Genomic DNA, 72,089 nt, shown 5'->3' on the forward strand with positions numbered 1-72,089 from the left:
TTTTTTCATTTTTTGGCAAAGGGGTTAGATGAAATTACTGAGTGAAGGTCAAAGGAGTTTTTCCTGCTACGCTGCCCTAACATAATAGCAGAAACTTCCCTGGTAGCACTGTGATCTTGTGATGAAACAAATCAGACCAAAAAGTCCTACTTCAGCATCAATACTCCTTTAAAGTTTTCTTCACTTTTAATTTTAGCCCATACCCAGTATTCATGCATTATGAACATCTAAACTTCAAAGGAGCTCATGAATTCCCTTAATCAGAAAGCAAACTGAATTTTGTAAAACACTAAGTGAAATTAGCATTTACCTCGAGCAAAGACTCTTAACTCTGACTATACACTATTTTTAAAAATAGTCACCCCTAAGATTCTGGCACAACTGGTCGGTGTTACAATCCAGGCAACAATGTATCTTTATTTTATGATCTTTCCAGGGGAGTGAGTCTACAGTAACCTGGTTTGAAAACCACTAAAATCACCTATCTGGTATATACATACACAAACTAAATCTCAATAAAAGAAAATAAAAGAATGGAAATAACTGCAGCATAAAGATGTTTAAGTTTACATTTAAAACTTCAAATGTTAAATTCTTTCAATCTTACTGATGGCTTTCTCCATCTGTCACAGTCTCCACTTCAGTGTCGCTCAAGGTGACATCAGTCTCTGCATAGTCACTGTCCGTCAAGGTGACAGCAATCTCTGCACGGGCAGTGACCTCCGGAGTGGACGAAGCTTCCTCGATTTCATCGATATGTGCTAGAAACAAAAGGAAAAAACTTGTAGAGGGCGTCTGCTTTTCAACTAATTGATAGACAAAATGTTTTACTTTGAAGAGTATGAAATTCGTTACAAACATAAAAATCCTATGTGTCTAAATGAAAATTTCTAAAAAGCAGCTCAACGCACATGGTGAAGGAATACTTACTCTCTGGATCTGGACAACTTCACATATTTTCTCTTGTATGAGTTTTCTTTATAAATTTAATAGTTTCCATAAGAATTTTTATGATCCTGTATAGTGATATCAATCCTGCAATTACTAAAGGTGCTCATATTCTTTAAGATATTAACCCTTTAGTTCTAAAATAGGGTACATTTGTTGTGTATTTTTTCCAAAGTTATTTTTAACAAAATGATATGTAATTCTTCTAAGAAATGCACAACAGCTTTTCAGTTTTATGCTATGAAATCTGTAATATCTGGGGCATGTGTTCTTTTCCAAATTATTGTAAGTTTGGAAACTGCTCCCTTATTTGGATGATGGGTACATATTATGTTTGGTTCAGTATGTTTCCTTAATGATTTACTTCATCTAGAACTAATTTCTGTTTTATGGTATCAGATAAGAGTGTAAACAGAATGCACTCTTGTTCCTCCGTGGCTAACTGGCTATCAACAAACAACTTACTGAAAAACCCTTTCTTTTCCCTCATTAGGTTTTGGTACCTCCCTTAATTATTCTTACATAACCATTGTGGAAAGCAGTATGGAGGTACATCAAAATGCTCAAAACAGACATACCATTTGACCCAGGAATTGCACTCCTAAGAATTTACCCTAAGAATGCAGCAATCAAGTATGAGAAAGACCAATGCACCCCTATGTTTATCACAGCACTATTTACAATAGCCAAGAATTGGAAGCAACCTAAATGTCCATCTATAGATGAATGGATAAAGAAGATGTGGTACCTATACACAATGGAATAGTGCTCAGCCTTAAGAAAAGGGCAAATCCTACCATTTGCAGCAACATGGATGGAGCTGGAGGGTATTATGCTCAGTGAAACAAGCCAAGCAGAGAAAGAGAAATACCAAATGATTTCACTCATCTGTGGAGTATAAGAACAAAGGACAAACTGAAGGAACAAAACAGCAGCAGAATCACAGAACTCAAGAATGGACTAACAGGTACCAAAGGGAAAGGGACTGGGGAGGATGGGTGGGTAAGGAGGTATAAGGGCGGGGAGAAGAAGGGGGGTATTAAGATTAACATGCATGGTGGGTAGGAGAAAGGGGAGGGCTGTACAACACAGAGAAGGCAAGTAGTGATTCTACAACATTTTGCTATGCTGATGGACAGTGACTCTAAAGGGGTATATAGGGGGGACCTGGTATAGGGGAGAGCCTAGTAAACTAAGTATTCATCATGTAAGTGTAGATTAATGAGAAAAAAAAAAAAGAAACTAGCAGTTCCTGTGTGGTGACCTCCAATGAGTTCTACACAATGATATAAAGGGCATATAAAAGTGAAGGCAAAGGGTCTGTTTGTGTTTATACAGAGGATCAAAGCCTAATTGGGCTACCCCGAAAATGAACTAAGATACGATATGAAAAAGAACTTCCAACATCAGCACTCTCTGGAAGACTCATGCCAGAAGATGAACATCAAAAAACCACAACAAAGATCCACGCACTGCTACAGCTGTAGATGCACTCATCCCACCAGTTCCTGGACTTGCCATGGGAATGAAGAAGGAGATATCTAAGCTGGCCTGTGCATACAGTAAAACAACAAATTTGACTGGATCTGTACTGTTGGAACTCAACCAAGAATTAGGAGAAGTGCAAATTGTAGCACTCCAAAATCTTACAGCCACAGACTATTTACTGTTAAAAGAACATATGGGATGTGAACAGTCCCCAGGAATGGGTTGTTTTAATTTATCTGAATTCTCTCAGACTGTTCAAGTTCAGTTGGACAATATCCACCATATCATAGATAAGTTTTCACAAATGCCTAAGGTGCCTAACTGGTTTTCTTGGTTTCACTGGAGATGGCTGGTAATTACAGGTATGCTTTGGTTACGTAACTGTACTCCTATTATGTTTATGTGTGCGCACAATTTAATTAGTAGTTTAAAACCTATCCATGCTGAAGTTACTCTACAAGAAGATATGTCAAAGAAATAATCAATCTTCCCAGGTTTTCTTCCGCCTGCTACTTCTATAGCTTTTCTTCTTCCTACCTAATTACAACCCTTAAATAGAATTCGTGCCACAGGTCGAATTTACCGAGTATCATAATTCTTCCAAGTGGTAAAGACACCTCAAGACAAATGCTGGGCATAGATGCCACAGGGCATAAATATGCAAAGAAGTAAAAAGCTAACCTTTTCAAACAATCAGGCTTCTCTCTCACTTACCAACTTAACATTTCCCTGTATGGCCCCAGAAGATGACTGGTTAGCCAGAGACGGGTAAGATTCCTCAAGGGAGGAACAACCTAAGACAGGCACCGTCGCAGGGGGGCCATCAGGTGAGAAAATGGGGATCAGCAGAGGTGAGGCTTAGAACCTCCCCCCTCCTGTTCTGAGAGAAATCTTCTGCATACGTGGATGTTTTATTGCCCTTGTCTAGCTCAGATTAACACATAGTCTACAGGCACACACCTGATCATCTACATTTGCTCTCTTACAACACTAAACTATGTTTTCTACCTTTATCTCGTATCTACCTACCACTTCAGCATTTTATTAAAAATAGTAATAATAAAGAGAGAAATGTGGTATCCACATATAAATCAAGTATAAAAATCAAATGAATATTCATATTTGAACTGACTGTTTATAGTTAATAATGCATGAACAAAACCGAAAGCTTCTGTGATGACGGCCCTTGCACTGTTCACCATGTAACTTATTCACTATGTAAGAATTTGTTCTCCATGTAAGAACTTGTTCGTTATGCATCAGAAGATTGGAGACTGACGAAAATTAGGCTTGGGGTGGATTAATGATTGTGCATTGAGCATTGACTCCCCTATACAGAATTTTATTGTTGTTAACAACCATTTGATCAATATACATGAGAGATGCCCTCACAAAAAAAAATATATATATATATATATAAACACACTTCCAATTGTAAAATAAATAAGTAACTGGGATATAATGTATAGCATAAGGAAAAAATCAAAATATTGTAACAACTTGGTATGGTGATAGCTGGTACGTAGAATTATCATGTATATAAATGTTGAATCACTGTGTTGTACACCTGAAACTAATGTAATACTGTGTGTCAACTACCCTTCAATAAAAGTAATTATCCAGGAAAAAAAAAAAAAAGAAATAGGAACAGTGTTCTTGATCTAATTACTCTCTTAACAATACTGTAATAGGAACATATAGATGCACAGCAGTTTGTAGAGGAAAATGTCATGCAAATCAAAGATTTAAAAACTATTCCAATTTTCTTTCACCCATTACTGTGCATATACTTTCCTATGCAATCAAAGCAAATTTTAACACAATAACTGACCCTCTGATACTTTCTCCAAAAGATTATCTAACAAAGCATTCACCTAAAAGCATTGTTTTGAGATATTCATAACATATTGTATAGAATGAAATCCAACAATAACATTTTTGGTAAGTTAAATTTAACTCTAAGTTTATTTTATTGATATAAGAAATATTTTAGCTTCCCAATTATTGTCGTTTATATTTTTATACAGGTGAATGTTTCACTGTTAAGTAAATCAACTCAATCCCCCACCAAAATTCACTTTCCTGATTCTTTTGAACCTTACATAAATTGCATAAAGGCAATAAATTAGTTTTTTAAAAAGACCAAGTTTCTAGTTCTATACATCTCAGATTACTAGATATAAGCCTTGCTAAAATTCCAACAACAGAATTTTTACTGTGGTAGAGTGTTGGTAAATGGAAATGAATCACAGAAGTCCAAATGCTCCACAGTGCTTCCAGGAACATGTCCTTGGATTTACGCTCAAGTCAAAGCCCAGGTCAAATGTCTAGGAATGCTCTTCACTACGGCTATGATGACTTCAAGAAAGAGCATTGCCTTAATTTTTCTCACCCTCTATGACCCAAACTTCCCACCTCTTAATTCTCTAATAGTAGTAAAGTCTTCACAATCTACCACTGTCTCTCCTTTAGCAGACACATCTTTGGGAAGGCAATATTCATGTTTATATTTTCAGAACATAGTCATTTGAGAGTGGATGTATTTTTAATTCAGTTAAGTGCAAAATTTTTTAAACCAGTTAAAAGAATAAGGAAAAAGGTATGTGTACTTGTATTGTCTTTTACAGTCTTGTACTTACTGGAGGTCTTTGTTTTTTCTTGTGCATTTAAATTAATGTCAGGTGTTATTTCCCTTCAGTTTGAACAATTTCCTTTAGCATTTCTCCTATCAATGGAACGTTTTAGTTTTGTTTATATAGGAATGTTTACTTGGCTTTTTGAATGATAGCTTTACCGAATATAGGATTCTTAGTTGAATTATTTTATTTTTCCAGCACTTCAAATATATCATCTCACTGTCTTCTGGCCTCCATTGTTTCAGATGAAAAATTAATCTTTTCAGTGTTCCCTGACATGTTTTGAGTCATTTTCCTCATGCTGCCTTCACAATTTTCTATCTTAGACTTTCAACATTGTAACTATGATGACCAGGGTTTGGATATCTTTGTGCTTATACTTCTTGAGTTTCATTGAGCTTCTGGTTTGCAAATTAATGGTTTTCATCAAATTTGGGACATTTCCAACCACCTTTCTTCAAACATTTTTTTCTGCTCCTTTCTCCCTTTCTTCTTCCAATATTCCAATACTGTTACACGTAAGTTGGTATTTTTAGTGGTATTTCTCTGAAACTATTAATTTTCTTCATGCCCTTTTCTTGCTTAGAATATACTGTCTGTATGGACTCACTTTCAAAGAAAATTGCTCTAAAACTCAAATACGCTGCTGAGCCCCTTCAGTGAACTTTTCATTTGAACTATAGTTTTCATAAACAGAATTCTTTTTGTCTTTAAATATAAAGACAAAAAAAAATATTTGCAGTCCCTATTGGTGAGACATTATTGATATACCATCCTTTAATTTTAAAAAAAGGTTTATTTAAGTCCAAGCATATTTATAAATATAGCTCTTTTGAAGTTTTTGTGTGCCAGATCTCACAGCTGGGCAAAAACTAACCCCGGGTTAGTTATCCCCTTTATTTTCCCTTATGTACACATTACATTTTCCTGTTTCTTTGCATGTCTCATAACTTCTGTTGAGGATTTGACGTTTTAGATCATATATCGCAACATCTCTGCATTCTGAACTCCCTCTATCCCCCTTTCTTAGGGCTTGTTTCTGTTGTCTTTATTTACTGACTTGGTTAATTCTTTGAAGACAGTCCTTCTCCCCACTCCCCCTACCAACAGTGTCCAATCTCTAATGGCCCTGCCCAGAATATTTTGCCTCCTTGTTTTTATCCTAGCCTTGTTTCCCAGGGTCCACATAAACCACTTATTAATCAAAGGCTGTACTTAAGCCACCTTAGGTAATTATCGATTTACCTTTTACTGTGGGATGTATGAGTGGCTTGCAGACTATTTCCAAAGTTTGTGGAGTTCACATTTTTCCTCCACCTTCCACCAGGGACTCTTAGCTCAACATTGGTCTCTCTAGGCATTCCAAAGAGTGTACAGTTTTAGGCATATGAACAAGTTTTCAGGCCACTCAGTAATTAGTGTGATTTTATTTTTAGTACTGAACTCCCAGGCTTGGCCTGAGTCAGAGTTGTTCAGCCACTGTGTGGTGAGTACCTAAGCCCCTTGGGCCCCTTATAACTTTGCTGTTGGATATGTGAGTGGCTTGGGGAATGCCTTCCAGGCTTCCTATTGTAGCAACTGACTGCTCCTGGATGGTGCAGTATAGCTAATACACACAACCTTACAGACTACTGGGGAATGGTGTGCACCAGAAAGGCTCTCATTGGCTGTCTTTTTTCTGGGTTCTCTCCCGCTGTTATGCCATTTTGCTTGTTTGCTACATCATTAGCAATAGCACTACCGTCCTTCTTAATTGCTTACCAAGATGTCCTTTATTTTTGAAAATAGCACTGAATTTCTTCAGGCTTTATTCCAAATACAGGCACACCTGACTTTATCGCACTTTCCTTTATCATGCTTCACAGATTCTGTGTTTTACAATTTGAAGATCTGTGGCAACCCTGGGACAAGTCTACCAGTACCATTTTTCGAACAGCATTTGCCCACTTCTGTGTGCCAAAAAATATTTGTCACTGTTGGTAATTTTCTCAATATTTCAAACTTTTTTGTTATTATTATATTTGTTACAATGCTATGTGATTCAGTGATCTTTGATGCTACTATTGCAATTGTTTTGGGGTAGTACAAAGTGCATCTATGTAAGACGGTGAACTTGATAAATGATGTGTGTGTTCTGACTAAAAAAAAAAAATATTCTTCCATTTTAGATTACATTTTGAGTCCATCTATTCATCTCCTTTGATATACAATGTGTCAGGGTGATTCTTTTTTTTTTTTACATAGCTTTTCTGAGGTATAACTTTGTACTTTAAAATTCACTTTTTTTTTGTCTTAAAGAGATATTTCTGTACCCATCCTCCTGGCCAAGAGACCAAAGCATCCCAAATACCCTTCAATGGATGAAAGATTTTTTAAAATATGGTATATACACACAATGGAATTTACCCAAAGAAAACAACTTCTCAGACATATGCACCCCTGTGTTTATTGCAGCACTATTTACAATAGCCAAGATACGGAAACAACCTAAGTTTCCATCCATAGATGAATGGATACAGAAGACGTGGAACATATACACAATGAAATACTACTCAGCCGTAAGAAACAAATCAATCCTACCATTTGCAACAACATGGATGGAGCTAGAGGATATTATGCTCAGTGACATAAGTCAGCCAGAGAAAGACAAAGCAAATGATTTCCCTCATTTCTGGAGTACAACAATGAAGCAAAACTGAAGGACCTAAATAGCAGACTCAGAGACTCCAAGAAGGGACTAGTGGTTACCAAAGGGGAGGGGTGTGGGAGGGTGGGTGGGAAGGGAGGGAGAAGGGGATTGAGGGGTATCATGATTAGTGCACGTGGTATGTATGGGGTCACGGGGAAGACAGTGCAGCTCAGAGAAGACAAATAGGGTCTCTGTGGCATCTTCCCACACTGACGACAGTGACTGCAATGGGGTATGGGAGGGGGCTCGATAATAAGGGTGAATGTAATAACCAGTTTGTTTTTCTGGTGAAACCTATATAAGAGTGTATATCAATGATAACTTTAAAAGAAAAAAATTTATTATTTCAAATAAACACTATTAACCATTTAAGTCAGTCATACTGGATTTCTGTTGTGTGTACCTAAAAAATGCCATTTCAGTCCTTCGTAGCAAAGTTAAAGTACGACAATAATATTACAAACTAAAATAACAGGAAAATATGAGGATCGATTAAACTACCACTTGTCAAAATATTTTTTGTCCAAGAAGGTAATGGCCAAGTAATAAAACAATAACCAGAAAGCATTCTAGACACAATGTGCAAACCTCAGTTTATGTATCAATTTATGATATCAATTAAAAAATAAGATTAGGATATTTGACAACTTCCTTGTGGTCTAATAATGTACTACCAGTAAACAAGAGTAGGAGATTCTAAAATATTAAGATATTTCATTTCATCAAATTCTCCTCATAGTTGTGCGCTGCTGCTCCTCCAGCTTACCGTCGTCATCGTCGTCAGCAGTGAGGTCCACAACCTCTGCTGGATTCGGCCTGAAACGCTGCATCACAGCGGAAGCCCTGCTGCGGGTGCTTGGCTCCTGTGGACGACGAGTATGGGGGCTTGGACGTTGGCTCCAGGGGTATGTGGAGCGTCCAAGTGTTGAAGGAGACCTTAAATGACATCAATATTAAATTAGTAAATACACAAAAGAACAAAAATTTTAGTTACCCACGAAACCATAAGCCTTTCTTTCAAAATGCACTGTAAAGTCCTTCATGCAAGGTATCTCCATAGAAATAATGTAACAATTCAAAATTAGGACTTGCACAATGCCCAGCACTCAATAAACGTGCTCCCCCTACTTTACTAGTAATCATCTCAGCTCCTGCAGGAACCCTTCTGGCTGCCCCGGTGGGCCTGGGTTCACAAGGGTTCCTTTCAGGCTCTCCTGTGTCTTTGGGCATCAGGAGGAATCTCCCTCTTCACATCCCCTGATGAGGTATAGGGTTTGTTCTATTCAGGAGTCCGTTGAGAGGTGGGGAGCTTTACCAAAGGCCTAGGAGACATAATTGGATATTTACAAGATTGTCAGTGTGTTTTATCACACTTCTTCACTGAAGAGCTCTCAGATTCCACTGACAACATCCCTCTAAATAGGGCAAAATGGCCTTTTCCACATCAGGATATAACTTTGCTGTCATGAGTCATTTCACTGTTCTTATAAAACATTTTTCTCTTTCCATATACCAGATTTTTACAAATACAGTAAAAATCACAGAACATAAGCCTACTTGAAAACTTCTATAAACCAAGAACTTGTCTTAATCTATTACCTTCCTACTTTCAGCAACATATTTGATCAAAATCAAATAATTTCTTCAAAACTTACCATGGTGAGAGTAGATAAAAGGATTAGAATTTGAAAGACTTTTATTCATCAACAGTGTTTTTTCTCCTGGTATCACATTTTAAAGTAGTAATTATATTAAATATTTTGTGCACATCTAGATAATTACGATGTTAGATGGATTACTGTAAATCATGAAATAGTATGAATTCAGTGCTGTATCTAAGATCAGCCATCGCAGCCTGCCTGGCGTTCAGTAAGGTCGGCAGTAAAGGAGGACCACAAAGCTGGGTGAATATGTGGGCACTGCCATGAGCAAATGACATGAGGCAGCCAGCCAGGCGGACAAGAATCACCACAGTTAAATGCAAGAAAACAAGTCACAATGATAAGGCACAGGTACGTGGGACTTAAGATTCAAGAGAGACCCACTAGGATGCCTATAATAACAAATACAGATAATAACAAGTGTTGTTAGCAAGGATGTAAAGAAACTGGAACCCTCACAGACTGCTGGGGAGAATGTAGAATGGTGTGGCCACAAATATTCATAAACCTTTTAGTCATAATAGCCAAAAAGTGTAAGTAGGTATCTGTCAACTGATGAATTAATAAAATCCAATAGGATATTACTTGTTTATTAAAAGAAATGATGTACTGATTTATGCTACAACATGATACCAACCTCAAAAACAAACCAGTGTACTTGTTTACTTAGTATGCTAAGTAAACAAAATCGGTCACAGAGATCACATATTGTAAGAGTCCCTTTAAAGCCAATGTCAGATTAGTGACTGGCTTGGACTGGGGCGAATAGGAGGATTGAGCTGTGTTAGCCAAAATGTGTAGAGCTTATTTTTGGTGAACTGATAGTGTTTTAAAACTGAGTGCAGTGATGGTTGTTCTGAATTGTACACTTAGAAAGGCAGGGTTGTATGGTATGGTATGGTTGCACAACAAGGTGAATGTACTTAATGACAAACTCTGCGCTTAAAAATGGTCAAAATTGTGTATTTTGAATTACGTGTATTTTACCAACAAACGAAAAATAAACCACCTTGGCACATTTAATACTGTTGTGGCATGTTTCTCAGAGGACATGGACTAACACACACTCCATTTAAAGGACCAAGTTTTGCCATCTCTCAGATCACGTATTTTTGGCAGGTACTTGACTTTCCAGTGAGTGAAATTTTTTCCTTAGCCTGTTTATTGTATATTGTACAAGTCCCTTGACTAGAATTCAAGTTCCAAAAAAGCAGTAACTCTAAACTGGCTCTTTTACCAGTAAAAAGCCATACTTTTAAAAAAGATACACAAGATAAGAAAATACCACCACCACGGACATGTCAGGCCTTTAAAAACATTTTGAAACACTGTAATTTTTTCACATAGTCTGAATACAGAAACCTAAACAGTAATTTAAATTCATATTGTTTGCATTTATTTTCTCATCGTTTACTTCACTGGAACTTTCGAAATAAGGAATATTAATTTGAAATAATAACTACAAGTTTTATGGAGAACTGAGCAGGACGGAAGTGAAAGGGAAAATTTGAACTCAGGTGTTTTTTCCTTTTTGTAAATCAGTCTTTGATTTTTACAAGAAAGGTAAAATTACCATATACTCTAAAACTGCTAAAAAATGCTTTTAATGAGTTAGATCCTGTACCAACTGATAGAAAGTACAGATAATTTGTAAAAGAATAGTGCAAATAAATGTTATAATAGGATTCCTTTTTGTAAAACAACTTATGTTGATATACGACGGGGACGAACAAAACATACCCTTATTTTGGGACTGAATTTATAGGGTAGAAATTGACAGCACTGTGTTGAGAGCTTTCATCTTTTGCATTACAGGTTTCTGTATGGTTTGAGGTTTTTAGAAAGCAATCATTTACCACTCACTTGAAATCAAAGTACAAGAATTTCTGAAAGGTATTAAAAATGAGAACGGAATATACTTTATTTTTTCCAATAGGACCGAACTTTGTTAGTAACGGATCACTATACAAATGAAACGCATGCTAGTATGACTTTTACAGGCATCTTGGTGAGGCATGAAATCCCTCCTTAGTAACTAGAAATGACCAGCAGTCGCTGAAAAGTGTCAATACTTTTTGAAAGAAGAGGGAAGCTGAATGAAAGAAGAGGGAAGAAACTGACAGATGGCATCTGACTGTTGTCCAATTTGAATGGACTTGTCAAATTTGAGAGTTGAAGAAGGCATGTTGTTTCTGAACTTACTTAAATTTCATTCAACTGTTTCACAAAATCTTTCATCACCATAATTAGTGTTGCTGGGTTACCTGAAAAGTGTCCACACAAAGTAACAAACCTGGGTTAAGTGAAAAGTGTCCATACAAAGTAACAAACCAGTACAAGGGAAACAAACCTCTGCAAGCTATCGGTCTTGATCCTTAAGTAATCAATTAGCCAACTTTGAAAGCTTCGCGTTTACAAACTACTCTCAGAGAGGAGTTCCTGCAACGTCCCGCTTCCGCAGCTGAAAGTCAACTGAACTGGCTCGAGGCCCCCTCCTCGAGATTGGAACTCAGGACTTGAGAGTTCTCTCTTCTTAAAGAGACAGAAGCCAACTTAAAGATTCACATTTAAAACTTTTTTTATTTATTTTTATTTTGATATCATTAATGTACCATTACTTGAAAAACATTATGGTTACTAGATTCCCCCTATTATCAAGTCCCCACCACATACCCCATTACTACAGTCCATCAGCGCAGTGAGATGCTATAGAATCATTACTTGTCTTCTCTGAATATACTGCCTTCCCCGTGCCCCCACGCCCCTACATTCTGTGTGCTAACAGTAATGCCCCATTTTCCCCCTTATCCCTCCCTTCCCACCCATCCTCCCCAGTCCCTTTCCCTTTGGTAACTGTTAGTCCATTCTTGGGTTCTGTGAGTCTGCTGCTGTTTTGTTCCTACAGCTTTTCTTTGTTGTTATACTCCACAGATGAGTGAAATCATTTGATACTTGTCTTTCTCCGCCTGGCTTATTTCACTGAGCATAATATCCTCTAGCTCCATCCATGTTGTTGCAAATGCTAGGATTTCTTTTCTTCTTGGGGTTGAATCATTGTGTATATGTACCACATCTTCTTTATCCATTTGTCTACTGATGGACACTTAGGTTGCTTCCATTTCATGGCTATTGTAGATAGTGCTGCTATGAACATTAGGGTGCATATGTGTTTTTTATTTTGAACTCTCTTTCAGGCAGATTGTTGAGTTCAGTTTCATTTGGGCCTTTTTCTGTGGTTTTTGAGATTTTGGTGTGAACCGTGTTCTTTTGACATTTGATATTTCTGTGAGGTGCCCACTAGTGCCCAGAGGCTCCAGTCTCTGGAGCTGCTCAGCCCGTAGAGTGAGGTTGGGGGCCGTAGGGGAGTGGAGGTGCTGCCGGGGGGAGGAGAGATCTGTTTCCTGATTCCCGTCTGCGCTGTCTGTGTCAGGTGTCAGAGCCAGTGGGCGGAAAACACAGGTGGAAGCCTCTGTGCTCAGGGTCTCTAGCAGTGGTGGGCCGGGCCTCTTTCTGGGTGGCCTGATGCCAGCAGAGTGACTGCCAGTCTGTGAACCGGTGCCAGCAGGCTTGGAGGGAGGCGCAAGCAGTCCCCGTGTAACAGTGGGGGCCTCGGAGCCATGCACGCAGTCAGGGGGATGGAGCGCCTGCAGCTCCCCAAAGTTCCTAACCTGCTGGTCCGAGCGCGCGCAGAGAAGCCCATCCATGTCTCCCCTCCTCCGCGCGGCAAGCTCTGCGCTCACCCCGCCCCCTCAGCAGCCCTCTCGCTGCAAGGAAGCCTCTCGGACCGCCTGCCTTTCCCGTGACCCAGAGCGGCCGGGTGGGGATCCCGTCCTCCACAATCGGCCGGAATGTCAAGTCTCTCAAGACTCCGCCTGTCAGAGCTGCCATCCCCCATAGCCCAGCACAAGGTAGGTTTCTGCTCTCAAAGAAGAGCGCCGGGGCGGGTGTTCGGCAGTCCCAGGCCTCCACCCCCCACTCCGTGATTCTCCTCCTCTCGCCGGTGAGCTGGTGCCGGGGAAGGGCTCGGGTTCCGCTGAATCAAAGCCTTCGTTCGTTTCCCTTTTGGGTGAGGTCCGCTCTGTTCGTGAGGTTGGCCTGCAGTCTGGTGCAGCCCTCTTTCCTGTTGCTGTTTTAGGGTTACATGCCTGAATCAACTACATTTTCATGCTCTTTGTGGACTCCGTCTCACTTCTCTCGCCGCCACCTTGAACCTTGAACTTCACTGTGCCTATTTAAGAGTTTATGATTTTTCCAGATTACAAAAGTACCACGTATGAAAAATATAAAAAGATTTAAAGGTCATGTGTATATCATTACCTTGCAGATAACTTGGTAACATTTTAGTGCAAGTATATACATAAAGCTGTAAAGAAACCTTTCCCTACAATAAAATTTGAATATTTATAATTACATTCTGTTCATATTTATTTTTTGTTTTTCTATTAGTATTAACAATGCTGATGTTATTTCATACTGTGTAAATGTAGTTTAAATAGAAAATTTGTTATGTGGATATAGGAGAATTTTCCCTAATCATTTCCTGTAATTGTGGTGGCGGGAAATTATCTTGATGGTATTGTGGCCTCCAAAGATACTGTCCTAGAAGACAAAAACAGACACACAGAGCAAATTAAGCTGTTTAAATTGACTTAATAAATGATTCAAACACCCTAAGACGCCAGGGAAATGAGACAGAGTAGGTGAATATATTAGACTATAGTATTTGGATCCTGGCTTGGGCAACATTCATGAAGCCTGTCTCTTTCTCTCTGCCTCCACACTATTTTGCATATATGTAAATTTATAAGATTAATTCTTAAAAGTTGCTGGTAAAAGGAATATAAATTCAAAAACTGGTATATTTTGCTAAATTTCTCTGTTGAGAAAAGATTTAAGAGAAGTCTTGTTTCCCCATTCCCGGGTCCAAACGGTTACACTTTTTGATCTTTGTCTTTACAAAAGATGATAGAGTATTGTTTTAATTTGCATTTCTCTTATACGTGGGGTTGAGTGCCTGTAACTTATTGAATGACTGCCTTTTTTCCTGACAATTTTTCATACTTTTGTGCCCTGTTATTTATTTATTATTTACTTCTTTTCATTTTGGTATCATTAATCTATAATTACATGATGAACATTATGTTTGCTGCACTCCCCCCATCACCAAGTCCCCCCCACGTACCCCATTACAGTCACTGTCCATGAGCATACTAAGATGCTATAGAGGGACTACTTGTCTTCTCTGTGTTGTACAGCCCTCCCGGTGCTCACCCTCCCTACATTATGTCTGCCAACAGTAATGCCTCTTGTTCTTTCCCCCTTATCCCTCCCTTAACACCCATCCTCCCCAGTCCTTTTCCCTTTGCTACCTGTTAGTCCATTCTTGTGTTCTGTGAGTCTGCTGCTGTTTTGTTCCGTCAGTTTTTGCTTTGTTGTTATACTTCACAGATGAGTGAAATCATTTGGTACTTGTCTTTCTCTGCCTGACTTATTTCACTGAGTATAATACCCTCTAGCTCCATCCATGTTGTTGCAAATGGTAGGATTTGCTTTCCTCTTATGGCTGAATCATACTCCATTGTGTATATGTACCACATCTTTATCCATTTGTCTCCTGATGGACACTTAAGTTGCTTCCATTTCTTGGCTATTGTAGATAGTGCTGCGATCAACATAAGGGTGCATATGTCTTTCTTATTTTGAACTCTGTTTCAGGCAGATTGGTGAGTTGTTTCATTTGGGCGTTTTTCTCGGGTTTGTGATATTTTGGTGTGAAGCATGCTCTTTTTACATTTCTTATTTCTGTGAGGTGCCCACTAGCGCCCACAAGCTCCAGTCTCTGTAGCTGCTCAGCCCGTAGAGTGAGGTTGGGGGCCGTAGGGTCGCGGAGCTGCTGCCTGGGGGGAGGAGAGATCTGTTTGCTGATTCCTGTGAGCGTTGTCTGTCTCTGGTGTCAGAGCCAGTGGGCCAAGCACACAGGTGTAAGCCTCGTTGCTCTGCATCTCTAGCTGTGGTGGACGGGGCCTCCCCTATGGCTGCTCCGACGCCAGCACAGTGACTGCTGGTTTGCGACCCGGTGCCGGCAGGCTGGGAGGGGGGCGCATCAGGCTGCGTGTGACAGTGGGGGAATTCGGAGCTGAGCAGACAGACAGGGGGATGGAGCGCCTGAAGCTCCCCAAAGTTCCCAACATGCTGGCAGAGCACGTGCAGACAAGCTCGTCCAGCTCTCCCCTCTCCCAGGCAGACATGCTTGTCATGCTCTTTCCTCCCACGTGCCGCGACCTTCGCGCAAAGCCCGCCCCCTCAGCAGCCCTCTCGCTGCAAGGAAGCCTCTCAGACCGCCTGCCTTTCCCGTGACCCGGAGCGGCCGGGTGTGGATCCCGTCCTCCACAAATGGCCGGAATGTCAAGTCTCTCAAGCACTCTGCCTGTCCGAGCTGCCCATCCGCCAGAGCACCACACAAGGTAGGTTTCTGCTCGCAAAGCAGAGCCCCGGGACCGGGTGTTCTGCAGTCCCAGGCCTCCAGCCCCTCCCCTGCCCAGTTTCTCTTCCTCCCGCCGGTGAGCTGGGGCGGGGGAAGGATTCGGGTCCCGCCTGATCAAGGCCTTCGTTCGTTTCCCTGTTTGGTGAGGTCCGCTCTCTTCGTGAGGTCGGCCTGCAGTCTGGTGCAGCTGTCTTTCCTATGGCTGTTTTAGGGTCAGTTGCATGAATTAACTACATTTTCATGCTATTTGTGTTTTTGGGAGGAGTTCTCCTTCTCACCTCTCATCCCGCCATCTTGAATCTTGAACTTCTCTGTGCATATTTTAGAGTTTATAGTTTTTCCAGATTATAAAAGTAACACATTGGAAAAATATAAAAAAATTTAAAGATCCCGTGTATATATTTACCTTCGAGATAACTTGGTAATATTTTAGTGCATTTCCTTAAGTATATACATAAATCTAAAAGCTTTTCCTTCAATAAAATTTGGATACTTTAAATAGCATTCTGTTTGTATTTATAGTTTATTTTCAATTAATATTAACAATGTTTATGTTGTTTGAAACTGTGTAAATGTAGTTTGAATAGATAATTTGTTATGTAGATATAGGAGAATTTACCTAATCATTTCCTGTATTTGTGGTGGCGGGAAATTATCTTGATTCTATTGTGGCCTCCAAAGGTACTGTCCTAGAAGACATAAACGGACCCACAGACCAAATTAAGCTGTTTAAATTGACTTAATAAATGATTCAAACACCCTAAGAAGCAAGGGAAAGAAGACTGAGTAGGTTTATATATTAGACTATAGTATTTGGATCCTGGCTTGGGCAGCATTCACATAGCCTGTCCCTTTCTGTCTGCCTGCACGCCATTCCCTGCTGAGGATGTGGTCCTGAGGACCAGATCTGGGAATGGGCATCGGGACTCGGGAGATGGAAGGGGCCCGGAGCCCATACACACACGCTCTGTTGGAGAAGAGCAGAGGCAAGCATGCCTGGCTGTAGGTCTCTTGTCAGAGCCCCTCTTGGGTATCAAGAGCTTGTCTCCCCCTGTCTCAGGCAGACGCTTTGATCCAGAATGGGTACCAGCAGTGGGTGGCCGATTTTGGGTGCTCATGAGTACTCGGTGACCACTTGGTTCTTCGATCCCTTCCTGTCTATGTTTAGACCATATGTGTTCTACTTCATTTATGACTAACATGTCTTGCAAGCTCCATGCTTGTTTACAATCTGTACTTGACATGTCCTAAGTCCCATCCATCGAGTTTTCTTGTTCTGTCTAGCAGAACTGAGGATTATTCTTTTGTTGTTGTTGTTGTTGTAAACACTTGATTTTATTTTAAGGAGATTTAATAGTGAGATTTAATGTTTATATAGTTCTTATGCTCATCATTCCTTTGTTTAGATAGATATTTTCATGTGGCCTCACTTTGGTGTTACTTGAAGGACTTCACATTTTTTGTAGTGCACGTCTACTGGTGAATTGTTTTAGCTTTTGTATGTTTCAAAAGTTTTACTTTCCCACTACTTTTTTTCTCTACCAAATTCTGCTTATTCATTATTCATCTCCATACAATTCAAATTTCCAGAGGCACTAAGGCTTTCATATTCATTATTTGAAAGATATTTTTAATGGGTAAAAACTTACAGGGTGAGGATTTTTCCTTTCATCACTTTAAAGGTGTTCCTCTGCTGTTCCCTGTTTTTGATTGTTTCTGATGAGAAATGTTCCGCCATCACTATCTTTGTTCCTCCACATACAGTGTCTTATTTCTTTGATTAGTTTTGAGGTTTTCTCTTTACCGTTTGTTTTAAGCAGTTTGATTATAAAGTGACTTCATGTGTTTTTTTTTTTTTTTTTTCTTGTACTTGGGATTCATTGAGCTTCTTGGGTCTGTGGGTTTATAGTTTCATCAAATTTGGAAGATTTTGGCCGTTTTTTTCTTTAATTCCCTCTTTCTCCTCTCTTATAGAGACTCAAGTAAAATGGGGCTGAACCAGAGTTCACTGGAGCTCTGCTTCTTCTATATTTTTTAGTCTCTTTACAGTCTGTTTTTCATTTTGGACAGTTGCTGTTGCTATGCATTCAAGTTTATTACTTTTGTGTAAGTTCAAGTCCACTGTTCATCCCATCCGGTATATTATTCATGTCAGAAATGGTATTTTTTTAATCATTAGAAATTTGGTATGAGAGTTTTGTTTGTATATTCCACATCTATACTTACCTTCAACCATTCCTGTAGCTTCCTGAACATATGGAATAAACATATAACGATCATTTAAATCTCCTGTATACTAAGTTTGTCACTTGTGTCATTTCCAGTTCAGTTCTGATTCATTGCTTTTTCTTATTATGTGTCTTATTTTTCTGTTTTTTGCATGCCTGGTAATTTTTGATTGGCTGATAGACTTTATGAATTTAATCTTATTGAGTGCTAGATATACTGCATACCTCTAACATTTTTTGAACTACTTTTAGGATATGGTTAAATCACTTGGAGACAGTTTTATTCTATCATGTCTTGCTATTAAGCCCTGTTAAGTGGGACCAATCCAAGGCTGTTGTTTTTCTTCCCTCATACTACTGAAGCAAAACTCTTCTGATTTTTCTCTTGAGGGCCCCAAATCATGAGGTTTCTCTTTCTAGTTGTGGATAGGAGGCATTATTCTTGCACCTGTATGAACTATAGATATAATTCCTTCTAATATTTTCTGTTGGCATTTTCTTGGTAGTTGCCAGACATACATGCGTTGGTCTTTACTCAGCTGAATATTCAAGAGCCTCTAAAGATCTCCTGGGCTTTCTTTCTGAGCAGCTCTCTTCTCTGTGGTACTCTGCCCAGAACTGAGGATTATTAAATGGCACAGCCAACACCCACGGTACTTGTTTCCAACTTTTCTTGAGGATAGATAAGACTTTGGACCCATGTGAACAGAAAGGTTTTTCAGTACTTCAGGATGGATTAGTAGAAGTGGAATTACATGGGCTGCAGCAAGATTTTCAGGGCTTTTAGCACAGACTCTCCAGCTACTACTGAAGAGGCAGGTAGGGGAGAGCGCTCACTGCAACTTCACACTTGGTTGGTTTCTTCTCGCCCATCCCGTGAGTGTGCAGACAAGCATATGTGTGTGTGTGTGTATTTGAATATAATTATTTTGAAGTACAAGTGACAGCATACTACATTTAGTTTTAGTATTTTGCTCTATATTTTGTCAGTTTTTGTATGTAAGTACATATAGAACAGCCCATTTCTTAAAATGTCTTCTTGGTATTCTGTCACGTGTACACACCATAACTTATTTGCCAAGACCCAGATCAATAGATATTTTTTGGACTCTAAAAGTTTGTTAGGCAAAAAGACTATCCGTGAACAAGTAGCATTTTGCATATATGTGAATTTATAAGATTAATTCTGAAAGTAAAATTGCCAGGTAAAAGAAATATAAATTCAAAAAGCTGATATATTTTGCTAAATTTCTCTGTGGAGGAAAGATTTAAGAGAAGTCTTGTTTGCCCACCCCCGTGTCCAAACTGTTACACTCTTTGATCTTTGTCTTTACAAAAGATGATAGAGTATTGTTTTAATTTGCATTTCTCTTATAAGTGGGTTGAGTGCCTCCTAGTTATTGAAGGACTGTCTTTTTTCCTGACAATTATTCATACTTTTGTGCCCTGTTATTTATTTATTATTTATTTCTTTTTAATTTTGGTATCATTAATCTACAATTACATGAGGAACATTATGTTTACCAGACTCCCCCCATCACCGAGCCCCCCCAGAAACCCCATTATAGTCACTGTCCATCCACATACTAAGACGCTGTAGAGTGACTGCTTGTCTTCTCTGTGTTGTACAGCCCTCCTCGTGCCCGCCCCTCCTACATTATGTCTGCTAATAGTAATGCCTCCTTTTCTTCCCCTTTATCCCTCCCTTATCACCCATCCTTCCCAGTCCTTTTCCCTTTGGTAACTGTTAGTCCATTCTTGGGTTCTGTGAGTTTGCTGCTGTTTTGTTCCTTCAGTTTTTCCTTTGTTGTTATACTCCACAGATGAGTGAAATCATTTGATACTTGTCTTTCTCCGCCTGGCTCATTTCTCTGAGCATAATATCCTCTAGCTCCATCCATGTTGTTGCAAATGGTAGGATTTGTTTTCTTCTTATGGCTGAGTAATATTCCATTGTGTATATGTACCACATCTTCTTTATCCATTCATCTACTGATGGACACTTAGGTCACTTCCATTTTCTGGCTATTGTAGATAGTGCTGCATAGGGGTACATATGTCTTTTTCAAATTGGGCTGCTGCATTCTTAGGGTAAATTCCTAGGAGTGGAATCCTGGGTCAAATGGTATTTCTATTTTGAGCTTTTAGAGGAACCTCTATACTGATTTCCACAATGGTTGAACTAATTTAATATTGCCACCAGCAGTGTAGGAGGGTTCCCCTTGCTCCACAACCTTGCCAACATTTGTTATTGTTTGTGTATTGGATGGTGGCAATCCTTACTGGTGTGAGGTGATATCTCATTGTGGTTTTAATTTGCATTTTTCTGATGACTAGTGACGAGCATCTTTTCATGTGTCTGTTGGCCAATCTGAATTTCTTCTTTGGAGAAATGTCTGTTCAGCTCCTCTGACCATTTCTTAATTGGATTATTTGCTTTTTTGTTTGTTGAGGTGCATGAGCTCTTTATATATTTTGGATGGCAACCCTTTATCAGATCTGTCATTTATGAATATATTCTCCCATAGTGTAGGATGCCTTTTTGTTCTATTGATGGTGTCCTTTGCTGTAGAGAAGCTTTTCAGCTTTATATAGTCCCACTTGTTCAGTTTTGCTTTTGTTTCCCTTGCATGGGGGGATACATTCATGAAGAAGTCGCTCATGTTTATGTCCAGGAGACTTTTGCCTATGTTTTTTTCTAAGAGTTTTATGGTTTCATGGTTTACATTTAGGTCTTTGATCTATTTCAAATTTACTTTTGTGTCTGGGGTTAGACAATGATCCAGTTTCAGTCTCTTACATGTAGCTGTCCAGTTTTGCCAACACCAGCTGTTGAAGAGGCTGTAATTTCCCCATTGTATGTCCATGGCTCCTTTATCATATATTAATTGACCGTATATGTTTGGGTTAATGTGTGGAGTCTGTATTCTGTTCCACTCGTCTGTGGGTCTGTTCTTGTGCCAGTACTAAATGGTCTTGATTACCGTGGCTTTGTGGTAGAGCTTGAAGTTGGGAAGCGAGATTCCCCCCACTTTATTCTTCCTCCTCAGGATTGCTTTGCTGATTCATGGTCTTTGGTGGTTTCATATGAATTTTAGAAGTATTTGTTGCAGTTCGTTGTAGAATGCTGTTGGTAATTTGATAGGGATTGCATCAAATCTGTATATTGCTTTAGGCAGGATGGACATTTTGACAACATTAATTCTTCCTAGCCAAGAGCATGGGATGCGTTTCCATTTGTTAATGTCCTCTCTAATTTCTCTTAAGAGTGTCTTGTAGTTTTTAGGGTATAGGTCTTTCACTTCCTTGCTAAGGTTTATTCCTAGGTATTTTATTCTTTTTGATGCAATTGTGAATGGAATGTTTTCCTGATTTGTCTTTCTGCTATTTCATCATTAGTGTATAGGAAAGCAACAGATTTCTGTGTTTTAATTTTGTATCCTGCAACTTTACTGAATTCAGATATTAGTTCTAGTAGTTTTGGAGTGGAGCCTTTAGGTTTTTTTATGTACAATATCATGTCATCTGCAAATAGTGACAGTTTATCTTCTTCTTTGCCAATCTAGATGTCTTGTGTTTCTTTGTTTTGTCTGCTTGCCGTGGCTAGGACCTCCAGTACTATGCTGAATAACAGTGGGGAGATTGGGCATCCCTGTCTTGTTCCCGATCTTTGAGGAAAAGCTTTCAGCTTCTCGCGGTTCAGTATCTTGTTGGCTGTGGAATTGTCATATATGGCGTTTATTATATTGAGGTACTTGCCCTCTATGCCCATTTTGTTGAGAGTTTTTGTCATGAATGGATGTTGAATTTTGTCGAATGCTTTTTCAGCATCTATGGAGATGATCATGTGGTGTTTGTCGTTTTTGTTGATGTAATAGATGATGTTGCTGCATTTTCGAATTCCCTTTTGTATTTTTTCCTATTTGCAGTGAAAGGCTGTCAGTGCATACGGCAACACCGTGGTTCTGTCTCTCCTGTGTGGGCCATCTGAGCACGTGGTAATCCCGCCGTCAGCCCAGCAGTGGGCCCTCTTCTCAGTGACGTCGTCAGGCTCGTTTGTGCTTATGTTGCGGGAGTGAGGGAAGCGATGGCTGCACTCTGCCTGGGCTTTGTGGAGGCTTTGTGAAATGCTCTCCTGAGTGACATGTTTCGTAGAATAGGTGCTGTAATTGTAGTCCTAAGAGGGTGCTTTATAAATAAGTAGTATTCTCAGGAATACCTTCACCTCTAGGACTAACAGCTCCTGGATATTCAGGAGCTAAGGGCTCATCTCACTGTGCTTATTTAATGTACAGGTTGAAACATTTCACCCAGACGTGCTCAGCTTCTCAGGTGGTATAATGCCAAAAAGCTTTGTATAAAGTTACTAAAAGATCCTTATTTAAAATATTATCTCATTGGCTGCTTAGAACAATCCCATTTCATGGATAAGGAAACTGAGCCTCAAGGGAAGTGATTAACTGGGTTGCTCAGTTGGTTCATACTCTGTGCCCGCTTGAGACAATTTAATCAGGGCACTTTTCCTTTTGATGGTGTTCAGGAGCCTGCTAAACTGTCTAACCCACTTTCTCTTGTCACAACAACTCTGCTCCTCCTAGGCCTTGAAGAACACCAGCCTTCTCTTTGTTTTCACTGTTCTAATACCACTCCATTCTTTCAAGAGTTTCAGGCTAACAGAGTAATGAATGGCTATTTGGTAAGGAGCATCTATGAGCATTTCTGCCTCATTAGCCCAGATTTGTAAAGGATCACTGCTATGAAGGATAGTCATCAGTATTTCACATGAGATAAAACAAAATTTGTCTAAGGCCTCAGAGGTGTTAGAGTGGAAGTCATCTGTGTCAGATGAATAAATTATTGCAAAATTTTGGAATGGAAAGTCTATTCAGGGACATAGAGGTACAGAAATAAATTGTGTTGTGGCATGTTGGCTTGAGGGGCCCTTAGAATGTCCTTCCTCTTTGGTTATAGATTTGGGGTCTTAGTTGATTTTTGCATCACAAGCTTACATGTATAATTCCTAAAAGGCAAAAAAAAAAAAAGGTTAGTGCTACCTGTAAATTAGGAGGTTAAATCCTCCCTTTAACCCCTTTGTATGCAAAGAAAAATAAACCTACTTTACAGACTTGGGCCATTTGTGAATCAATAAACCCAGGACCATCACTGAAAAATTGTTACAACTTCTGGAACAAATGAAAGGCCTTAAAAAAATAGCTGGGGGAAGATATATCTGATTTGATTTACTGTGGAGGGAGGGTGAGTGCTTGATAACCTGCTGATTACCATAATAAAACATCTTTATTTTTCAGGGGAACATAAAATGACTATAGAACACAAAGTACAGGATCCTGTAGCTTACATCTGGTGGGGAATTTAGGATGATTCAATTGTGATTGGCAAAGAGAATACTAGTGGAATCTAACTTTTAATGCTTACCTCAAAGCAGAAACTGTAACTTGACTGCAGGGAGAGATGTGATGACTCCCCCTCTCTCTCGTGGCTGCCTCCTACCCCCCAGACCCCACAACATACTTTAGTCAATACAAGTAGACAAAGTCCAAGGCAGTGCTCATAGTGATATGGCGTTTCTCAAAGCAGTTTTTTCTTAAACTGGAAGAATGTTACAAGATGCATGTACCAAGATTGGGTGGTGGGTGGGATTGGTACCTTGACGCCCAGTGCTTTGAACAGTCCTCATGGCGGTGATGTGGCATTGCTAACAAATCCATGGCTGAGTGGGCCCAGGCCCAGAAAAGGCTAGCTCTCATGATTGGGGTGATAGTGCGTCCTGAGCGGGAGTGGGGTGCTCCAGAGAGTAGGAGTGTGCGGACAGGGTCAGACAAGGGCCTGATGGAAGGGGTGATTAAGTCAGCATCACCGTGAAGGGCGCAGGCAGGATGACCACATGCTTGTCTCTCCAGTAAGTGAGCATTAGGATTAGTGGAAGAGGAGAGAAGGATTAGGAGAGTTGGAAGAAGTTCCAGTGCATGGTGGGCAACGGACCCTAGGGGCTTATTACCTGGGTGGGTCAGTCAGACACCTAAGCATCTACCAGCCTTGAAGCCCTCGTGAGAGACTTTACAAAGTGGAAGGTGTGCTCCCTGCTATCCATCTGGCTATCGTCTTACACTTCCATTGCCTTGTTTTGTTCAGTAAACATCATCTGAAGGCCTATTATGTTCTGGGTCCTTTGTGAGGCATGGGAGACTAAAAAATGAGCAAAAGTATATTTCTACTTAGCTACTAGATCTCCAGCTCCTTGTGCAGATATTCATAAATACTCTTACTTGGACTCAGTCCAAATGAACTCACTGTGTCCTGGGTTTCCATTAAATGCAAAAAATAAGGGATTAAAAAAGTAAATGCTGAAGGAGTTCTGCATCAAATGGGCAGTGGGAGACCTAAGGACCAGTCAGTATAAACAGTGTGGTAGGTATGCAGAAAGAGATGTACAAGGCATTATGGGAATACAGAGGCATGGTTCCCAGCTCAGTCTTGGGATAGCATGGATTATCACAAAAGGCTCTCTGAAGGTAAGGAAAGGAATGTTAGCCATAGCCAGGCTGCATGGGGACCCTGGCAGGTGGCTTCGAAGAGGACGACATTTCAGTCAAAGGGTAAGAGGCGGGAAAATGCTTGCCGACAGCTGGAGCTGCACATTAGAACATGAAGATCTTCCATGTCCTTGGGATGTTAGGAGTGGTGACAAACTAGGGAGATATGTGAGTGCCAGATGTGGCAGCCCTTTCTGCCTACGGGCAGTAGTTTGGATTTGATCCTGAAGAGGTTTAGGCAGTGGACTTACAGGGTCAGAGTGCATGATCTGGTTGGAAAGACAAAGTTAACATACTCATGAGGAAAAGAACCAAGGAATTCAGTCAGCATTAGTGTGCCAAGAGGCAAAGGTCTGTCCCTAATGAAATATATGGAGATTGGGTGGGATTTGGAGATCTTTCCCTCATGTTTTTAGATGTGGCAGTGTGGGATTCACATATAAGTCAAGCATAAAAATCCAATGAATAATCATATCTGACTTGATTGTTCATAGTTCGTGATGCGTGATCAAAACCGAAACAGTTTCTGTGATGTGACTGCCCTTTGCAATGTTCACCGTGTAAGAACTTGTTCCCTAGGTAAGAACTTGTTCGCTATGCTACAGAAGACTGGCGGCTGTTGAGAGTTGGGCTCGAGGTTGATTAATGATTGTGTGTTGAGTCCCCTGAACAGAATTTTATTGTTAACAACCATTGACCAATAAATATGAGAGGTGCCCTCTCAGCACCACTCTTGTGCTGTTACACCTCCATTCCCCTGGCTGCTCCTTTCAGGTTTCCTCATCGCCTCTCCTCCCTTGTCTGCGGGTCAGAGGCAGGGAGGGACCCACATGGAAGCACAAGTGTGCTGTCTCTCTGGTGTTTTCTGGGGTCACTGCTGAGGACAGAGCAGAGATGGAGCCTATTCCTACCAGGGGAAGGGAGATTCATTTGCTTTAGAAACCAGTCCATAAGCTTACGAAGTCAAAACTATGAAGTTGACTCAGATTTTTGCCTGAGCTTGCTGACATGTCTTGCAGGTGATTTTTTGGTACTGAGGGTGAGAACAGTGGTGAGAAGCAGGTAGTGGAAGTACCGATAAATCAAGAGTTGCCATAGATGAGTTTTATCATGGGACATTACAGATAACGTTTCATGAACTGCTCTCTTTACTACTATGTATGATAGAATTTTTCCGGAAGTATAAAAATAGGAAGAATAATGGTTTCATGGGTTCTTGTGAGAATGAAATGAGATCTGTAACACAAGTAAAGATGTTAATGGTGTTGTGCTTAGTAAGTATTGACTATTGGTGATATTGGCTACTGTTGGCTGAGTTTCACTCTCCCTTCCCCACTGTTGTTTCTTACCTCTGACTTCCTTGGCCCTTTCTCCCCTGTGTGTCCTGGACTTTGCCCTGTGGAACTGAGGCAACCCGTCTTGTCTGGCTTTGCCTCTGGATGGTTCTTGCAAGGACGCGTCTCTACCTCCTTTTTCTGGCTTGTCCTGCTCGCCTAGGGATCCCTCTCTACTGAGCACCGCAGTCTTGGTATCAGCCCGCTTGACCGGAACCTTATTTGTCCTGGTCCCTCCGTGTGTACTGTGCCTGCTGGGAGGTGGGATGGGGAGGGAGCGGGGTGGGCGGGGAGGGATCCAAACGCAGCCCAGCTGATCACGGCCCCCTTCAGGCAGCGAACGTCTTCTTGTTTTGTAAGAATTAGATTTTCATTGCATCACATTTTTGTTTATACATGGGTATGTGTATAATAAAGCCTGTGACTCTGTGTGCCTGTAGACATTATGTAGATGTTTATTTTAACTTAAGGGATGTTTGTTTCCACTTTGCATTGAGCTTCAGTTATCAATGACATTCAGCCTTTTTATGCCTTTACTTTTGGCTGCTCTTGCTACTTTGCTAAGTGTAAGATCACTTGTAAATCATTTCTTTAGTGTATTGGGTGAAAAGACTATTTAAAGGAACTTGGTGGTGGAGCCTTCCATGGAAGTAAAGAATATTTAGGGCTGGTTAAGTGCCAGACATTGTTTTAGGCCCTTTCTTGTCCTTCATTGATCTACAAGATGTGCTTTTGAAGTGAAAGTTCTCTCCATGTTTACTTTTCCAGTGTAGATACTAGGATTTTGTTTTGGCTGCACGCAAAAGAAAACCCTCAGACAGGCTTAAGTAATAGAAGGAATTTAGTGGTTCTTGTAACTGAGAAATCCAGCCATGGGATGGGCTTCAGGTATGGTTTGATGCAGAGCTTCATGCTGGTGTTAGGGAGTTGTAAATCTCATGAATGAGTGCTCCATCGACGGTCGAAGGACCATCAAACAGCATCAGAAGCAGAGGTCTTGACATTGACTGAGGCCGACCTGGGTGAGTGTGTTGGTTGACTCTGCATTGGTCATTGTAGGCTCCTTGTGGACTCCCTTGCTGGGTGTGACCCTGGGGTGTGTACTGATGCTGCGGAGTGAGGTTAGCTTCTTCAGAAGTGCAATGCCAGCGAGGCTCTTTGTTAGGAGGAAAGGAGCACTGCGAGGCTATTCCTAGGTGTCCACTGCAGAGACACAGACCTGGGGCTTGAATGTAGTGCTCTTTGTCCAATTCCAGGGCGCTGTAATCCAAATGATGCCTCCCTTAAAGTTGGTCTCCCCCAAGCAGTGTCTGATGAGCCTTTACCGTCAGCGTTCTTCCTCAGGAAGCACTGGCCTTAGTCTGGGTGGGGCATGTCATCGTCTGGGAGTATGACTTTGCCCATAGCATGTAATTATTCAGAGGCACAGTATGCTCCTCTCTGAAGTAAGGGGGTTGAACAATATGAATTTATCCCATGTTTATTAAGTGCCTATTATGTCTAGATCTATGTCAGGGGTTGAATTTACAAACATGCAATGTACACATGGCTGCTGCCCTTATAGGGAGGGCTACTGACTGTTGGGACAAAGAGGCATTAATTAAATGGTGAAAAATATGTCATATGGGGCCTCTCACATATGCCTGGCCATTAGCAAACAGTTAATGAATCAAACAGTCTCCATTTTGATCTGTTATCATTAACAAATATATCATTTTAAGTTCTGCCCAGTGTTCCTGTGGGGAAGTACGGAGCACCCCCAGGGAGGACTGTGAGGACTGGGAGAGGAGCAGGGTGGGCCCTGGGTATGCCCACACCCAGGGCCTGGGGTGGGTGTGAGGTGCGGGGCGGGCTCCGAGGCCCCTTCCATCCCTGAGGGACACTGATCTCCTTCCAGCCCCGGTGTTTCCCGGAGTTAATGATGGACGCTGCGGGCCCGTTACGCTCCTCCTGTGTCGGGGAGCTGGGCGTGCGGGAAACACACCTCTGGCGCCCTGCAAGGGGTTCATTCATCTTCTTGCACTTGGTGATTTTCTATTCAAACAGGTTCTTTATGTTAAAGAATCCAGATTTCAAAATGCCTTAAAAATAATGACCCTTGAATGGATAGAGGTGTGTGTGTGTCTCTGTGTGCGTGTGTGTGTGTGTCTGTGTGCGTGTGTGTGTGTGAGTGTGTGTGTGTAATGGTGTATTCTTTAGCCATGAGAAGGAAGCAAATCTAGCCATTTGTCACAACGTGGATGGACCTGGCGGGCACTGTGCAGAGGGAAATAACTCAGAGAAAGGCAAGTACCATGTGGACTCCAAAAAAAACAAATTCATAGAAACAGAATGGACATTTCTAGGGGATGGAAGGTTGAAGGAATGGGGAGATATTAGTCAAAGGGTACAAACTTTCAGTTACAAGATGAGTAAGTTTTGGAGATCTAGTGTGTAGCACGGTGATTCTAGTTAACAACACTACTTGAAAGTTCACAAAATAATGTTCCTGGTTTCACCAGAACTTTTTTTTTAAGTGGTTATTTAAAATTTTTTATTAGGGTATATTGATACACAATCTTATGAAGGTTTTGATGAGGAACATTGTGATTCCCACATTCACCCATAAAATCAAGTCCCCCTCACACACCCCATTGCACTCACTATCCATCAGTGTAGTAAGATGGTAGAGAGTCATTACTTTTCCAGGTCTTTTAAATATTGCAGACGATTCTTCCCTGTCACAGGTGTACTTGGGGTGGTCCGAGCCTCTTCCCGTATCCCCCCTCCCTCCTTGAGCTAGCTCATGGGGCCCCTTCCTCTAGACTCCCAGCCCTCTGGTCTCAGCTTCCCCTGGGGCATGTGTATTCTCAACCATCTTGTCATTGGTCTTTCCACTCTATTCTAAGTAATGATGTCCAGGAAGGAAGACAACATGTATTTCTAGAACAGCTGTCACCACAGATGCCTGGAAGAAAACCTGTGCAGTGTGGACAGGAATGGTCCTATTTTCCTGAAAAGGAGACACATAAAGTCCGTACCTTCGCAAAGATTCTAGGCTCTGATCTGCTTTGAAACACTTCTCATTTCCTGGAGCACCCGTTCCTACCTTATCTGCCACTACGCCATCACACACTTTCTCTTCTCTCCTACCCTCTTTGCATTTAATCTTTTTGGCAAAAAAGTCTTTCAAAAGCAAGTTTGAGTAGAGTTACCACAAAATGAGTGCGGTATCTCCACAGTGAGTCATAATGGAAGTCAGAAAATGGTGTCATGACCAATTAGCTTTCTTCTGGTTTTCCTTGTGGCTTATCGATGGTGGCCGTGCAGCCCTTCCACGAACAGCCCTGGAGCTGTGCTGGCTCAGCGGGGATTCGGGGATGACTTCAGGGAACAGCTTCCTGTGTGTGTTACTGTTTTTCTTCTATTGACTGATGTGTGTAGGAGAATTGGCAGTGAAGAACAGTACATTTCTTTGCTCTTCCTTCCGTAAATTGCTTCTTACAACAGTGATTTAAAGTCGTGGAAAAATAAGTTCGCAGTCTTCCGTGGAAGAGGAAAGAGGGAGATGGTGGGAGAAGGATGGTTAAAAGGGTGGGAAACGTTTGTAGTGATGCAGCCTCTTGGTGACCTTACATTTGCATAGTACGTCTTGCTGCTCTCTGTGTGTGCGCGGATGTATTCTTTCCCGAGTTTTCTGGCAACGTTCCAGGCATAGCAGAGGCTACAAATCTTTTGCAAATTGGCATATCCTTTTTCTGCTCATGTAAATCAATAAGGAGCAGTTGTTCCCTGTTCCTGGACAGAGGGCTTAACTCCATGTTGCTGTCTGTGCACTGGTGAAACGTAATCATCTCCGAACCCTGGTACAGACTTAACTGGGTGTGCATTGACAGTGCCTTGTTCTGACTGGGCACTCAATCAATAATAGTTGAATGATACCCAGAATATCACCTCAAAGCTGAGGACCTAGACCGATCCTGTCAGTTCTTTCCACGTTCTTTGGTAGTGCACCTGGGGAGGACTTAGCTCTCTGTGTGCATCCCAGGTCTTTGGATTTTATTTCCTTTCTATAATGGGCTGGTTCTGTGAAACAGTAAGCCAGACGTTCAGGCAGGACATTAGGTGGGGCTGGAACATTCTGGAAGAGTGGAAACTTGACGAGGGCACAGCCTTTTCTGCAGCTCCTCTGATACGGGGTGTGGGTGGTCGGCCTGGCTGACTGTGGGGAGGGAGGGAGGCACTGACTTGAGCTCCCTGCTCTCTTCCACCTGTGAAAGGGGCTCTTTCCTGACCGATTGGCGGACAAAGAGAAGGAGTTGCTTCAAACCATGTGGCTTTATTGAAATAGATTGTTGCTGGGGACTTCCCCTTTAAGATAATGCCAGATAGTGAAGCTGTATTATAATGTTTCAGATAATAGAAAACCCATATTCACCTGGCTGATCCGCCTCTTTGTTGGACTCATGAAATGGAAATAAAAGTGTGGAAAGAGACTTTGTGATGGTGGTTGGTTGGCTTTCCCCTTGATGTAGTAGCAGCTATTTGGGTTCAATCCTCTGCTTTTGTCATACTAATTTTGGTTATTTTGTGTCTTGCCCCACAGTTGTGAACTCGTAAGACATTCTTGGAAAGACTGGAAAGGGAGGTGCTCTTCCGAATGGCTTTTGGGAGACAGTCTTGGTCACATCACTTTACTTAAGGTTTGCTCTTTTTGTCTATTCGTAAGGACAGGAGAGAGGGCCCCTCTCAGTGATGCCGGGGTTCTTGTTCACGAAGCCAAAGAATGAGCTTCAGAAACAGTCAAGGTAGGAGAGCAAGGTACAGGCTTTTATTTAGAGATAAAGGGAAAGGACAGAGCTCCCGGCTCAGGCCAGGAGGGGTCAAGAGAGTCCGTGGTGGGCGTTGTCTGGGGGTTTTATAGGCAGTTGAGGATTTTTCGAGAACATGAATAAAACTTTGGGGTGTGGACTTCTTAGGTGTTCCCTGAATATTAAAGATTATCTTAACGTAAGGAATTTCCTGTCTTGATTTCTCTCTGGGACATTGTCCCCTTGGTCTGGGATAACATCAAAGGCTGCCTGCACAGCCCGCAAGGTGGGCTGAGGTAATGTCTATTTGTGAAAGAATCCTGCCTTTTGAATTTTCTGGGTGTTAAAATGCAATCTTATCTTTAAGATGGACTGTTTCCTGCCTTTTACCATGTCGTGTACCGCTGGGTCTCCATGCTAAGTTAGTTGCTCAGTTTGCAAAATCACCTCGTCAGATCTGAAGGAGGACAGACAGCACATAGGCCTGGGCCTTTCAGTATGCCAAAGTGACTCTTACCCATGGCTACAAATGATTAGCGTCACTGAACATGTGCCACTCTTCCCCACCTGGGGAACACCAACTGATCTGTGGAGGTGATCATGTGGTTTTTGTCCTTTTTGTTGATGTAGTGGATGATGTACAGTAATCTATTTTTAGTTAGACCTTTGTCTTAAAGCTTTTGTGAATCCCTAAATTCCTAATAGTCCTGTTAGTGCATAGTTTTTGCCATAAAATACAGTCATGTAGACTTTAAAGATTATGAAACAGTTTATTTGTGCTTTGCGAAGGACGATCGTTTGTTAGTCTTTGCTTTCTCCTTTTCCAACACCGTCTTTATGCATTCACTAACTAGTTAAGTCAACAGTTCTTCACATCAGTTTTGTGACTCAGTGTGTCACAACCAATTGTAAGGACTGTTGAAGTAATTAGCTAGTAATTTCTGGTAAAGGTCCTAAGCTTTGTGGCTGACCTACGAGAAAAGAGGAGGTGAGGTGATTCCTGTGAGATTGCTGTTCCCTTGTATGCCTTCCAGTGTGCTTTGTGGGGGGCACAGGGAGTGGAAGTAGAGCGAGCTGCTGATGGGGGTGCACACGGTGGTGTTGGGTCTCGGCACAGTGAAATGGGGTTGCGCAGCCTTGCCTGTCATTGTGTGTGGGTTTGTGCGTGCCCATGTATGGAGAATCGCTTGGCCCTCGTGAGGAACTCCAAAGAACCGCAGCTTATGCTTTAAGAAAATGATAATTACCATGAATCACGGCCATGGATTTGCGAAGGGACTGCTCAGTGTCTAATTCTAGAACAGGAGAGAGCGTGCCCTGCTTAGGGGCGCCAGGATCAAGGAGGCTGTGTGGGAGGAATTGACCTTTACGAGTTGAACCGGATGTGCTGAGATGCCCAGGAGGCAACACCTGCCAATGAGACGAGTGGAGACCCCAGGCCTCCAGAGCAGGAGTTCTCATCCCTATCTGTGGACTGTGTGACAGTGCAGAGAGCTCCGCCTTCCCTTTCAGAGGTCCTGATTCTGCATTCGCAAAGAACAGTCTACTTCCCCACCCCAAATGAACCTGATGTACATGCTGGGGTTGATTCCACGTTCCTTTGAGGGCTGTGGAGGGATAAGAGGCATCACAGTTTCATCACTGGGCCTCTGAGGGAACAAGCAGAGTGTCCCCCGCGTCCTCTCCCACGCGCGCATTCAGACACAGGCAGGTACATGCACACTGTCATGTAGCATTTGTTTGACTATAATCAGGTCTCACGTGTAAATGTAGCTCTAAGAAATAAATACTGAAATTTTTAATGTGCTGTCTCAGTAGTCAAATGTGTTATTCAGCTCTGCAGATTAAAGTGCTTGTTCTTGAAGCCTTAAACTCCTAATAGTCATTGTGGAGTCTTCAAAGAGAGCCTAACTCCTCTCTAGTGAGCTCTGGTATTACTTGGATGTTTTCTAGTGTTGTTTTTTTTGTTCTTCGTAGGATTGTGTATCAGGAGGGTGGGAAGGAGAGGGAGGGCGACAGTTCCGACCGTGGTGTTAATTTTCACGTGGCAGCTGGGCTTCGATGTCCCCTCCGCATAAGGGGCATCTCGTAGTCGTAGCCAGCCACTGGTCGATGCACACGATGAAAAATGTGCATGCAAGGAAGACGTCTATGATCGGCAAAAACAACAGAAAGCACAAAATTAATCTTATGACAACTGCCCGTGGTATACCTGTAATAATTCAGGAGTGTTTCAAAGTTACCAGAAATCTATCTCTTTTATCTGTAAAACATTCAACAACCTCGAGGCCTCTCTAATGACAGTCACACCTACATTAAATCAACACTGGGCAGAATAAGGCCGAAATACACAAGATGACTAACTGTTTCAGCTATGGAACCAAATCATGTAAAAACTCAAGGATTTTAAAACCTACACTGGCAGTTATTCCAGTTTTGTTTCTGTACGTGAGCTGCCAATCTGCTGAGTTGGCAGTATGTCCCTGTTACCTAAAATTGCAAAAATATGTATTTTCCCTATCCAATAAATTTGTGAAACACTTTGAGAAATGTATCTCTCTCTCAACAATATCAGAACTCATTCTAGCATGAGTTCTAATCACACTAATTAAGAAATCATATATGTAATATTATTTTCTATCTAGAGGATCTTTATAAAGTACAGATTGATTGAAGGTTAATAAGGGTTTTGTGGGTAATTGTTACAGCCACTGAACACTATGGCACTCTTTTTGAAAAACAGCTTAATCCATTTTGTAATATATTTGCAATATCGAATCATGTGCACTTGAAACTAATATGTGCCAATTATATCTCCACGAAAAGTAATTAATTGGAAAGAAAGTAGCTTCAAATCAGATATTTACTTTGGTATTCTTCACTAAATCATCACTTAGCAATTGAGAAATAAAGAAAGCATCGAGGCAAGACAGGGTAAATCTGAGTGAAGGGTGTGATGGAAGTATGCATTCCTAATCCACTGCTACGAGCTGTCACACATTTTTAGACTTCCCAGTTCTTGCTAAAAAGAGATGCTCCAATTCCTCTTTGAAAGGTATTACCACTACTGTAAGAAAAGTTAGCTTCCAGATTTATAAATTTCACTGGCAACACAGTGATCAAATAACCTGTATGTGGTATGGCAGACAGATGTTTATAGCTTTTTTCTCTCTCAGCCGAGTGAAGACATAGGATAAAGTTACCCTCATCAATTAGGGCAACAGAGTTAGCATACGGTTCTGTTACATATGTTATAGAACCTTTTTCACATGGGATTATGTACTTTGGATCAAAACAGAACAGGTGCAAAATAATGAAGAGAGTATAAAAAGAAAATCCCTAAAATTAATATTGGGTTAGCATAACATTTTCTAAATTGCAAAGTTGTAAGAACTGAATAGTCCCCAGAAGTAAGAGGGCATTTTAGGACAAAATCAATTTATGAGAAGATGCTGTCTAACACTGCGTGGAGTTAATCGAGTTCCCCCTCTTTAAGCCTCGGAGAATACTTTGATTTGACAGTCTCTGCCTCCAAAGCCTGTCAAGTTCTCCTTTCTGCGAGATTGAGAGAAGACAATTTGACCACAAAATTTCCCTGCCCAAGTATATTTCCCATCCCAGCCCACTGGTAGCAATACAGAGACTTAGATCTTTTCCTTTCACTCACTATGGGAAGGCAATTCCCTACCTGTGGGAGATTGGTAACACGATATTCCAGGAGTGATCTTTATGTGGCTTCTAGTCTACTTTCACATAAAATCTCATGCACAGTTTTGACAACGGATTTTAGATAATTCATGTCAAAATTTCCCTGCCCAAGTATATTTCCCATCCCAGCCCACTGGTAGCAATACAGAGACTTAGATCTTTTCCTTTCACTCACTATGGGAAGGCAATTCCCTACCTGTGGGAGATTGGTAACACGATATTCCAGGAGTGATCTTTATGTGGCTTCTAGTCTACTTTCACATAAAATCTCATGCACAGTTTTGACAACGGATTTTAGATAATTCATGTCAAAATTTCCCTGCCCAAGTATATTTCCCATCCCAGCCCACTGGTAGCAATACAGAGACTTAGATCTTTTCCTTTCACTCACTATGGGAAGGCAATTCCCTACCTGTCGGAGATTGGTAACACGATATTCCAGGAGTGATCTTTATGTGGCTTCTAGTCTACTTTCACATAAAATCTCATGCACAGTTTTGACAACGGATTTTAGATAATTCATGTCTGGTTACCTCACGTCTTCCCCTTCCTCCAAAGTGCAGAGGCAGATAGTGCACTGCTCCTCGGTGGCTTCCTGAGTCGGTGCTTCGCCGGCTTGTTGGCGGGGCTGGTCCCTCTGTGAGAGGCGATCGGGTGTCACCGTGTTAGTGGGATGACATTACTGAACAACTGAGTAAAGTCTGTGTTTATTTGACAGACAATGCCAAAGAAAACTACACATTCGGCCACAACTTATCTCCCAGGTATAACTGTGATGAGTTAATGGATGAGTTAAGTGACTAATTTCAACTAAGTTATTTTAAGACTTAAATAAGCAGCATCAAAAGGAAAGTAAAAAGTAATTAATTAATTACGTTGAAAAAGTACTATTTTTAAAACACTGTTAGGATGTTTACAAAGTCTATTTTCGTCCCATCATAACGCATAGCCTTTACTAAGGAATTTTCAAATAATCTCCAAATAAATTAATCCGATGACATAGTTTTTAGCTTAGACAACTGAAAGGACTTAAATTTAGTGGAAATAGCTCTTTAATACTCTTAGAAAACAGAAGACAAATTCAGTGATTTTTCACTTTCTTCTTATTAGTCTGCATAGCATAGTTGTTTGTTGAAAGAAATCTATATAACATGTCTATTGCACAACTTCTCTAAATAATACTATAAATTGAGGGTACAATGTTAGAAATGTAGGTTAACTAAATGTCAAAATAAGTGGCCAGTTAAATTACAGTATAATTTTTTAAAGAGAATACGGGTGGCATGTGGGTGCTGATCCAGGATGAAAACATAATGCCCAAAAACGGTGCGCTTGTCATCCTCTTTGTGTTGTTTTTTAAAGTGGAAGGGAAAATATTTACAGATGTACATTATTAATGCCTAATAATGCCTAGATTACATAAGAAACCCTTAACTATGATTTTTCTTCTGGGAAGAAAAGCTTGGGTCTTTAGAGTAAGAAACCTCAGAAGATATGTTTTTAAACTTTCAAATTTTTAAAAATCATATGCATGTGTTGCTTTAGTAATAATGTAGCTGAATTCAGAGGTCCATAATACTAAATCTTATGCATTTCAATAATGTAGACATTGCACAGAAGAAATTCTTGCTTTTTTGTATTTATGTGGGTATGTGCATCTCTCGATCGTCTCCTGAGATGCTCCGCTGTTGTCATGTTCTGTTTCTTGTAAACGTTCCGGTATCTGAAGGTGAAGAATAACTAGTATTAAAAGCTAGGATGACTATTCCTTGAATAGCACTGTTGATAGTGTAAAAGCAGTAAAGCTCCATATTTATAAACCTGCAATATAAATACAGTGTTTGCAATATGTTAAGGCAAATGGTTGTCTGTACTTCTTTTCTCAGCCCGCTGAAGTGGTGCTACAAAGTCACCCTTACATTCTTCAGTGACTCCTACTGCCCACCTCTTGCTTCTGGGTCCTCTTCTCATGTTCTGCCTTAAGCCTAAACATAGCTTCAGGTTTCTCCCCAAGTGTCATCTCCTTAATCCTGGAATAACTGCAGCCCTGTTTCCTGCTTTCCCTTCACAGCCAGGCTTATAAAGCAAGCAGTTTATATTCACTGTTCCCACAGTTTTACCTTCCTCTCTGTAATCTAAGAAGGACACCATCCCCATCCTCACCAATAACCACTCTATAATGCATTCAACGTTTTCCCAACTTTGTGTTTCTGTGGTGAGACACTAATGACCATATTATTTTGACATTGTTCTCATTTTGTTTCTTCTCAACTCCTCTAGCCAGTGCTCAGAATCCTTTCTTTGAAGAACAGGTCTACCTTTCAGATATAGTATTATCAGTCTCCAAGGTTTTTTCAATTTGTCAGTCTATACATTTTTTTGTGGCAATCTAATCCTCTTCCATACATTTGTGTTTTATGACAGTATGTGGCTCATATATATTGACAAATCACAACATATCTTTAACTCAGGTATCAGTTTATGGTTATGAGGTGCAGACTATAAACTGAAATCCCTAGTGGACATTTTACCTTGATACCCACTTATCACAGATTCAGTATGTGTAAAACCTAACTCACCTAACCTCTTGCCTAAACCATAATCTAATACTCTGCAACTCAGTGAAAGGCAACAAGCTAGCATCTAGGAGTCATCCCAAATGTCGTTCAGATGTGTCTCATCATTATTACACCAGCTGCCACTGTCCTTGTTCAGGTGTTTATCAACTTTTACCTCTTCTACTATGTCTTAGCTAACTAGATTCCATGCGCTCACCTTCACATCTATTTTTTGCAACAAGTGAGGAGGTGGTCTTTCTAACTACAATCTGAGTAAATCACTCCAAAAGCATAAGTAAGACCAAGTCATTTCGCTTTCAATGGTTCCCGAGTCCCAGTTTCTTGGCTGGGCAGCTTTATTTCTTATTGCTGAGTGATCCCCATTCCTAAGATCCAGAAATATCAGCGTATTTGCAGTTGCTTGTGTGTATGTTATTGGAGATCTCTTAACATGCTGTAATCACTGCAAGAGTATCATTCTCAATTCCAAAACCTGCTGAGAAGTCACACGCATAATAAAGCATCTCGGAAGCCTTTCCTACAGTACATCCACCTCCCAAGGTGAAGCCCCTCCCTTCTCTGTCCTACTTTTATAACTAGTATGTGTTATGAATTGCAAACTCAATGAATTTACACCTTAGATTGGTATCTAGAAAATGTTTATCTGCTCAAATCAGATACAGAGAATAAGTACAGTCCTTTGGCAGATGAGTAGAGTAGAAACGCATTGGAACAGACCAATTACCTCTTGTGAGAAAATCAAGCTCATGTCCCACTGACAGTGGATCAAGACTGGTGTCTTGGTACCAAAGAAAAAACTTGTAATGAGGAGAGAGAAATATAGTACATTTTACAGTGCAAATACAAATACAGATTTTAATCTATCTAATACATTTTTATACCACAATTTCTATTTACTAATTCTCACATTCTACTAAAACACGTATAATAAATAAGTTGAGAATATTTGCAGTAAAATAAAATAGAAGAAGAATACTCTTAAGAAGAAAAATATTTCAGCATTTTGAAAAGTTTTTATTTTACCAGTATAGGAAGAACTAGTACAAATACGAAGTCAAGTCGAAGTGCTACATGGTGATGGTCCAGGTGGGGATGCGATGCCCCAGGTGCCTCAGCGGCCGCAGCCCCTCCAGCTTCAGGTCCCAGGCCCCTGACCAAGGATGAGAGCGCTTTAGCTTGTAACCATCTCTGCAGTGTCTTATGATAATCAGTAGGAATGGGGGACTATGTTTACATTTTTTAAAGTTGCCTAAAGCTTCTTAACTTACACAGCTGAGACAAATTTAGCCCCTAAGATATAACTAACAAAAATCTCAGATTCAATTCAGAAAGTAAAACTCAAAAATTCAATTTTGTCATTACAAGGAGCAAAGCACTGTGGTGAGTTTCATTCACATCCTACAAAGGAAACAAATTGCATAGGTTCCTTCCAATCTAAAAGTCTGATTCTACTTGAGGAGCACACAAATTAGGTGTTTCTGTTTGTTTGTTTATGTGAATGTTACAGATGCTCCCAAGACTTTTGTTTGTTGAATAGTGTCTCTGCGTTGCTGGCTTCAAAGATAATTACAACAACAAACACATCTCTACCTTACAATACAAGGGTAAACAAAATTTTATAAAGTGGAAAACTGTTAAATGCCGAATCTCCATTTATTTATTCTCACTTTATGTTTTGCCTCAAAAGCTGCTGTGGACCAAGATCTCAATGACTTCCTAAGGAAAATGAATTTCATCGAAAGTTAATGCACATCTAGTTCCATTTCTCTGGTAAACACCGTAAGACTAGGAAGGCACAAGCTGGTGTTCTCCTGTCAGTAGCCAGGGTTAGAGGCAGTCAAGCAGATGTAAGTGCGAAGAGCGGGGAGGGTGTATCAAGAAGTTGTGAGAAGCAGGGTGTATTTAGCGAGCTGGCTTTCATGGCAGACACCCCTGAAGGACAACAGAACAGCTTACTCCTGTGTGACAGGGCCCCCTGCCGCAGAACTCAAGTTCCTCCTGTTGCTTCTCCAGGTCTCTAACTTGCCCAGAGGCAGTGCCTCACAGCTAAACTGAATTCAGTTTCTCCACAGCACCGCCCTGGGTGGCATTCCACTATAAAGCATTGATTCTGGCCGTTTGAGCACAAGCTACTGAGCATATCCTGAAACAGACAAGATACTGATGGAGCCGATCTCTCTGGAGCCTACCGAGGATGTAAGGACATAGTCCCAGGCACAGGATGTCCGTGTCCACTGTAGGGGTGCATCCTGTGTGTGTGTGGTGGGGGGCGCTCAGGTCCCAGCCTGGAAACAGAACACAGAAAGACCACAGGAAATACTTGAATAATTGGTTATTTCTTAATGTAGGAAAAATAGCCTAGTATTCATATTCAAATGTCTATAGATTAGTCATGAAATTCATTATCTAACAACAAATTACAAAAATGTAACAGATTTAATGATTACTAAATCAAGGAATCATAACCCCACAAATTCTCACTGCTCATTTCTTACAATACCTCCAATTCAAATTTATCCAAGGAAAAAGACAATTGGAACGTTTTGTTGTATACCTTCTTTACAGCAGGTATTTTAAGTAAAATAACAGGAATTTGAATGGAAATAAAATTGTTAAAATTAAACACCTCAGCAAATGCTATAGGAGCAAGTAAGACACATCTATAAACACGTAAGGCAGGAAAATGGAAGAATCTTATTTTGCTTTACTTTTATATTGTGACATTCAGCCATTTTAAAAGATAAATCTTTTAAGAGAAAAAAATGTTAACCTTGTGCATTTATTTCAAACACATGCAAGAAGACGTTCCACATCTGGAAACTGATATTAGCTCCATTCACACTCTTTATTCTGTATTCCAGCTTAATATTTTTTCTCTCAAGTCAGTCAAATTTACAAATAGAAGCACAGTTCTGAACAGAGTACTTCAAAAAAAAGTTCCAGTGATGCCTTTTTATACTCCAATTCTTATTTCCTACTAGCTTGTAACACATTTTCAAATTTTGCGTTTAATCTTTTTTTTTTTTTTTTATTAAGGTATCATTAATAGAAAGTCTTATTCTCAGGTTTCACAGGAGCACCGCTGCGATTACGACAGCATGCTTAATCTTAACAATTTAGAACAGGTAATCTTCTAGATACTGGAAAATATTAATGTTACGTTGGCAACTTTCTATATAAAGGGTTAATATATTACAATGGCAATGAGAACCAGAGATTCTGGATATAATCATAAGTTATACAACTAAAGGTAGAAGTCAAAGAAGTGGTAGATCATTAATTATTTCAATTGATTTGCAAACATTTCTGTAAGGGCCAACTACTTCTCTGTAGGCCATACCCAACTAGGTCTTCCTAAGTGGTTACTAAGTCTTTGGAATACTCAGGTTAGTCTCCGTAATGTGAAAGAAGCCACAGACGCCACAGACAAAATCAACCACATGAAGATGCTGCGGGATTGGTGCAGCTGTACTGGCTAAACGCATAAATGAGCAAGGGAAGCTGTTTTCCTGTTAAATTGTATTCACAAAAACAAGCAGGCAGGATATGAAGCACAGAATTTGCTGTCCTAAAGTAGAAAAGCAGATACTTAATTTTCAAAGAAAAAGCAAAAAGTTCAGTTGGTCTTCCCATGTTAAGGTAATACAATAATATTTAAATTATTAAATAAACTGAGTTAAAAGACATTGAAAAAAGCACAGCTGGAAAATGCTAATATTCTTCTTCCGTCTGGCAGGTAACATATAATAAGTCAGAGCATATATTTGTGCACTGTATCTTGTTTCTCAAGATCATCAATTTTAACATTAGCCTTTACTATGGAAACTGAAAAAAGAAACGAGACTGGTTTGCAAAAATAAATGACCCTTTGTTGCATCCTGAAAATGGTTTGGTTACGTTAAATAAATTTGTTTGGTCAACTTGTTTTGTCAACACCTACAACTCAGGGTAAGAAAGAGGAAGATTTTGGTTAGTAAAGAATAACCTAGTGAACTGGTGGTTTAGTATACTTAAATTGCTTCTACTGATTTTATAGTGTTATAAACCAATGGGAATAGAAGGAAAAGGAATAATGTGTGATTATCTTTTTAAAAACATGAAACAGACGTTGTATGCTGCATCATCATCCTTCGATGTTCCATCCTCTGCACAACTTCATGACGATGCAGTCTCTGTCCTGGAGGTGCTGTGCCTGGAATGTAATACGGAATTGGCTGGTTTGTGGCATGAGGATGCTGCGGGATTGGTGCAGTTGTGGTGTCTAAATTAGTAGGGAGTGGGGGTGCCACGGGGTGAGGTGGGGGTGCATGACAAGACATGTTAGAATGGGAGGCATGCACAGGGTGAGGAATAACAGGTGGAGACTGAGCCTGAGCAGTTGGGTTTCTGTAGGAGTTTGGGCCGGCAGAGGCTTCATGACGCCGTCTTGTCAAAGCAGCATCTGTAAGGAAAACAGAGGCATCGTGCAGTTGAGCGTACATTGCTAGTATAGATTCCTACTGTATTTTAGAAACGTATTAGCATATGTTTAATGTTTTATGTGTGCTTTAGCAATGCTTGAGTCTTCTCTGTTCTATTTGCAACCTATTTTCTCCTTTGAGTAATCTTAGATATCTTCCCATGTCAGTGTACAGTTTTACTTCATTCTCAGCTTCACAGCAGTCTACTATAGGAATGTACCAAAATTTATCAAAGAAATTTCCATTGATAAAAATTGGAAACAACCCGAATGCTCCAATAGATATCTATCTGTATGATCCGTCTCATGCTAGTGTTCTTTTGTAGATTCATGTGCACGAGTGCGTGCGCAAACACACACACACACACACACACACACACACACACATCATTCATGGACAGTGTCTGTAGCATAAGTTTCCTGTAAGTAGTTGTGAGTCTCAGCAAATAATTTAAACTCAGATAGCAGTGGACAAAAGACCCTGCCCAAAAGGTTACCATAATTAATACACCCGTCACCAGTACACAGGAGTCCCGGAGGACCCCCACTCTCACTCAGTCCTCACATGCCAATCTGAGAAAAATCTTGTATTTATTAGGCACTTACATTTCTTCCCAGAAATACCTATTCACCTTCCTAGCCTATTCTCCTTTTTCTTGCTGATTTATAAGTAGTTCATATACAATGGAAGCTTTTGTCATAATAAGTGTAAACATGTTTCCAAACTGTGTTAATTTTATTTTGCATACACAGGTTTGTTGGCTTCTGTGTAGTCAGCTGTATTAATTACACATTTATAAACATATAAAGCTTGCTTTCCTTTATAATTTCCCAGTTAAGAGCAGTATAGAGAAGAAGGGAACTTGTAGTCCTTCTGGGCAAGACTGTGGAGACGTCCTTTTCTTGCTGCTCCTCTCCCCGCGCCCCAGGCCGTTTTCCCCACACTTCATTAATACGATGACAGGAGCATGTCTGCCGGGAACCGGCCGTGGACATGAGCCCTTCACACAGATGCCTTCCCCCCATTTCTTCATTCTAAATCTTTATGTGTCAAAGTAACTGTTGGAAGATCCTTCTGCAGAATACGCATCCCTCTTCCAATACAAAACATGCATCTACTTGAGGTAGAAAATATGTTTATAGATTTCAGTCCGAATTTCATTTTATTTGGAAGAATTTCCTGGTAGCCTGCTATAGGCTATGGGCAGTCTCTAGTTTCATTATAGAAGGATTTCCTTCAAATTGTAATTCTTTGGTTCATTCAGCTGGGGTAAAAGGTAGGTAACCATGAAAACATTCAGCCATATTTTCAAAGGAAACCTTGCTATCAAGTATCTTAAAGAAAGTTTCACTGAGCTCAGTAAGTTGTGAGAAAAGTTTTAAACTTATTTTCTAAAAGTTATGTTTTCGAATCAATGTTTTACTCCAAGATATCACAAAGCTCTGTATTTCTTGGTGGTAAAAATGATCACAAAAAAGCAAGTGTGTCTGTTTTACTAAGGTCAACTGTCCTTCCTCAAATTTACAGCATTTTTCCCAGTTTCACTTAAAAATTTTCTATTTCTATATTCATTATGCAAGAAGTAATATTCACAAGTATAAAATTTTAAAGTTTCTTTTCAGGATGAATCAATTTATTTAAGTCTTCAACAATCATTTCACTTCTTTCAGCTTTATTGAGGTATAAGGAACAAAATATTCCTGTGTAAAAAATAGTTTTCCATAAATAAGTAAATAAAGAATTAAGACATGTTTGGTAAATTGAAATCTCTGTAAATAAGAATGTGATAGTGCCACATTCTTAACATATATATCATATAATTTCAGGCAGCAGTCTTCATTGAGATTTTCCTGAAAGCCTGAATTCTTTAGGAGCCTCATATATACCATGACATTGAAATATGGCAGTAGATCATCTTCTCCTGGGCCATAACAAGTGATTTGTTTTTAATGCATTAAAAAAATTTTCAATATCGAATGAGTCCTTCTATTACATGAAATAAAGCAAAATTCTCCTGCACTCCAGCAACCCCTAATACCTCAAATCATTCCTACGTAATGCAGACTATGTGTTAAAAATCTTATCTTCTGAAGACATAACCACCAAACCAGAGCCTGTCTGGCTGCCGTTCTAACCTCCAACGTCTCTTCCCTTCCTATGGTCTCTAAACTCAGGCCCAACAGAATGTAAGAAATAAAATTCTAATCTGTGTAGAATTAATGGTGTCATAATAACCTGATTTCTGATTTTCCAAATCCCCTCGATCAGTAATGAATTAGAACTTTCAGACAATCCTAGAGACTTAATTCAAAAAAGAAATCACGGGCCACTAAATTAGACCATCGTTGCAAGGGCGATAAGATAAATAACTTACTTATTACATATGATATATCTGAACTAGTGATTTAGTGCTGAGCAGTGTGAACAAAGCATGGAGTCAAATGGGCCTGAGTGTGAATCGTGAGGCTGTCTAATCCCGAGCAGTGTGACCCTAGGAAAGTCATTTAACCTTTCACACCTATTAAGTGGCGCAGTCACTGCCCTGCATCGCTGTTGTTAGAGAAGATGAGAATCTGCTAGGTATGAAATACCCGAGTTGTGACTATGCTCTCTGCCCCATGCCCATAGTTATTTTGGAGGTATGCCCTTCCCTGCCCGAAGACATGCAAAAGTGCCCCCGGAAGGCCTAGCACAGTGTTTCAAACTCAACTAAAAGACAGCATTCTTTCCTCAAACTATTACGTGGGAAGCAGGTAAAAATGTAGATGAAATTTTTTACTTAGAAAATAAACACAGGAGGAGTGGAGTGCCCACAGGCCTCTCCTCCCCACCCGGCCCGTGTGCCTCCTGAGGCCTCCCCGCAGAGTCCGCAGGGTTCTGGAGCAGCACCGTTCCAGTCTGAGCTCTAGAGTAGCCAATACCAGAGTTAACCTGCTCCTGTTTGGCTCATAGGACCCACCTAATCTCTTCTGGGCCAAGGTACCAATCAGGAATCTCATGGTTACTTACAAATAATAGAAAAATCCAATCAAAACTGGCCAAAACAGTGAAGGGAATTAATGGGGTCACATAAAAGGATCTGGGTGGAGGTCCTTTGGGCTCTGGTGGAGAGGTCTGAAGGCAGGTGGCAAACCTCCCTGTCATTCTCCTGGGCTGCCTTCCCATACACGTCCTCTCTTGTCTTTGCTGATTCTCTCCGGGGGAAGGTCTGTGATCTGAATTCTGCTACAGAGTGTCTCTATTCTAAATCTCTGTATATTGGTTTTCTCCAAGCTTCCGGGTCTGGCCTATTTGGGCTAATCTCATGAACCCAAATAAAGGTAACCCGAGAACTAGATTTAGGAGTCTGTGGACTTGGATAAAAAAAATTACCAGTTTTTTCTCATCTCTAATTGCCTCCTGGCATTCATACCACCTTGTTAGCATCAGTTGAGAGGTTAAATATTACAAGTGATTTGTATCAAAAAACAAGGAAAATATGTTTGTTACTTTGAAAACAAATTATAGCGGACTCAAAGTCAGTTATAATTCTGTAATTCAGTATATCATGATATCATTTTCATTCACTTGCATTCCAAATTTTTTAAATAACTTGACCAAAGTTACAACTAGCATATGAGGAAATGACCATCACCAAAAGCCTATAAGGAACGATTTTCTATATGCTGTGATATATGTACAATAATTTATTACTACAGTAGCTTTATTTCCTGCAACATTTTCAGGACTTTATCTCAGCCCCCATGTCAACATGTTGTACAAGCGTATGTCATTTAGGGTGAAATTACTTCAGAGAAAAGATTGAAAACCTTTGCGATGAAATCCAGTCAGTGGGTGGACTAAACGACCTTCATTGTTGCTTCCAACTTGGACGCTTTAATTTTACAGATCCTGTTATTTGAGGATTCTGGGCAACCCTAAGACTCAGGAGATGAATTTGTAAGCACAGCAAGAGCGCTGCGGACTGCTGCGGCCATGACGGAAGTGAGAGAGATGACCCTTATCTGTTCAGAAAGAACTTGCCCTCATTATCTTCAAATATCTCAAATACAAAACTGAGAGTGAGAGAATAGGAACCACCACTGAAAGGAAGGAAAGGGAACTGACTGAGATACATTACAGTTTGGCATCTTACTACCAAAACCCACGTTAGGTACCCTAAATTCATGAGGCCCCCATCTGCTTGCTTCTATGATTCTAACCAGGCCTGTGCGGCCCCATTGAGGAACCTGGTTGAAGCTAGATGGCTTGAGTGCTTCAAGGTTGGAAATATGCAATGTGCTAAGTAAGGACAGGATGTGAACAAAATAGGCGAAGGATGTCCTACAAAGCATTTAAAAGAAATGCAGCCAGCAGAACTGCTTCTCTCAGGTTTATTCTATACAGGAACAATCTGGCCTAGAACAGTGTTCTTCTCCTAATCTAGGGAAACACAACATAAGCAAGTCTGTCTGTCCAAAAGGCCGTCATCAATATAGTTACAGTAACACGGTGAGAAGGGCATTCAAGTAGTCAATTGCTACCTAAGAGATTAAATGCGAATCCTGACTGATCCGGGTACTAACAAACAAGTGAGCGGCTTCCACAGCAGCTGCTCCGATTTACATTCCCACCAAATATTCATAAGGGTTCCAGGTTCTCCACATTCTTGTCAACACTGGTCATTTACTCTTTCCAGTGTTTTGGTTTTTTGTTTCTAATTTTGATGGGTGTAAAGTGGTTTTCATTTGTATTTCCCTCGTAATTAATGAGGTTGTTTTCATGTGCTTCCCATTTTTTGCATATCTTCTTTGGAAGAATACCTATGCAAGTCCTTTGCCCATTTTTAAACCGGGTTCTCTTTTTACTGTTGAGTTGTGCAAGTTCTTTATATATTCTGGATACTCGAGCCTTATCAAATAAATGATTTTCACATGATTTTCTCCCATTCTGTAGGCCGTTTTTCACTTTCTCAATAATGTCTTTTAATGTACAGAAGTCTTAGATTTTGGTGAAGTCCAATTTGCCTATGTTTTCTTTTGTTGCTGTTCATATTTTTGGTGACAGTGCCCGATCTCTTTCAGTTGTGGTATGATACTTCAATAACATACAGCACCTCCAATATGAAATCTTAGTCTACTAGAGACGACTTTCCTCACATACGATGTTCAATCTAAGATCACACTTTTGCTAACATAGCTAAAATCCTTAAAACAATACTTTTTGTAACAAACGTAATGAAAATTTCCTTCTCCCCAGCCCGTTTTTTTAAACGTACCTCCTGTATAAGTCCCAGTCATTCTGTTGCTTGTACGAGGAGCTGACGTCTCTGACCATTCGCTGCTGTCGTCAGTTGATTCACTGTCAGAGGCCTGCTCAGAGGCAGGTGACTCTGAGTAGTTGTGAAGCGAAGGGCTCGTGGTCGGAGATTCCGTTGTTGAACTAGTGAGCGGTACTGCAGTAGGTTCTGCAGAATGTAAAATAGTTATTTACCATTTCAAAACAAATTAGGTAATGGACTATATTTTAACCTAAGCTAACATTTTATGGTATTTACAACCAATTTAAAACTATGAACTCTAGTAAGTACAATATATAGTTTTACAAAATGCTTTCATAAATCCAACACGTGCATATTCCAATAATTCAGGTTATTAAAATAGTTTTTTGAGTAAACACTATGGAAGTTTTGTGAACTTCTACCAAGCAGAAGAGAGGAAAAGGAAAGAAATGTGCTTCTGCTATGTTCATATACATTGTCACAGGCTGTAACAGGGTTAGAAACTGTCCTTTCTTTGGTACAGTATGGATTCTAGAGTCAGACTGCTTGAAAACCAGTTTTAATTTCACCACTGACAGTATGGTCATGGATAAGTTACCTAAACATTCTGTCACTTTTTACACGACTTTTTGTTTATTAAAAAAAAAAATGCAAATATTAATTCCATCAGTGTTTTATAATAAAAGTGAAAAAGTTCTGTAGTAGGAAGTAAATTTGAGGCAGACATTAACTTCTGAATGAGCTATATTTTAGACTCTGATTATAAAATAGCTGTTTAAAAATTGAGAAGAATAGAAAGAAATCTGTCCAAAGCACAGTCACAACAATTTGGTTGAAAACAAAGGGATTATCTTAATGTGTTTCAGATCGAGAATACAATGTATTCTATACAGTGCAGAGCGGTAGGCTGATTTCTGAAATGCAGACAGTACCTGTTGTCCTGTATGGGAGACTACTCTGGATGCTTCAACATATTTGCTCCATATAAAAAGGGCAGGGAGGAACCTCTGTGTATTTGCAAATGACTTATCTTAGTTTCTCCACCTTGGCAGTATTGACACTTTTGGCTGTGCAATTCTGTGTAGGGAAAGGAAGTGGGGATACAGGGTGGGCTGTCCTGTGGATTGTGGGGTGATCCGTAGCATCCCTTGCCTCTACCACTTGGGTGATGGCAGCCCTCTACCCCAAAAGAGAGACCTGAAAATGTCTGCAGACATTGCAGATGCCTCCAGGAGACTAAATGGCTGCCAGTGAGGAAGCAGGGGACCCAGACGCTTAAGCTTTGGATTTATTTTTAATAGGTTAGAAGCTTTCCACTGAGAGAAATCAGTGGGGAGAAGGAGGCATCTACTTATCACTGGCATTCTTTTAACCTGGTAAAATTATTCTGCCTGAACTAATTCCAGTGGGTTAGAAGGCTGTTCTGTCACCTTCTCCTACTTACTGGCTGGTAGGTGTCGCATGGGAAAACACACAAGAAGTTTCCAAAACAGTTGTCATATATTTAATTAACTCTGAGCAATGTTAAATTATTCCCTATTATATTAACCACTCTCTTACAGATAATTTGTGGTGCTTCAGGATAAAAAGCAAGACACTGTTGAATGAAATGCACTTGGTAAAAATAAACGATCTTTTCATACACATAATCCCAGAGCCCTGGTGCTCTGAGAGTCATGATCACCCAGACTGCAGAGCGTCCGTGGGAGCCGAGTGCCCACGGCCTCTGACGCTTCCTCCCTCCCTAATGGATCCTTTCTCCAATTTATAGCTAACTCCCAAAGCAAACACATTTATATATGACTTGCCTTCATCCTTTAAGAAGATCATGACTGACCATTCTGAGATGTAACTGATAATTCCTGAAGATAATTCTCAATATGTGGGGAAACTTACAGATGTATTCAGCTAGTCACACGTGCTACCGCCTTCCCTCACCTGTTTCCAATTCTAGTTTGCTTCCTCAGTTACTGGAGTGCAGATCTCAGCCAAAACAAAACGTTAAAGCTGAGAAGCACAGAAGGGAAGAGCAATATTACACTAAAGGGTAGCAACTTTTAAAAGTAAATTAGTTTGCTGCCAGTTTGTTCTTTCAGTTCTGTTTCCTTACTCCAAGAAGGGACTAGCAGTAACCAAAAGGGAGGGTTGGGGAGGACACGTGGAGAGGGAGGGAGAAGGGGATGGCGGGGTATCACGACTGGTGCACATGGTGTGTATGGGGTCACGGGGAAGACAGTGCAGCTCAGAGAAGACAAATAGGGACTCTGTGGCAACTTCCCACACTGACGGACAGTGACTGCAGAGGGGTATGGGGGGAGGCTCGATAATAAGGGTGAATGTAATAACTACATTGCTTTTCTGTGAAAGTTTCATAAGAGTGTATATCAATGATAACCTTAAAAGAAAAAAATAAATTAGTTATTTCTAATAAACAGTATTAACCATTTAAGTCAGTCATACTGGCTTTCTGTTGTGTGTAGTTAAAAAGTGCCATTTCAGTTCTTCACAGCATAGTCAAAGTATGACAATAATATTAGAAATGAAATTAGCAGGAAAGTATGAGGATCGATTAAACTGCCACTTGTCAAAATATTTTTTGTCCAAGAAGATAACGGCCAAGTAATGAAGCAATAACCAGAAAGCACTGTAGGCACAATTTGCAAACCTCAGTTTATGTATCAATTTGTGGTATCAATTAAAAAATAAGATTAGATTATTTGAGAACTTCCCTGTTGTCTAATAATGTACCACCATTAAGCAAGAGTAGAAGTATCTAACATTTTAAGATATTTCATTTTATCCAATTCTCCTCATAGTTGTGCGCTGCGGCTCCTCCAGCTTACCATCGTCATCGTCGTCTGCAGTGAGGTCCACAACCTCTCCTGGATTCGGCCTGAAACGCTGCATCGCAGCGAAAGCCCTGCTACGGATGCTTCGATCCTGTGGCCGATGAGTATGGGAGCTTGGACGGTGGCTCCAGGGGTATGTGGAGCGTCCAAGCGTTGAAGGAGACCTTAAATGACATCAATATTCAATTAGTAAATATAAAAAAGAACAAAAATTTTAGTTACCCACGAAATCATAAGCCTTTCTTTCAAAATGCACTATAAAGACCTTCATGCAAGGTATCTCCATAGAAATAATGTAACAGAATTCAAACTAATGACTAGCACAATGCCCAGCTCTCAATAAACATGCTGAATGAAATGTTCAGCAAATGTTCTCCACAATGAACTGACCTCTGGATGTGAGAAATGATATGCCAGACGAATCACTGGTGTAAAATACAGGATTCTGGATCAAGAATGCTGCACTCTGTTCTATGGTTATTTTGAGTATGCATCTGGGGTTATAATCAAATGTTCACATTTTCTGTTAATACCTGAAATTATGCACCAGCGGTGAAGTAACAAAACTATCAACACACTAAACATTTAATAACATCTGCATGATCTTGTATATTTAGTCCAGATTGAATTTGTGAAACACAGCTTTGGAAGTTCTAAACCAAGCTATGTTTCTGGTGCTGCCCTAAAAGAGATCGAAGGCGCAGAGAAATTTCCTGGGATCAGCAGAGGCGAGGAGAGCTGCAGCTCCTTGACCGGTTTGGGAGCCATAACAAAACATCACTTGTTTGCGCTGAACATTTTTATCATCTTTTTATGATGTGTATGGCATTGTATTGTATTGTTACTTGCTGTAGGTTTCATTTTTTTTTTAATTTTAAGGGATTGTCTGTAATGATCTAGACTGAGGGTTCAGAGCAATAGCATGTAGAATACACAGTCAGTCCTAAAGCGCCCAGAGAAAAATGAGTGTTTTAGAAAGGTGGGGCTTATGAAAATGTCTTTTTCTGTCTTATCCAAACTGAATATGAAACTGACTGTGAGCTTATCATCAGCTTGTGTGGAAAGGGTGGGCCAGACCCGTTGACATGCAGTCATGGGGGGCACAAGCTCGACCACTCAGGAAAGAACCCCAGCATTCAAACTGGGCTGTGGATGGCCTCAGCGAGTATACAGCCTAAGAGTTCATAAAGAAGTTCAAACTCTAAAATGAAATCCTCGAGTTATCAGGAGTCAAAAAGATTAATTCCTGAGACAGTGAAGAAAGGGCAGCTCATTCCAGCAAGGACAGTACAGGCTGAGGCACGAGAGTAAACGAATGTCTCAGGATCACAATGGCTTTGAAGGAGGACCGAGGTCACCATGTGAAATCCTTGAGAAACAAACCCAGAGTCTGTGATGAGAAGTCTGTCATTCATGAAAAGCTGTTAATAGCTACCAAAAGTTCCAGGTCCATTTTGTAGTACTTTTGTAAAAGCTTCATTGGATGTCCTAACTCCAATTTAGTGGCATCTGTCAAGTCCTGACAGCAAAGAATCTGAAATGCAGATGCAGTGTCTCTAGGGGCCAGCTAAACAGTGACAAAGCTAATACCCCCAGTAACAGTAAGGATAGACTCGTGTCAGGAGCCCTATCCGTGTACTATGGTAAATGTATCTGCTTAAAATATTCAGCAGCTCCGTGGCCAGAAAGGTATCCAGTTCCACAAAGAAAAGGAGATCCTTAATTTCAGCAGTTCTTGTAGCTCATAAAAACTGAGTCACCGTTGTACCAGGCACTGTGCCAAGTCACGGGATAATGGGGCACAAACTGGGGAGTGTCAGTTTTTCTCAGTGTGTGAAAATCCTTTAAAACTTAAACCGGGGATATATTCTAGAGCGCTCTCTTCCAGGCCATGAGAAGCAGCGCTTCAGTGGGACAGTGGCAAGTGAGAAGCACACGCTCTAGGTGTGTTTTGACATATTGCAAAATTAGAATGTCTGTTTTTTCAACCTATAACAACACACATTAAAACATCATCAGCAAATGCATTTCTCAATTCATTCCAACACAAAAATTGAGATTAATCCAGAGCTTAGTATGATGAATCAAATGGAAGAGGGACAAATGGAACAGAGGGACTCTTACCAATGTCTGTAATCATCTAAAGCACAAGATGAATGCAGTGTCAGGGTTTAGTTTAGTTTAGTTTCTTGCAGGGGGTGTCAAAATGATTCCCAAAGGACAATGTCATTTCCAGTTATTTATCAGAGCAAATGAGGTCTTTCATTCATTTTTTAGCAAAGGGGTTAGATGAAATTACTGAGTGAAGGTCAAAAGAATGTTTCCTGCTATGCTGCCCTAACATAATAGCACAAACTTCCCTGGTAGCACTGCGATCTTGTGATGAAACAAATCAGACCAAGAAGTCCTACTTCAGCATCAATCCTCCTTTAAAGTTTTCTTCACTTTTAATTTTAGCCCATACCCAGTATTCATGCATTATGAACATCTAAACTTCAAAGGAGCTCATGAATTCCCTTAATCAGAAAGCAAACTGAATTTTCTAAAACACTAAGTGAAATTAGCATTTACCTCGAGCAAAGACTCTTAACTCTGACTATACACTATTTTAAAAATAGTCACCCCTAAGATTCTGGCACATCTGGTGGGAGATACAATCCAGGCAACAATGTATCTTTATCTGATGATCTTTCCAGGGGAGTGAGTCTACAGTACCCTGGTTTGAAAACTACTAAAATCACCTATCTGGTATATACATACACAAACTAAATTTCAGTAAAAGAAAATAAAAGAATGGAAATAACTGCAGCATAAAGATGTTTAAGTTTACATTTAAAACTTCAAATGTTAAATTCTTTCAATCTTACTGATGGCTTTCTCCATCTGTCACAGTCTCCACTTCAGTGTCGCTCAAGGTGACATCAGTCTCTGCATAGTCACTGTCCGTCAAGGTGACAGCAATCTCTGCACGGGCAGTGACCTCCGCAGTGGACGAAGCTTCCTCGATTTCATCGATATGTGCTAGAAACAAAAGGAAAAAACTTGTAAAGGGCGTCTGCTTTTCAACTAATTGATAGACAAAATGTTTTACTTTGAAGAGTATGAAATTCGTTACAAACATAAAAATCCTATGTGTCTAAATGAAAATTTCTAAAAAGCAGCTCAACGCACATAGTGAAAGCAATACTTACTCTCTGGATCTGTACATCTTCACATATTTCCTCTTGTATGATTTTTGTTTATAAATTTAATAGTTTCCATAAAAATTTTTATGATCCTATATAGTGATATCAATCCTGCAATTTCTAAAGGTGTTCAGATCTTATGTGCTCGTATTCTTTAAGGTACTAACCCTTTAGTTCTAAAATAGGGTACATTTGTTGTGTATTTTTTCCAAAGTTATTTTTAACAAAATGATACGTAATTCTTCTAAGAAATACACAACAGCTTTTCGGTTTTATGCTATGAAATCTGTAATATCTGGGGCATGTGTTCTTTTCCAATTTATTGTAAGTTTGGAAACTGCTTCCTTGTTTGGACGTTGGGTACATATTATGTTTGGTTCAGTATGTTTCCTTAATGATTTACTTCATCTAGAACTAATTTCTGTTTTATGGTATGAGATAAGAGTGTAAACAGAATGCACTCTTGTTCCTCCGTGGCTGACCGGCTATCACCAAACCACTTACTGAAAAACCCTTTCTTTTCCCTCATTAGGTTTTGGGACCTCCCTTAAATATTCTTACATATTTTAGATTATATTTTGAGTCCATCTATTCATCTCTTTTGATATACAATGTGTCAGGGTGATTCTTTTTTTTTACATAGCTTTTCTGAGGTATAACTTTCTACTTTAAAATTCACATTTTTTTTTGTCTTAAAGAGATATTTCTATACCCATGCTCCTGGCCAAGAGATCAAAGCAACCCAAATACCCTTCAATGGATAAATGATTTTTTAAAATATGGTATATACACACAACGGAATTTACCCAAAGAAAACAACTTCTCAGACATATGCACCCCTGTGTTTATTGCAGCACTAGTTACAATAGCCCAGATATGGAAACAACCTAAGTTTCCATCCATAGATGAATGGATACAGAAGACGTGGTACATATACACAATGAAACAGTACTCAGCCGTAAGAAACAAATCAATCCTACCATTTGCAACAACATGCATGGAGCTAGAGGGCATTATGCTCAGTGAAATAAGTCAGCCAGAGAAAGACAAAGCAAATGATTTCCCTCATTTCTGGAGTACAACAATGAAGCAAAACTGAAGGAACTAAATAGCAGACTCAGAGACTCCAAGAAGGGACTAGTGGTTACCAAAGGGGAGGTGTGTGGGAGGAGGGGTGTGAGAAGGGAGGGAGAAGGGGATTGAGGGGTATCATGATTAGCGCACGTGGTATGGATGTGGTCACGGGGAAGGCAGAGCAGCTCAGAGAAGACAAATAGGGTCTCTGTGGCATCTTCCCACACTGACGACAGTGACTGCAATGGGGTATGGGGGGAGGCTCGATAATAAGGGTGAATGTAATAACCAGTTTGTTTTACTGCTGAAACCTTCATAAGAGTGTATATAGATGATAACTTTAAAAGAAAAAAATTAGTTATTTCAAATAAACAGTATTAACCATTTAAGTCAGTCATACTGGCTGTCTGTTGTGTGTACTTAAAAAATGCCATTTCAGTTCTTCGTAGCAAAGTTAAAGTACGACAACAATATTACAAACTAAATTAACGGGAAAATAGGATTGATTAAACTACCACTTGTCAAAATATTTTTTTGTCCAAGAAGGTAATGGCCGAGTAATAAAACAATAACCAGAAAGCATTCTAGACACAATGTGCAAACCTCAGTTTATGTATGAATTTATGATGTCAACTAAAAAATAAGATTAGGATATTTGACAACTTCCTTGTGGTCTAGTCATGTACTACCAGTAAACAAGAGTAGGAGATTCTAAAATATTAAGATATTTCATTTTATCAAATTCTCCTCATAGTTGTGCGCTGCTGCTCCTCCAGCTTACCGTCGACATCGTCGTCAGCAGTGAGGTCCACAACCTCTGCTGGATTCGGCCTGAAACGCTGCATCGCAGCGAAAGCCCTGCTACGGATGCTTCGATCCTGTGGACGACGAGTATGGGGGCTTGGACGTTGGCTCCAGGGGTATGTGGAGCGTCCAAGTGTTGAAGGAGACCTTAAAAGACATCAATATTAAATTAGTAAATATAAAAAAGAACAAAAATTTTAGTTACCCACGAAACCATAAGCCTTTCTTTCAAAATGCACTGTAAAGTCCTTCATGCAAGGTATCTCCTTAGAAATAATGTAACAATTCAAAATTAGGACTTGCACAATGCCCAGCACTCAATAGACATGCTCCCCCTACTTTACTAGTAATCATCTCAGCTCCTGCAGGAACCCTTCTGGCTGCCCCGGTGGGCCTGGGTGCACAAGGGTCCCTTTCAGGCTCTCCTGTGTCTTTGGGCATCAGGAGGAATCTCCCTCTTCACATCCCCTGATGAGGTCTAGGGTTTGTTACACTCAGGAGTCCGTTGAGAGGTGGGGAGCTTTACCAAAGGCCTAGGAGACATAATTGGATATTTACAAGATTGTCAGTGTGTTTTATCACACTTCTTCACTGAAGAGCTCTCAGATTCCACTGACAACATCCCTCTAAATAGGGCAAAATGGCCTTTTCCGCATCAGGATATAACTTTGCTGTCATGAGTCATTTCACTGTTCTTATAAAACATTTTTCTCTACCCATATACCAGATTCTTGCAAATACAGTAAAAATCACAGAACATAAGCCTACTTGAAAACTTCTATAAACCAAGAACTTGTCTTACTCTATTACCTTCCTACTTTCAGCAACATATTTGATCAAAATCATATAATTTCTTCAAAACTTACCATGGTGAGAGTAGATAAAAGGATTAGAATTTGAAAGACTTTTATTCATCAACAGTGTTCTTTCTCCTGGTATCACATTTTAAAGTGGTAATTATATTAAATATTTTGTGCACATCTAGAGAATTACGATGTTAGATGGATTACTGTAAATCATGAAATAGTATGAATTCAGTGCTGTATCTAAGACCAGCCATCGCAGCCTGCCTGGCGTTCAGTAAGGTCGGCAGTAAAGGAGGACCACAAAGCTGGGTGAACATGTGGGCACAGCCATGAGCAAATGACAAGAGGCAGCCTGCCAGGCAGACAAGAATCACCACAGGTAAATGCAAGAAAACAAGTCACAATGGTAAGGCACAGGTACATGGGACTTAAGATTCAAGAGAGACCCACTAGGATGCCTATAATAACAAATACAGATAATAACAAGAGTTGTTAGCAAGGATGTAAAGAAACTGGAACCCTCACAGACTGCTGGTGAGAATGTAGAATGGTGTGGCCACAAATATTCATAAACCTTTTAGTCATAATAGCCAAAAAGTGTAAGTAAGTATCTGTCAACTGATGAATTAATGAAATCCAATAGGATATTACTTGTTTATTAAAATAAATGAAGGACTGATTTAAACTACAACATGATACCAACCTCAAAAACAAGCCAGTATACTAGTTTACTTAGTATACTAAGTAAACAAAATTGGTCACAGAGTTCACATATTGTAAGTGTCCCTTTAAAGCCAATGTCACATTAGTGACGGGTTTGGACTGGGGCGAATAGGAGGATTGAGCTGTGTTAGCCAAAATGTGTAGAGCTTATTTTTGGTGAACTGATAGTGTTTCAAAACTGAGTACAGTGATGGTTGTTCTGAATTGTACACTTAGAAAGGCAGGGTTGTATGGTATGGTTTGGTTGCACAACAAGGTGAATGTACTTAATGACAAACTCTGCGCTTCAAAATGGTTAAAATAGTGTGTTTTGAATTATGTGTATTTTACCAACAAATGAAAAAAACCCCACCTCGGCAAATTTAATCCTGTTGTGGCGTGTTTCTCAGAGGACATGGACTAACACACACTCCATTTAAAGGACCAAGTTTTGCCATCTCTCAGATCATGTATTTTTGGCAGGTACTTGACTTTCCAGTGAGTGTAATTTTTTCCTTAGCTTATTTATTCTATATTGTACAAGTCGCTTGACTAGAATTCAAGTTCCAGAAAAGCAGAAACTCTAAACTGGCTCTTTTACCAATAAAAAGCCATTGTTTTTTAAAAAATACAAAAGATAAATAAATACCACCACCACGGACATGTCAGACCTTTAAGAATACTTTGAAACACTGTAATTTTTTCAGATAGTCTGAATACAGAAAACTAAACAGTAATTCAAATTCATATTGTTTGCATTTATTTTCTCATCATTTAGTTCACTGGAACTTTCAAAATAAGTAATATTAATTTGAAATAATAACTACAAGTTTTATGGAGAACTGAGCAGGACAGAAGTGAAAAGGAAAATTTGAACTCAGGTGTTTTTTCCTTTTTGAAAACCAATCTTTGATGTTTACAAGAAAGAAAATTACCATATACTTTAAAACTGCGAAAAAATGCTTTTCAATGAGTTAGGTCCTGTACCAACTGATAGAAAGTACAGATAATTTGTAAAAGAATAGTGCAAATAAATGTTATAATAGGATCCAACTTATGTTGATATACGACGGGGACGAACAAAACATACCCTTTGTTTGGGACTGAAATTATAGGGTAGAAATTGACAGCACTGTGTTGAGAGCTTTCATCTTTTGCATTACAGGTTTCTGTATGGTTTGAGGTTTTTAGAAAGCAATCATTTACCACTCACTTGAAATCAAAGTACAAGAATTTCTGAAAGGTATTAAAAATGAGAACGGAATATACTTTCTTTTTTCCAATAGGACCCAACTTTGTTAGTAACGGATCACTATACAAATGAAACGCATGCTAGTATGACTTTTACAGGCATCTTGGTGAGGCATGAAATCCCTCCTTAGTAACTAGAAATGACCAGCAGTCGCTGAAAAGTGTCAATACTTTTTGAAAGAAGAGGGAAGCTGAATGAAAGAAGAGGGAAGAAACTGACAGATGGCATCTGACTGTTGTCCAATTTGAATGGACTTGTCAAATTTGAGAGTTGAAGAAGGCATGTTGTTTCTGAACTTACTTAAATTTCATTCAACTGTTTCACAAAATCTTTCATCACCATAATTAGTGTTGCTGGGTTACCTGAAAAGTGTCCACACAAAGTAACAAACCTGGGTTAAGTGAAAAGTGTCCATACAAAGTAACAAACCAGTACAAGGGAAACAGACCTCCGCAAGCTATCGGTCTTGATCCTTAAGTAATCAATTAGCCAACTTTGAAAGCTTAGCGTTTACAAACTACTCTCAGAGAGGAGTTCCTGCAACATCCCGCTTCCGCAGCTGAAAGTCAACTGAACTGGCTCGAGGCCCCCTCCTCGAGATGGGAACTCAGGGCTTGAGAGTTCTCTCTTCTTAAAGAGACAGAAGCCAACTTAAAGATTCACATTTAAAATTTTTTTTATTTATTTTTATTTTGATATCATTAATGTACCATTACTTGAAAAACATTATATTTACTAGATTCCCCCTATTATCAAGTCCCCACCACATTCCCCATTACTACAGTCCATCAGCGTAGTGAGAGGCTATAGAATCATTACTTGTCTTCTCTGAATATACTGCCTTCCCCGTGCCCCCACGCCCCTACATTATGTGTGCTAACAGTAATGCCCCATTTTCCCCCTTATCCCTCCCTTCCCACCCATCCTCCCCAGTCCCTTTCCCTTTGGTAACTGTTAGTCCATTCTTGGGTTCTGTGAGTCCGCTGCTGTTCTGTTCCTACAGCTTTTCTTTGTTGTTGTACTCCACAGATGAGTGAAATCATTTGATACTTGTCTTTCTCCGCCTGGCTTATTTCACTGAGCATAATATCCTCTAGCTCCATCCATGTTGTTGCAAATGCTAGGATTTCTTTTCTTCTTAGGGTTGAATCATTGTGTATATGTACCACATCTTCTTTATCCATTTGTCTACTGATGGACACTTAGGTTGCTTCCATTTCATGGCTATTGTAGATAGTGCTGCTATGAACATAAGGGTGCATATGTGTTTTTTATTTTGAACTCTCTTTCAGGCAGATTGTTGAGTTCAGTTTCATTTGGGCCTTTTTCTGTGGTTTTTGAGATTTTGGTGTGAACCGTGTTCTTTTGACATTTGATATTTCTGTGAGGTGCCCACTAGTGCCCAGAGGCTCCAGTCTCTGGAGCTGCTCAGCCCGTAGAGTGAGGTTGGGGGCCGTAGGGGAGTGGAGGTGCTGCCGGGGGGAGGAGAGATCTGTTTCCTGATTCCCGTCTGCGCTGTCTGTGTCAGGTGTCAGAGCCAGTGGGCGGAAAACACAGGTGGAAGCCTCTGTGCTCGGGGTCTCTAGCAGTGGTGGGCCGGGCCTCCTTCTGGCTGGCCTGACACCAACAGAGTGACTGCCAGTCTGTGAACCGGTGCCAGCAGGCTTGGAGGGAGGCGCAAGCAGTCTCCGTGTAACAGTGGGGGCCTCGGAGCCATGCAGGCAGTCAGGGGAATGGAGCGCCTGCAGCTCCCCAAAGTTCCTAACCTGCTGGGCCGAGCGCGCGCAGAGAAGCCCATCCATGTCTCCCCTCCTCCGCGCGGCAAGCTCTGCGCTCACCCCGTCCCCTCAGCAGCCCTCTCGCTGCAAGGAAGCCTCTCGGACCGCCTGCCTTTCCGTGAGCCAGAGCGACCGGGTGGGGATCCCGTCCTCCACAATCGGCCGGAATGTCAAGTCTCTCAAGACCCCGCCTGTCAGAGCTGCCATCCCCCATAGCCCAGCACAAGGTAGGTTTCTGCTCTCAAAGAAGAGCGCCGGGGCGGGTGTTCGGCAGTCCCAGGCCTCAACCCCCTCCCTCCCTGATTCTCCTCCTCTCGCCGGTGAGCTGGTGCCCGGGAAGGGCTCGGGTTCCGCTGAATCAAAGCCTTCGTTCGTTTCCCTTTTGGGTGAGGTCCGCTCTGTTCGTGAGGTTGGCCTGCAGTCTGGTGCAGCCGTCTTTCCTGTTGCTGTTTTAGGGTTACATGCCTGAATCAACTACATTTTCATGCTCTTTGTGGACTCCGTCTCACTTCTCACGCCGCCACCTTGAACCTTGAACTTCACTGTGCCTATTTAAGAGTTTATGATTTTTCCAGATTACAAAAGTACCACGTATGAAAAATATAAAAAGATTTAAAGGTCATGTGTATATCATTACCTTGCAGATAACTTGGTAACATTTTAGTGCAAGTATATACATAAAGCTGTAAAGAAACCTTTCCCTACAATAAAATTTGAATATTTATAATTACATTCTGTTCATATTTATTTTTTGTTTTTCTATTAGTATTAACAATGCTGATGTTATTTCATACTGTGTAAATGTAGTTTAAATAGAAAATTTGTTATGTGGATATAGGAGAATTTTCCCTAATCATTTCCTGTAATTGTGGTGGCGGGAAATTATCTTGATGGTATTGTGGCCTCCAAAGATACTGTCCTACAAGACAAAAACAGACACACAGACCAAATTAAGCTGTTTAAATTGACTTAATAAATTATTCAAACACCCTAAGAAGCCAGGGAAATTAGACAGAGTAGGTGAATATATTAGACTATAGTATTTGGATCCTGGCTTGGGCAACATTCATGAAGCCTGTCTCTTTCTCTCTGCCTCCACACTATTTTGCATATATGTAAATTTATAAGATTAATTCTTAAAAGTTGCTGGTAAAAGGAATATAAATACAAAAACTGGTGTATTTTGCTAAATTTCTCTGTTGAGAAAAGATTTAAGAGAAGTCTTGTTTCCCCATTCCCGGGTCCAAACGGTTACACTTTTTGATCTTTGTCTTTACAAAAGATGATAGAGTATTGTTTTAATTTGCATTTCTCTTATACGTGGGGTTGAGTGCCTGTAACTTATTGAATGACTGCCTTTTTTCCTGACAATTTTTCATACTTTTGTGCCCTGTTATTTATTTATTATTTACTTCTTTTCATTTTGGTATCATTAATCTATAATTACATGAGGAACATTATGTTTGCTGCACTCCCCCCATCACCAAGTCCCCCCCACGTACCCCATTACAGTCACTGTCCATCAGCATACTAAGATGCTATAGAGGGACTACTTGTCTTCTCTGTGTTGTACAGCCCTCCCAGTGCTCACCCTCCCTACATTATGTCTGCTAACAGTAATGCCTCTTGTTCTTTCCCCCTTATCCCTCCCTTATCACCCATCCTCCCCAGTCCTTTTCCCTTTGGTACCTGTTAGTCCATTCTTGTGTTCTGTGAGTCTGCTGCTGTTTTGTTCCTTCAAGTTTTGCTTTGTTGTTATACTTCACAGATGAGTGAAATCATTTGGTACTTGTCTTTCTCTGCCTGACTTATTTCACTGAGTATAATACCCTCTAGCTCCATCCATGTTGTTGCAAATGGTAGGATTTGCTTTCCTCTTATGGCTGAATCATACTCCATTGTGTATATGTACCACATCTTTGTCCATTTGTCTCCTGATGGACACTTAAGTTGCTTCCATTTCTTGGCTATTGTAGATAGTGCTGCGATCAACATAAGGGTGCGTATGTCTTTCTTATTTTGAACTCTGTTTCAGGCAGATTGGTGAGTTGTTTCATTTGGGCATTTTTCTCGGGTTTGTGATATTTTGGTGTGAAGCATGCTCTTTTTACATTTCTTATTTCTGTGAGGTGCCCACTAGCGCCCACAAGCTCCAGTCTCTGGAGCTGCTCAGCCCGTAGAGTGAGGTTGGGGGCCGTAGGGTCGCGGAGCTGCTGCCTGGGGGGAGGAGAGATCTGTTTGCTGATTCCTGTGAGCGTTGTCTGTCTCTGGTGTCAGAGCCAGTGGGCCAAGCACACAGGTGTAAGCCTCGTTGCTCTGCATCTCTAGCTGTGGTGGACGGGGCCTCCCTCTGGCTGGCCCGCCGCCAGCACAGTGACTGCTGGTTTGCGACCCTGTGCCGGCAGGCTGGGAGGGGCGCGCATCAGGCTGCGTGTGACAGTGGGGGAATTCGGAGCTGAGCAGACAGCCAGGGGGATGGAGCGCCTGAAGCTCCCCAAAGTTCCCAACATGCTGGCAGAGCACGTGCAGACAAGCTCGTCCAGCTCTCCCCTCTCCCAGGCAGACATGCTTGTCATGCTCTTTCCTCCCACGTGCCGCGAGCTTCGCGCAAACCCCGCCCCCTCAGCAGCCCTCTGGCTGCAAGGAAGCCTCTCAGACCGCCTGCCTTTCCCGTGACCCGGAGCGGCCGGGTGTGGATCCCGTCCTCCACAAATGGCCGGAATGTCAAGTCTCTCAAGCACTCTGCCTGTCCGAGCTGCCCATCCTCCAGAGCACCACACAAGGTAGGTTTCTGCTCGCAAAGCAGAGCCCCGGGACTGGGTGTTCGGCAGTCCCAGGCCTCCACCCCCTCCCCTGCCCAGTTTCTCTTCCTCCCGCCGGTGAGCTGGGGCGGGGGAAGGATTCGGGTCCCGCCTGATCAAGGCCTTCGTTCGTTTCCCTGTTTGGTGAGGTCCGCTCTGTTCGTGAGGTCGGCCTGCAGTCTGGTGCAGCCGTCTTTTCTATGGCTGTTTTAGGGTCAGTTGCATGAATTAACTACATTTTCATGCTATTTGTGTTTTTGGGAGGAGTTCTCCTTCTCACCTCTCATGCCGCCATCTTGAATCTTGAACTTCTCTGTGCATATTTTAGAGTTTATAGTTTTTTCAGATTATAAAAGTAACACATTGGAAAAATATAAAAAAATTTAAAGAGCACGTGTATATATTTACCTTCGAGATAACTTGGTAATATTTTAGTGCATTTCCTTAAGTATATACATAAATCTAAAGAAACCTTTTCCTTCAATAAAATTTGGATACTTTAAATTGCATTCTGTTTGTATTTATAGTTTATTTCAATTAATATTAACAATGTTTATGTTGTTTGAAACTGTGTAAATGTAGTTTGAATAGATAATTTGTTATGTGGATATAGGAGAATTTACCTAATCATTTCCTGTATTTGTGGTGGCGGGAAATTATCTTGATTCTATTGTGGCCTCCAAAGATACTGTCCTAGAAGACATAAACGGACCCACAGACCAAATTAAGCTGTTTAAATTGACTTAATAAATGATTCAAACACCCTAAGAAGCAAGGGAAAGAAGACTGAGTAGGTTTATATATTAAACTATAGTATTTGGATCCTGGCTTGGGCAGCATTCACATAGCCTGTCCCTTTCTGTCTGCCTGCACGCCATTCCCTGCTGAGGATGTGGTCCTGAGGACCAGATCTGGGAATGGGCATCGGGACTCGGGAGATGGAAGGGGCCCGGAGCCCATACACACACGCTCTGTTGGAGAAGAGCAGAGGCAAGCATGCCTGGCCGTAGGTCTCTTGTCAGAGCCCCTCTTGGGTATCAAGAGCTTGTCTCCCCCTGTCTCAGGCAGACGCTTTGATCCAGAATGGGTACCAGCAGTGGGTGGCCGATTTTGGGTGCTCATGAGTACTCGGTGACCACTTGGTTCTTCGATCCCTTCCTGTCTATGTTTAGACCATATCTGTTCTACTTCATTTATGACTAACATGTCTTGCAAGCTCCATGCTTGTTTACAATCTGTACTTGACATGTCCTAAGTCCCATCCATCGAGTTTTCTTGTTCTGTCTAGCAGAACTGAGGATTATTCTTTTGTTGTTGTTGTTGTAAACACTTGATTTTATTTTAAGGAGATTTAATAGTGAGATTTAATGTTTATATAGTTCTTATGCTCATCATTCCTTTGTTTAGATAGATATTTTCATGTGGCCTCACTTTGGTGTTACTTGAAGGACTTCACATTTTTTGTAGTGCACGTCTACTGGTGAATTGTTTTAGCTTTTGTATGTTTCAAAAGTTTTACTTTCCCACTACTTTTTTTCTCTACCAAATTCTGCTTATTCATTATTCATCTCCGTACAATTCAAATTTTCAGAGGCACTAAGGCTTTCATATTCATTATTTGAAAGATATTTTTAATGGGTAAAAACTTACAGGGTGAGGATTTTTCCTTTCATCACTTTAAAGGTGTTCCTCTGCTGTTCCCTGTTTTTGATTGTTTCTGATGAGAAATGTTCCGCCATCACTGTCTTTGTTCCTCCACATACAGTGTCTTATTTCTTTGGTTGGTTTTGAGGTTTTCTCTTTACCGTTTGTTTTAAGCAGTTTGAGTATAAAGTGACTTCATGTGTTTTTTTTTTGTTGTTTCTTGTACTTGGGATTCATTGAGCTTCTTGGGTCTGTGGGTTTATAGTTTCATCAAATTTGGAAGATTTTGGCCGTTTTTTTCTTTAATTCCCTCTTTCTCCTCTCTTATAGAGACTCAAGTAAAATGGGGCTGAACCAGAGTTCACTGGAGCTCTGCTTCTTCTATATTTTTTAGTCTCTTTACAGTCTGTTTTTCATTTTGGACAGTTGCTGTTGCTATGCATTCAAGTTTATTACTTTTGTGTAAGTTCAAGTCCACTGTTCATCCCATCCAGTATATTATTCATGTCAGAAATGGTATTTTTTTAATCATTAGAAATTTGGTATGAGAGTTTTGTTTGTATATTCCACATCTATACTTACCTTCAACCATTCCTGTAGCTTCCTGAACATATGGAATAAACATATAACGATCATTTAAATCTCCTGTATACTAAGTTTGTCACTTGTGTCATTTCCAGTTCAGTTCTGATTCATTGCTTTTTCTTATTATGTGTCTTATTTTTCTGTTTTTTGCATGCCTGGTAATTTTTGATTGGCTGATAGACTTTATGAATTTAATCTTATTGAGTGCTAGATATACTGCATACCTCTAACATTTTTTGAACTACTTTTAGGATATGGTTAAATCACTTGGAGACAGTTTCCTTCTATCATGTCTTGCTATTAAGCCCTGTTAAGTGGGACCAATCCAAGGCTGTTGTTTTTCTTCCCTCATACTACTGAAGCAAAACTCTTCTGATTTTTCTCTTGAGGGCCCCAAATCATGAGGTTTCTCTTTCTAGTTGTTGATAGCAGGCATTATTTTGCACCTGTATGAACTATAGATATTATTCCTTCTAATATTTTCTGTTGGCATTTTCTTGGTAGTTGCCTGACATACATGCATTGGTCATTACTCAGCTGAATATTCAAGAGCCTCTAAAGATCTCCTGGGCTTTCTTTCTGAGCAGCTCTCTTCTCTGTGGTACTCTGCCCAGAACTGAGGATTATTAAATGGCACAGCCAACACCCACGGTACTTGTTTCCAACTTTTCTTGAGGATAGATAAGTCTTTGGACCCATGTGAACAGAAAGGTTTTTCAGTACTTCAGGATGGATTACTAGAAGTGGAATTACATGGGCTGCAGCAAGATTTTCAGGGCTTTTAGCACAGACTCTCCAGCTACTACTGAAGAGGCAGGTAGGGGAGAGCGCTCACTGCAACTTCACACTTGGTTGGTTTCTTCTCGCCCATCCCGTGAGTGTGCAGACAAGCATATGTGTGTGTGTGTGTATTTGAATATAATTATTTTGAAGTACAAGTGATAGCATACTACATTTACTTTTAGTAATTTGCTCTATATTTTGTCAGTTTTTGTATGTAAGGACATATAGAACAGCCCATTTTTTTTAATGTCTTCTTGGTATTCTGTCACGTGTACACACCATAACTTATTTGCCAAGACCCAGATCAATAGATATTTTTTGGACTCTAAAAGTTTGTTAGGCAAAAAGACTATCCGTGAACAAGTAGCATTTTGCATATATGTGAATTTATAAGATTAATTCTGAAAGTAAAATTGCCAGGTAAAAGAAATATAAATTCAAAAAGCTGATATATTTTGCTAAATTTCTCTGTGGAGGAAAGATTTAAGAGAAGTCTTGTTTGCCCACCCCCGTGTCCAAACTGTTACACTCTTTGATCTTTGTCTTTACAAAAGATGATAGAGTATTGTTTTAATTTGCATTTCTCTTATAAGTGGGTTGAGTGCCTCCTAGTTATTGAAGGACTGTCTTTTTTCCTGACAATTATTCATACTTTTGTGCCCTGTGATTTATTTATTATTTATTTCTTTTTAATTTTGGTATCATTAATCTACAATTACATGAGGAACATTATGTTTACCAGACTCCCCCCATCACCGAGCCCCCCCAGAAACCCCATTTATAGTCACTGTCCATCCACATACTAAGACGCTGTAGAGTGACTGCTTGTCTTCTCTGTGTTGTACAGCCCTCCTCGTGCCCGCCCCTCCTACATTATGTCTGCTAATAGTAATGCCTCCTTTTCTTCCCCTTTATCCCTCCCTTATCACCCATCCTTCCCAGTCCTTTTCCCTTTGGTAACTGTTAGTCCATTCTTGGGTTCTGTGAGTCTGCTGCTGTTTTGTTCCTTCAGTTTTTCCTTTGTTGTTATACTCCACAGATGAGTGAAATCATTTGATACTTGTCTTTCTCCGCCTGGCTTATTTCTCTGAGCATAATATCCTCTAGCTCCATCCATGTTGTTGCAAATGGTAGGATTTGTTTTCTTCTTATGACTGAGTAATATTCCATTGTGTATATGTACCACATCTTCTTTATCCATTCATCTACTGATGGACACTTAGGTCACTTCCATTTTCTGGCTATTGTAGATAGTGCTGCATAGGGGTACATATGTCTTTTTCAAATTGGGCTGCTGCATTCTTAGGGTAAATTCCTAGGAGTGGAATCCTGGGTCAAATGGTATTTCTATTTTGAGCTTTTAGAGGAACCTCTATACTGATTTCCACAATGGTTGAACTAATTTAATATTGCCACCAGCAGTGTAGGAGGGTTCCCCTTGCTCCACAACCTTGCCAACATTTGTTATTGTTTGTGTATTGGATGGTGGCAATCCTTACTGGTGTGAGGTGATATCTCATTGTGGTTTTAATTTGCATTTTTCTGATGACTAGTGACGAGCATCTTTTCATGTGTCTGTTGGCCAATCTGAATTTCTTCTTTGGAGAAATGTCTGTTCAGCTCCTCTGACCATTTCTTAATTGGATTATTTGCTTTTTTGTTTGTTGAGGTGCATGAGCTCTTTATATATTTTGGATGGCAACCCTTTATCAGATCTGTCATTTATGAATATATTCTCCCATAGTGTAGGATGCCTTTTTGCTCTATTGATGGTGTCCTTTGCTGTAGAGAAGCTTTTCAGCTTTATATAGTCCCACTTGTTCAGTTTTGCTTTTGTTTCCCTTGCATGGGGGGATACATTCATGATGAAGTCGCTCATGTTTATGTCCAGGAGACTTTTGCCTATGTTTTTTTCTAAGAGTTTTATGGTTTCATGGTTTACATTTAGGTCTTTGATCTATTTCAAATTTACTTTTGTGTATGGGGTTAGACAATGATCCAGTTTCAGTCTCTTACATGGAACTGTCCACTTTTGCCAACACCAGCTGTTGAAGAGGCTGTAATTTCCCCATTGTATGTCCATGGCTCCTTTATCATATATTAATTGACCGTATATGTTTGGGTTAATGTGTGGACTCTGTATTCTGTTCCACTCGTCTGTGGGTCTGTTCTTGTGCCAGTACTAAATGGTCTTGTTTACCGTGGCTTTGTGGTAGAGCTTGAAGTTGGGAAGCGAGATTCCCCCCACTTTATTCTTCCTCCTCAGGATTGCTTTGCTGATTCACGGTCTTTGGTGGTTTCATATGAATTTTAGAACTATTTGTTCCAGTTCGTTGTAGAATGCTGTTGGTAATTTGGTAGGGATTGCATCAAATCTGTATATTGCTTTAGGCAGGATGGACATTTTGACAACATTAATTCTTCCTAGCCAAGAGCATGGGATGAGTTTCCATTTGTTAGTGTCCTCTCTAATTTCTCTTAAGAGTGTCTTGTAGTTTTTAGGGTATAGGTCTTTCACTTCCTTGGTAAGGTTTATTCCTAGGTATTTTATTCTTTTTGATGCAATTGTGAATGGAATGTTTTCCTGATTTGTCTTTCTGCTATTTCATCATTAGTGTATAAGAAAGCAACAGATTTCTGTGTTTTAATTTTGTATCCTGCAACTTTACTGAATTCAGATATTAGTTCTAGTAGTTTTTTAGTGGAGCCTTTAGGTTTTTTTATGTACAATATCATGTCATCTGCAAATAGTGACAGTTTATCTTCTTCTTTGCCAATCTAGATGTCTTGTGTTTCTTTGTTTTGTCTGCTTGCCGTGGCTAGGACCTCCAGTACTATGCTGAATAACAGTGGGGAGAGTGGACATCCCTGTCTTGTTCCCGATCTTTGAGGAAAAGCTTTCAGCTTCTCGCGGTTCATTATCTTGTTGGCTGTGGAATTGTCATATATGGCGTTTATTATATTGAGGTACTTGCCCTCTATGCCCATTTTGTTGAGAGTTTTTGTCATGAATGGATGTTGAATTTTGTCGAATGCTTTTTCAGCATCTATGGAGATGATCATGTGGTGTTTGTCATTTTTGTTGATGTAATGGATGATGTTGCTGAATTTTCGAATTACCTTTTGTATTTTTTCCTATGTGCAGTGAAAGGCTGTCAGTGCATACGGTGACACCGTGGTTCTGTCTCTCCTGTGTGGGCCATCTGAGCACGTGGTAATCCCGCCGTCAGCCCAGCAGTGGGCCCTCTTCTCAGTGACGTCGTCAGGCTCGTTTGTGCTTATGTTGCAGGAGTGAGGAAAGCGATGGCTGCACTCTGCCTGGGCTTTGTGGAGGCTTTGTGAAATGCTCTCCTGACTGACCTATTTCCTAGAATAGGTGCTGTGATTGTAGTTCTAAGAGGGTGCTTTATAAATAAGTAGTATTCAGGAATACCTTCACCTCTAGGACTAACAGCTCCTGGATATTCAGGAGCTAAGGGCTCATCTCACTGTGCTTATTTAATGTACAGGTTGAAACATTTCACCCAGACGTGCTCAGCTTCTCAGGTGGTATAATGCCAAAAAGCTTTGTATAAAGTTACTAAAAGATCCTTATTTAAAAAATTATCTCATTGGCTGCTTAGAACAATCCCATTTCATGGATAAGGAAACTGAGCCTCAAGGGAAGTGATTAACTGGGTTGCTCAGTCGGTTCATACTCTGTGCCCACTTGAGACAATTTAATCAGGGCACTTTTCCTTTTGGTAGTGTTCAGGAGCCTGCTAAACTGTGTAACCCACTTTCTCTTGTCACAACAACTCTGCTCCTCCTAGGCCTTGAAGAACACCAGCCTTCTCTTTGTTTTCACTATTCTAATACCACTCCATTCTTTCAAGAGTTTCAGGCTAACAGAGTAATGAATGGCTATTTGGTAAGGAGCATCTCTGAGCATTTCTGCCCCATTAGCCCAGATTTGTAAAGGAACACTGCTATGAAGGATAGTCATCAGTATTTCACATGAGATAAAACAAAATTTGTCTAAGGCCTCAGAGGTGTTAGAGTGGAAGTCATCTGTGTCAAATGAATAAATTATTGCAAAATTTTGGAATGGAAAGTCTATTCAGGGACATATAGTTACAGAAATAAATTGTGTTGTGGCATGTTGGCTTGAGGGGCCCTTAGAATGTCCTTCCTCTTTGGTTATAGATTTGGGGTCTTAGTTGATTTTTGCATCACAAGGTTACATGTATAATTCCTAAAAGGCAAAAAAAAAAAAAAGGTTAGTGCTACCTGTAAATTAGGAGGTTAAATCCTCCCTTTAACCCCTTTGTATGCAAAGAAAAATAAACCTACTTTACAGACTTGGGCCATTTGTGAATCAATAAACCCAGGACCATCACTGAAAAATTGTTACAACTTCTGGAACAAATGAAAGGCCTTAAAAAAATAGCTGGGGGAAGATATATCTGATTTGATTTACTGTGGAGGGAGGGTGAGTGCTTGATAACCTGCTGATTACCATAATAAAACATCTTTATTTTTCAGGGGAACATAAAATGACAATAGAACACAAAGTACAGGATCCTGTAGCTTACATCTGGTGGGGAATTTAGGATGATTCAATTGTGATTGGCAAAGAGAATACTAGTGGAATCTAACTTTTAAGGCTTACCTCAAAGCAGAAACTGTAACTTGACTGCAGGGAGAGATGTGATGACTCCCCCTCTCTCTCGTGGCTGCCTCCTACCCCCCAGACCCCACAACATACCTTAGTCAATACAAGTAGACAAAGTCCAAGTCAGTGCTAATAGTGATATTAAAGGCGTTTCTCAAAGCAGTTTTTTCTTAAACTGGAAGAATGTTACAAGATGCATGTACCAAGATTGGGTGGTGGGTGGGATTGGTACCTTGACGCCCAGTGCTTTGAACAGTCCTCATGGCGGTGATGTGGCATTGCTAACAAATCCATGGCTGAGTGGGCCCAGGCCCAGAAAAGGCTAGCTCTCATGATTGGGGTGATAGTGCGTCCTGAGCGGGAGTGGGGTGCTCCAGAGAGTAGGAGTGTGCGGACAGGGTCAGACAAGGGCCTGATGGAAGGGGTGATTAAGTCAGCATCACCGTGAAGGGCGCGGGCAGGATGACCACATGCTTGTCTCTCCAGTAAGTGAGCATTAGGATTAGTGGAAGAGGAGAGAAGGATTAGGAGAGTTGGAAGAAGTTCCAGTGCATGGTGGGCAACGGACCCTAGAGGCTTATTACCTGGGTGGGTCAGTCAGACACCTAAGCATCTACCAGCCTTGAAGCCCTCGTGAGAGACTTTACAAAGTGGAAGGTGTGCTCCCTGCTATCCATCTGGCTGTCGTCTTACACTTCCATTGCCTTGTTTTGTTCAGTAAACATCATCTGAAGGCCTATTATGTTCTGGGTCCTTTGTGAGGCATGGGAGTCTAAAAAATGAGCAAAAGTATATTTCTACTTAGCTACTAGATCTCCAGCTCCTTGTGCAGATATTCATAAATACTCTTACTTGTACTCTGTCCAAATGAACTCACTGTGTCCTGGGTTTCCATTAAATGCAAAAAACAAGGGATTCAAAAAAGAGTAAATGCTCAAGGAGTGCTGCATCAAATGGGCAGTGGGAGACCTAAGGACCAGTCAGTATAAACAGTGTGGTAGGTATGCAGAAAGAGATGTACAAGGCATTATGGGAATACAGAGGCATGGTTCCCAGCTCAGTCTTGGGGTAGCATGGATTATCACAAAAGGCTCTGTGAAGGTAAGGAAAGGAATGTTAGCCGTAGCCAGGCTGCATGGGGACCCTTGCAGGTGGCATCGAAGAGGACGACATTTCAGTCAAAGGGTAAGAGGCGGGACAATGCTTGCCGACAGCTGGAGCTGCACATTAGAACACGAAGATCTTCCATGTCCTTGGGATGTTAGGAGTGGTGACAAACTAGGGAGATATGTGAGTGCCAGATGTGGCAGCCCTTTCTGCCTACGGGCAGTAGTTTGGATTTGATCCTGAAGAGGTTTAGGCAGTGGACTGACAGGGTCAGAGTGCATGATCTGGTTGGAAAGACAAAGTTAACATACTCATGAGGAAAAGAACCAAGCAATTCAGTCAGCATTAGTGTGCCAAGAGGCAAAGGTCTGTCCCTAATGAAATATATGGAGATTGGGTGGGATTTGGAGATCTTTCCCTCATGTTTTTAGATGTGGCAGTGTGGGATTCACATATAAGTCAAGCATAAAAATCCAATGAATAATCATATCTGACTTGATTGTTCATAGTTCGTGATGCGTGATCAAAACCGAAACAGTTTCTGTGATGTGACTGCCCTTTGCAATGTTCACCGTGTAAGAACTTGTTCCCTATGTAAGAACTTGTTCGCTATGCTACAGAAGACTGGCGGCTGTTGAGAGTTGGGCTCGAGGTTGATTAATGATTGTGTGTTGAGTCCCCTGAACAGAATTTTATTGTTAACAACCATTGACCAATAAATATGAGAGGTGCCCTCTCAGCACCACTCTTGTGCTGTTACACCTCCATTCCCCTGGCTGCTCCTTTCAGGTTTCCTCATCGCCTCTCCTCCCTTGTCTGCGGGTCAGAGGCAGGGAGGGACCCACATGGAAGCACAACTGTGCTGTCTCTCTGGTGTTTTCTGGGGTCACTGCTGAGGACAGAGCAGAGATGGAGCCTATTCCTACCAGGGGAAGGGAGATTCATTTGCTTTAGAAACCAGTCCATAAGCTTACAAAGTCAAAACTATGAAGTTGACTCAAATTTTTGCCTGAGCTTGCTGACATGTCTTGCAGGTGATTTTTTGGTACTGAGGGTGAGAACAGTGGTGAGAAGCAGGTAGAGGAAGTACCGATAAATCAAGAGTTGCCATAGATGAGTTTTATCATCGGACATTACAGATAACGTTTCATGAACTGCTCTCTTTACTACTATGTATGATAGAATTTTTCCGGAAGTATAAAAATAGGAAGAATAATAGTTTCAAGGGTTCTTGTGAGAATTAAAT

At 40.5% G+C, this 72,089-nt stretch overlaps 1 long non-coding RNA gene across 1 annotated transcript; it reads left to right on the plus strand.

Annotated features, from left to right (window-relative positions):
* The first annotated feature begins 12,605 nt into the window (after positions 1–12,605).
* Positions 12,606–51,016, plus strand: LOC130681324 (uncharacterized). The gene is made up of 3 exons (XR_008994377.1): positions 12,606–12,769; positions 15,289–15,886; positions 49,636–51,016. It is a non-coding gene; the product is annotated as an uncharacterized LOC130681324 (long non-coding RNA).
* The last annotated feature ends 21,073 nt before the right edge of the window (positions 51,017–72,089 follow it).

The sequence above is a fragment of the Manis pentadactyla genome, chromosome 16, assembly GCF_030020395.1.
Source record: "Manis pentadactyla isolate mManPen7 chromosome 16, mManPen7.hap1, whole genome shotgun sequence".
In the NCBI taxonomy this organism is placed as follows: Eukaryota; Metazoa; Chordata; class Mammalia; order Pholidota; family Manidae; genus Manis; species Manis pentadactyla.